The sequence below is a fragment of the Pleurodeles waltl genome, chromosome 7, assembly GCF_031143425.1.
Source record: "Pleurodeles waltl isolate 20211129_DDA chromosome 7, aPleWal1.hap1.20221129, whole genome shotgun sequence".
Classification (NCBI taxonomy): Eukaryota; Metazoa; Chordata; class Amphibia; order Caudata; family Salamandridae; genus Pleurodeles; species Pleurodeles waltl.
This window is the reverse complement of record NC_090446.1, coordinates 909,377,284-909,449,372: the sequence shown is the minus strand read 5'-3', so window position 1 is coordinate 909,449,372 and position 72,089 is coordinate 909,377,284. Positions and strand designations below refer to the sequence as shown.

General features: G+C 45.9%; 1 protein-coding gene across 1 annotated transcript; it reads left to right on the top strand.

The window, feature by feature from the left end:
* Nucleotides 1–11,816: 11,816 nt before the first annotated feature.
* CD74 (CD74 molecule) lies at nt 11,817–51,955 on the top strand. The gene is made up of 10 exons (XM_069199553.1): nt 11,817–12,342; nt 18,199–18,377; nt 24,224–24,324; nt 25,581–25,643; nt 32,575–32,670; nt 39,598–39,700; nt 40,005–40,208; nt 42,146–42,214; nt 42,360–42,389; nt 51,178–51,955. The coding sequence occupies exons 1-9, from the start codon at nt 12,266–12,268 to the stop codon at nt 42,380–42,382; spliced, it is 915 nt and encodes a 304-aa protein (XP_069055654.1). The 5' UTR covers nt 11,817–12,265; the 3' UTR covers nt 42,383–42,389; nt 51,178–51,955.
* Nucleotides 51,956–72,089: the final 20,134 nt, after the last annotated feature.

Below are 72,089 nucleotides of genomic sequence, written 5' to 3'. Positions count from 1 at the left end.
TCGTGGATCTGGCGTCGTGGACTCATCTGGCTGAGGTGCACCCCCTTCCCTTCCCCCTGAGGTGCCTGTAGTTTTGCTCTCTGATGCCCCTGCAGTGTTCTCTCCAATGGATTCGGGTATTGTGTGTGGGCTTTGCCCATGTGTTTAGGCCCATTGGCCCACCAACAATGGCTGATACCCAATTTGCACAGGACAATTTACATTTGTATATATAGTTATAGATGTTGGATATATTTTTTTACTTAGCCGTTCAATATACTTCAGAATTCATGAACATTTTATTTTGTCTTTGCATTCTTCTAGGGGGTTGCGGGGGGTCACTCTGAGTTGTTGCTCTGCATTGATGTGTATGTAGTTGTGGGTGAGGGTGAGGGTGGGTGTGTCGCGTATGTGTGTGCCCGTAATTTTTTGCCTCCCCTGTGTCGTAGGTGCAGTACTCACAGGTGTCTTCTGTGCCGGCGTTCGTGCACCTGGTAGAGGAGCAGGAGGACAATAGCTGGTAGGATGTGTAGTTCGGGTTCCATGCTGTCCAGATTCCTCATGGAGTGTGTAGAGGTGAGCGTTTTCTGTTCGTAATGTCTGTTTCCGCCGTGTTTTTATCGGCGGGGCTACCGCCCCGGAAAAGGTGGCGGATTGGTGGGTTGTGATAGGGTGGGCGGTACATTGGCTCCCGCCTGTCTGTTGGCGGTGACCGCCGCGCTGTTTGTTTGTTACGCCGTGGCGGTCGGAGTGTTAAAGTGGCGGTCTCTGTTGGCGGTTCCCGCCAGGGTCAGAATTCCATTTTTTTTACCACCTGCCTGTTGGCGGGTTGGCCGCCGCTTTAACACCGACCGCCAGGGTTGGAATGACCCCCTAAGTCTGTTACTCGATAGCGTTAGTGTTGGGAGTGCTTCCGCTAAATCTCTTTCAGCTGTGGATATTCTCTCAGCTCGCTTTTTGTGGTCATTTCTCAATAGTCCAAAGTCTATGCTCTGCGTATCTATTTTGACTTCTAAAGCTGTTTGGGATGCCACTATAGCTTGTAGTACGTCTTGCAGAGTCGGCTCATCGGGGTCCGCCTGCAGTGGGCCTTGTGTTGCAGGATTCGGTCCCTCTGAACGTGTTCTGGAAGGTGGGGTGGCTCCCATGTCGCAGTCCCTTTTTTTGGTGGTCTTCCCCATCTGTATGGAGGGCGATCCTGAAGTCCCACCAGCTCGTAGTGGGAGCAATCAAGTTCCTCTAAATCCTCGTGTTAGGTGGAGCGAGGAGGGCCTCCCTTATGTTTTTCAATTTCCCAGATGTTTATGGGGTTCCTCTGTGATCTCGGTTCTCCTCTCAGACCTCGTGTAATGGTCTTGAGTTCCCCCTCTCTCTCTCTCCCATGTTGTCCTTTATGTAGATGGTAGGGCCCATCTGTCTCCGGGCATTCCACCCCAGGCTTACTTCGTTTGGTTTCAGTGGTTGGTGGCAGTTTCTGTTTTGGGTCTCTACTTTTCACTCTTTACTTTTCCTTTATTCTTCCCCCTCCTTCCATTCTCTGGACATTTGTCAGAGGAAACCGTCTATTTACGGAGCCTTGCGTCTGTATCAGTTCAATGTATATGTAGGACAGTCTCAGCACTCATCAAATGCCCTTGTCTTGTGTGTGCTGTACAGGGTCTCAGGTTCGGGCTACCCCGTTCCACAGCGCTCCCAGGATCTGGGGGCTCCACGCCATTTCTCAAATGTTGCCTTCCCCAATGGGGGGGCCCGCGGAGAGAGAGACTCGCTCTAGTCTCTCCGCGGGTCTTTTCGGGACTACAGGAAGTGGCGCGAGTGCGCCATGATTGGGGGACAGGTGAGTAGGGGTGGGGTTTTAGGGAGGGGATAAAAGGGTTGGGTTGGGTGGGGTCGGCCTCTTTCCAGGCCGACCATTAGAGGGAGGAAGGTGTTGAGGGAGCGGCAGGTTAGTGTAGCGAGGTGAGGTTAGGTTTAGGCGGGTTAGTTAGGAGCGCGCTGGGTGGCCCCGGCGCACACGCAACCGGCCGGGGCGTGTTTGGGCAGGCAGGGAGCCAGAGTAGGAACGGTGCGCAGGGGCCGGGCAGGTGAATTAGGAGGCGGCGCCCCGCCGTCAAAAAAGGACACACGCGGTCTCGGCCGCGCCCCCTGGGCGTCCCCGGCAGACTCCGGGAACCCGGTTTTGGTTTTGGCGGCCCCGGGAAGCGGACGGTGAGGACGCAGGCGCGCGGAGGCCTGCGGGGGTTTCCGCGATTGCTGCGCGCATCGCGGCAGAGCCGTAATTGGTGCCGGGAGGCCGCGGGAGCAGGCAGGCTCGGGGAGCACACGAAGGCAGGCAGATTAGGCCACGCGGCCGCGGTGCCTGGGAGACTCGGCCCAAAAAAAAAAAAGAAGAGGGGAGAGAAAGGGTAAGAGCGGTAGGGATATCAAAGTGAGGGGGCCAGACACACGGGGCAAAAGGGGTGGGGGGCCACAAGTAGGTGGCCAGGCCATATATATACTGCACAGTAACAAACAGGGAGGCATATCAGGGCAAGGTATTGGGGGACATGGCTAACGTTCCTGATGCGGAGGCGGTCAGGGCAGCGCTACGGGTAATGGGCGAGGCGGGGAGGGCTGATTTGCTTAAGCCCGGGGTATTGGAGCAGGCGTGGGTGGGTATGACACGCCCAACACGGGCTGCGTCAAGCGGGGTAGCGGCGGCAATCGCGGCATGCGATTCCCAGGTTTCAGAAGGGGATACAGAGGCAATACCAGTGAGACAGGAACGGGCCGCGGAGATAGGGCCAGAGACTCTTAACGTGGCGAGCCCGCTGATGTTTGGGGGGGAATCTCAGGGCACTCAGGACCCGGGCGCAGGCGATATCGAGGCAGGCTTCGCAGGCTCGCCGCACGGGGGGCCCATAGGCAGAGCAGGGGATGACATGAAAGGGCAAACCCCGGGGCAACAAGGGGACGGGATCGAGCAGCCAGCGCCGGGGCCCAGTGGGATGCATTCCCCATTGGATCTGTCACGCCCTAAGAGCGGGAGTGCCTCACACATGGGCCACGGGCCGCCAGCCAGGAAAAGAGGTAAATACTTGGGGAAACCCAAGGCAAGGGCGGGCCGGGTCCCCCCGGCCCCACGCCAGGCGAAGTTACCTAAGCAGGCCAGGGAAGGGGTTTTGGTGGGGGGGGCTGCGGGGACCAGCCCCACAGGCCAGTTGGGACCAGTCAGAAACATGGGACCTAGAAGCTAGAATTCGAGAACAGCGCAGGGCTGTGGCAGAAACCGAGGCCAGATGGATGCAATTATGCAAGGACAGGGAGGAGCTAGGGAGGCGACACGAGGGTACTCAAAAGGTCGGAGAGGTCACTGACAAGAAGGGGACTCAGACAGCAGGGGTTAGCGAAGGTACTTGGGTTTGGATGCCACAGGCAGGAGAGGGTAGGGTTCAGGAGGCTGTTGCGGCCGAGGGGCAGGTTGGCTTGGGAAGCCCCGGTGGTTCAGGCGGCCACAAGGGGAGAGGCAGCACAATGTCAGCGTTGGAGGTTGACAAGAAAAAGGTGGCACCAACGGGGCGCAATACGGCCCTAGCGCGTTGGAACGAAGCAATAGAGGGGTCTACGGCGGCCTTCTCTACACCGCGGGAACGGGGACACCAGCAGGTTGGCGGACGCCATGTGGGTCAAAACACAACGGAACCGCCGTTAAATAAATCTCAAGTATATATGGAGAACAAAAGAGGTGGGGAAGAGGAAGATGAGTTGGAATTGGATTATGACGAGGATGAAGGAGAGTGGGAAGATGGAGAAGTGCGTGAGGAGGAAGTGAGCGGGTTTAAGAGAGGGGGGGGGGGGCGGGGGCGCAAGTGCGGCGCAACCCCTGCCTCTGCTTTTCTTTTGCAGGACAACGTCATGGCGGAAAGACCGTCAAGTGGAAGGCTAATGAGGCCACGTGGCGGAATGACGAGGCGAACGCCGCGTTATGGGGATGAACCAATTGGAGGTAAGGGGAGATGGTGGTCGGTTTGGGGGGACGGAGGAGTAGCTAGCACGGTTACTCGCACGAGCAAGTCAATAGTTGTGGGAGATGGTCCCGAGAAACCATGGGGGGACGTAGATCCGGAATTATGGATGCAATGGATGGCATCAGCACAGACAGCGGCATCCACTCATACGGCGAGCGGATTGCCGGTAACATATAAGCCTTTTCAGGCGCGCCCCGCCCTGGGAGGGGCGGGAAATACTACAAAAACGCAGGCGAGTAACACAGGGGCTTGTTGGAATTTCAACAAGGGTTTCTGTTCCAGGGCTCAGTGTAGGTTCAAACATGACTGCTCCAAGTGCGGGGGTCGTCACCCAGTCATACACTGTTTCTCCCTCAACAGCCCGGCAGAGCAATGGAGGGCATCAAGAGGAAGGGGCGCACAAGGTGCTCCTGCGCAAAAAGGGGCCTACGCCAGTTAGATTAGAAGTATTGTTGCCATGGCTGCGCAGGTATCCAGACAAAAATAGGGCCAGACAATTGGAATGGGGTTTTCGAGAAGGTTTTAGGGTAGGGTATCAAGGTCCTCGGCAGAGGCGATGGGCAGACAATTTACGGTCGGCAAAAGAACAGCCGCAAGTAATACGCAGCAAAATAGACAAGGAGGTGGCACTCGGGAGAATAGCAGGTCCATTTTTTGACTGGCCAACGGATCAGTTAATGATATCCCCACTAGGAGTAGTACCCAAGAAAGCGCCAGGCGAATTTCGGCTTATACATCATCTGTCATGGCCGGAGGGGGCGTCGGTAAATGATTTTATCGCGCAAGAGGATACCAGAGTAGTTTACGCGTCGGTGGATGATGCAATGAAATTAGTCCTGAGGTGTGGGTTAAAAGCGGAAATGGCGAAATGCGATATACAGTCTGCTTTTAGGTTGTTACCAATTCACCCAGCAGATTTTGACCTCCTAGGCATGCAGTTAGACGGAGCCATATACGTAGACAGGGTTCTACCTATGGGTTGCGCGATATCATGCGCGCTATTCGAAACTTTTAGTACCTTTCTGCAGTGGGTTTTTGTGAAAACAAGTGGCCACAAAACGGTGACACACTATCTGGACGATTTTCTGTTTGTAGGGGAAGCGGCATCTGGGGCTTGTGGACGGGCCTTGGGAGCTTTTCAGAGACTTATGCAGCAGACAGGAGTGCCATTGGCACCGGAAAAGACAGAGGGCCCGATGTCAATCATGACCTTTTTGGGCATTGAGCTAGACGCGGAACTAATGGTAGCAAGACTGCCAGCAGCAAAAGTGAAGGAAATCCTAGAATGCTTAGCATGTGTGCGAACACTGCACAAAATGGAGTTACGGACTGCACAGAAACTACTAGGCTATCTCAATTTTGCGTGTAGAGTGGTGAGGGGAGGACGTGCTTTTTGTAGAAGACTTGGGCTGTCCATGTCAGGGGCGGTGTTACCTCACCATAGGATAAGAGTGTCTTTGGCCCTGAGGGAGGACATAAGGGTATGGGTGATATTCCTGAGGGAGTTTAATGGAGTACCAATGTCTTTTGGGGATGTGGACACAGTATGGCAAGTTCAAATATTTTCAGACGCTGCAGGCGCGTCGGGTTTTGGCATATACTGGGATGGGAGGTGGTGCGCGGAGTCATGGCCTAGGCAGTGGTTGCAACAAGGAAGGAGTATCGCGTTCCTGGAGTTTTTTCCTTTACTGGTGGCGCTGGCGGTCTGGGGACGGGAACTGGCCAACCGGACGGTAGTCTTCCAAGTGGACAATATGACAGTAGTTGAGTTGGTGAACAGACAGAGAGCCAGGGATCTGAGAGTTTTGCGCTTGTTGCGTCAATTCATGCTGCAATGTTTATCTCTTAATGTTATTTTTAAAGCTGCACACATACCAGGGGTATACAACGAGATTGCAGACTCCCTATCTCGTTCACAGTGGCGGCGTTTTCGCGACCTGGCGCCAGGAGCGGAGCAGTCCAAGACTACGGTCCCGGCAGACATTTGGGAGTGGGGGGCATGATGATCTCGGGGCTGGTGGAAATGTCTTTGGCAGTCTCTACGCGGCGAAGTTACAGGCTGGCATGGTTGGACTTTCAATCTTTTGAAGAGTTTAAGGGCAATTTCTGGGCTCAGGGGTCTGAGTGTTTGGAAGCACGGGCTTTACGCTTTGTGCTGTACTTGATTAAAGAAGGGCTATCCCCGGCCACGATAGGTGGGAAATTAGCAGGAGTGTCATTTTATGGGAAGCTTTTCTTCGGTACAGATCCGGCACAGAATGATTTGTTGGGGAAAATGTTGAAAGGATGGGGCAGGTTTAGGGCCGGGGAGGGATTCTAAGGCAAGAGAGCCCATTACGTTTGGGATACTGAAAGAACTTTTGCATGTTTTGCCAGTATGTTGCATGGATGAACACGAGGTAGGACTTTTCAGGTTGTGTATGGTTTGGATGTTTTTTGGGGCTTTTAGGGTATCTGAATTGCTAGGCATAGGCAAGGACTGCGGTGTGAAGGAGAGGGAGATCTGCATGCATCAAGGGAGATTGGGCATATGGCTCAGGAAGTCCAAGACGGACCAACTAGGAAAAGGGAAGTGGGTGTGGTTGGAGAAAGGAGGTGATGAGCTAGCATGCCCAGTGAAGGAGTGGATGGATTTCAAAAAGAAGTGGGGGCAGGCGGGGGAAGCAGGGGTGTTTGTACATGCATCAGGAAAGAAACTTACCAGCTATCAGTTGCTACAGGTTTTGAGGATGGCTTTGGGCCGGACGGGGCGGCAGGCAGGGGATTTTGGCACACACTCTTTTAGGATTGGGGCAGCAACAGCTGCAGCCCATTTGGGATGGGATTGGGCTAAGATTAAAGCAATAGGTAGATGGAAATCCCGATGCTGCGAGCGCTATGTTAGGCCATAAGGAAACCCAGGTTGAGGGAGGGGGGTTTTTAGGTTGTATTACATTTGTTACAGTGTTTTTTCCTTTTAGGGTGCGTGGCCGGACCACGGAATGATAAAACAGTGACTTGGCTGGTCGGCCATTCATTCGTACACTGGGCGGCAAAATTTGCGGAACAACAGATCTACGGCAGATCAATGGGACTGCCCAGCAGACACCACGAAGTGCGTTGGTGGGGAAAGAGCGGAATGAGGTGGGGGAGTTTACTCCCATTTATCACAGGGATGTTGCCACAGTGGGGATGCCCGGACTTGTTGCTGATACACTTGGGAGAAAATGATTTGGTGAGGCAATCAGGGCTTACATTGATGCAATTCATGCAGAAAGATTTGGAGCTGTTGAAGCGGAACCTGTGCGGGACATGTTTGGTATGGACAGAGTTTGTACCCAGACGGGTATGGAGAGGGGCAATTAACCATGGAGCCATAGAACGGGCTCGGAAAAAGTTGAACAGGGCAATGAGGGTGTTTTGCTGGGCTCAAGGAATTAAGGTGCTGAGGCACGAGGATATTAAGGAACGAGAGGGGTCATTGTTCAGAGATGACGGAGTTCATTTATCGCAAATGGGAAATGCGTATTATTTAATGGGTTTGAGGCTGATGCTGGAGAAGTTGTGGGGAGAGGATCTGTGGATTAGGACATGAGAAGGAGCCAGGGGGCAAACGAGGGTTTGCCGGGTGGGGCAGAAAAACGCCACATGGGTTTTCCTGGGTGGCAGGAAATGGGGGAGGGGGGAGAGCCAGATGCGGGCTTGTTCCCCCCTTCCAAGGGGAAAAATGAGGTGAAGGATCAGAATGGGGGGGGAGGATTGTTTACAAACAAGGAGGGCATGGAAGGAATGGGGGAGTGTCTAGGGGAGGGGATTTGAGGAGAGCTATTAGAAGAGGAGGAAGGGCATAAGGAAGCTTCTAAGTTCAAAGATGGGTGAGAGGGATTTCATACAGTTCAAAGTTGTTGTTATTGATGTTAAAATCCTGTCCTAAATAAATGACCTTTTGCACTAGAAAATGAGTGTCAATGTATGTTTGTCCCGATGGGGGGGCCCGCGGAGAGAGAGACTCGCTCTAGTCTCTCCGCGGGTCTTTTCGGGACTACAGGAAGTGGCGCGGGTGCGCCATGATTGGGGGACAGGTGAGTAGGGGTGGGGTTTTAGGGAGGGGATAAAAGGGTTGGGTTGGGTGGGGTCGGCCTCTTTCCAGGCCGACCATTAGAGGGAGGAAGGTGTTGACCACCCACCCGCCCTGCACAGAAGGTAGGCAACAAGGATTTGGGGTTATGGGTAGGGGGGGAGTCAGTTAGGTAGGTTTTTAGGTTTTCAACGTCAGCTAGGACAGGTGCAGTGCACAAGGGTTGGCAGGAAATGGGGGAGGGGGGAGAGCCAGATGCGGGCTTGTTCCCCCCTTCCAAGGGGAAAAATGAGGTGAAGGATCAGAATGGGGGGGAGGATTGTTTACAAACAAGGAGGGCATGGAAGGAATGGGGGAGTGTCTAGGGGAGGGGATTTGAGGAGAGCTATTAGAAGAGGAGGAAGGGCATAAGGAAGCTTCTAAGTTCAAAGATGGGTGAGAGGGATTTCATACAGTTCAAAGTTGTTGTTATTGATGTTAAAATCCTGTCCTAAATAAATGACCTTTTGCACTAGAAAATGAGTGTCAATGTATGTTTGTCCCGATTGGTTCGGGAGGCTGCACACTCACGCGTCCGTTAATGGTCCTGGGCCAAGCCCAGTATTCTACTGCCTCAGAGCTTTGCGGACTGCTCCGAGGTCTCCGGCACTCCTCTGCTCAAGCTGCTCCTGATGTGTCCAGCACTCTCAGGCCGCCGCGCCCTCCGTTGCTGGGCACCAGCACCGGGAATTCCCGTCTCCGCTTCGGTGGGTTGATAACCTCCGGTTAGGAGTGCTAAGCGCCCGGGCTCCCCCACAGTTCCCCCTGGCAAGTATTCTCTCCCCCGGGGTTGCACCTGCACGCCTCGCGGCTCTCTACGCTGCTCCTTGCTGCTACCGTTCACTTCTCTGGTGTCTTTGTGCCCCGGGACCCACCTTCTGTACCAGTCTGCTGACTGGATCTCGATCGCTGATCACTGTGTCAATTGGCGCCCCGACGTTGGGTCTCCTCTGCTGCTGCCACTCATCGGAGTCCCCGGGTGGGGAGAGCCACGTCCCAGGCACCCAACGCCATTTTGTGAGCGCCGTCGGGTTTATTAAAAACGTACTTACTGGGTCAGTTCTGTTCTGAAAATCACCGCCGACACAAGCCCTCCGCTCCCAGTGGAGGTAATCACTTGCTGCCCCGAAAATGCTATTTCAGGATGGGTTATTACGGTGTGGGTATGGCCACAGGTCCCAGATCTCCCGATTTCCGCAGCTTACGCCATGCTGGTCTTGGCCACGCCCCCTTTTATCTCAAGTCTTTTCACACATTTTGTAGCAGCCTATTTTATACTGTGTGCAATGCAAGTTACAATTAATGACATACACTCTCAGTGCTTTCTGTCGCAGGCTGGAACCTCGTAGCAGTAAACATACCCAAGTCACTATTCTCCACTGCACCAACCAGGATTCAGTTATGTGGCACTCTGTTTACAGACTCAGACCTCTGCAGTGCATTAGCTAATAGAGCTTTCCTAATGTATGACAGTGCATTTCTCATTTCTCATGCATTTCTCATTCATTAACCTAACTTGCATTTATTCTCCATTTAAGTTGTGCCTTATTTTATATATTACCTGAAGGTGAAAGACATTAAAAAAGTTAAATAATTTGTTTTAGCCATTCCCTTTTTTATTGAAGCTGCGTCTTACTTTATAAGTAGATACCTAGAATATGTTGCTTTTTTTAGTCACACCTATGATTCCGACCCTATTCACCCCACCCCATATGTTCCCATTGGTGACAGCATCACAGTTCAACGCACTTCAACCACTGCACTTCTCCATAAGGGAAACACATATCAAAATAGCTGTAGGAACCACAGGAGATGATGCTTTCCTCTCTATTGCCTCCCTGCTTCGCCCAGTGCTACAAGGAATTAACTACAACCTAGGCGAACTTGCCACCACAAACATCCGTAGCTGCAGTCACCTCAATGGGAAAAACGCCGCTTGGAGTTGCTTGTTGTCGCGTCCCTAACGGGATAAAAAAGAATCCCTTCGCTCATGCGCAGCAATAATTCATCACCTACTGTCTTTGATATAGACATTAAGGTAGCGCCATTCCATGTACTTTTTCTTTTGTGGTTAGAAATTAAGAAAAATCCTCTTTCGCTATTTTCTTGTTTAATTGACGAGGAACTGAGAAAGGAATATTTTCTCAGCTTTTACCATGAAAATCCACGTGGCGTTTTGGGTAAATTCACTGTGCTTTGTTTCTAATTTTATAAGGAACACTCAGTTGAAAAATTCATTCTTCTCCCTACATGCCCTTTTGCTTAATCTTCACGTACTTTAGTCCCACTTGCCGTTCTGACACTCGGGCATTCTCACAGCAGTCTGGATGGCCTGTAGTGAACCAACCTTTAAAACACCTGTGGCCAGATTCTGATCTCATCTCATGCAGCGCATTGCTGGTTTGAATTTATTTGGCAGAGCAGAATTTGGGCCCATATTTACTTAAGAGTAATGCAACGTGCGCAGCAGCTAAAATTGCTGCACTGATTTGCGTGAAAGGGAGAGAGCAGAACAGTGTCATATCTACTTAGATGTGTGGCTGCTTCTCTCTCTCTCCTTGCGCTGACTCACTTTTGGCTGCCTTGCACAAACTCAAATACTTATGACATGGTTGAAGGGCTTGTGTGCTCTGTAAGGATATTTTTTGTACTGGAAGAAGGCCTTCCATCACAAAAACCTAAATTTTAACACATTTTCTGCTTAGTATATGTCCTGCACAGTGCAGCATGAGCGTAAAGTATGGAAAACGAGGAGAAATTAAAACATTTCTCCTCATTGTGCCTCCCCTGAGAAGGCATAGGGCCTCACTTACCAGGCCTTTGCGCCACAGTTGTCATTTGTTTTAATGCATCAATGGCGCAAGCAGTGTTCTACAGTGCTCCACATTTACAAATTGACGGATTGGGCCCAATGCGTCAGGTTGGAAAGCCTTGCGTCACATTATACGTGCATCAGGTATAATGTGTGCAAGGTAGGCGTTCCCATGAGAAGAGCCACGCAGAACTGGCGTAAGGACATTAACAACATTTGACATCATCATTCTGTGATTTCACTGCATCAGATTTTTACTGCCTGCTCAGAGCAGGTGTAAAACTGATGGAGGGCTTTTCTCAATGGGGGCCTCCTGGCATTTCAGGAGTATCATCATTTTTTTGATGTTAGTCCAGCAAAACGTGAGTTTTGCACCACAGATGAGTCAGAATTTCTGACACATCTGTAAAAACGTGAGCCAAGGAGCTCAGTATTGTAAATACAGCACATCCATGGTGTTGTTAGGGGGTTATAGGGCAGCACAAGAAATCTGACACATGGGAGCTGATGTGTCAGATTGTTTGTAGATAGGGATTTGTGTCAAAACCTGTGGATGATTGCATGGGAATGCCCATATACCCCACGTGAAGTTCCCCCTGGATGCAATGTAACCGAAAGCAGTGCATTATGCAACTTTGTGTTGCTATGGGAAGCTATCTGATAGCAAATCTCAATATCACTCTTTGAATCGAGTTTGTGTTACAGAAGTAATGTAGCCGCGCAAATGGTTAGATAATCTGGACCTTGGTTCCCAGTCCGGCATTGAAAGTTGTACAAAGCAAATTTCTTTGAAGTTTTGTCGTATGCAAATCTTCCTGAATTAGGGCAAATCGTCTGTGAAAGTGAGAATATTACGGTAACTATGAAAAACGAGACAGTCTTAAACCAGTGGTGTAACGGAAAACGATAGGGCTCACTAGCAGAATGTGATGAGGGGCCATGAGTCATTGATCATGGCCTGGATGGGGTCCCCTTGAAGGACGATGCGGGGGACACCTAGGTGGCTGGGACCCCCTTGACCTGCAGGTGCTGCAGGGGCCTGGGTTACGCCCCTCCTTAATCCGGAGTTCCGCCCAGTCTGTTTCTTGTTGTTGCCTTTGCTTCGCCACCAGCTCAGAGGCGAAGCCGCAGATGTGGTCCGGAACCGGCTCAATCCGAGCTCTCCCTACATGGAAACAAGTGATGCGGCCGAGCAGCCAATGGGAGCGGCCCCTCCTGCACCTGGACCGAAATCGGAGGCAGGCTGAGGGCATTTCCAATATATGCGACGTTGCGCTTTCATTTCCCACTCCAGTGTATATACGTCGACCCTGTGAAAGTTTCCGCTGCCCACCACATCTTCAGAGCTAGACCCAGCAGAGACTCGGGGCGATGGCAGAAGAGCGCCAAGACCTACTGGCTAACCAGGAGACGCCCTCCGTCTTGGGGGCCGAGCCTGCACGCCGGGGGTACGTATGGCTAGGATTCATCTACTAGAAAGTGGTATTAGCTTGTGTTATGGTGCTTGTTGTATTATGCAGAGTGCATCCTGTATGAGTAAAGCAGCTCTTGCATACGAAGAGTTTAAACATGCAGCAGGACTTAGATTTCAATTTCCATGTTCACATGTTTTACTCTCGCCCTCTAGAAACAAATAGAGAATCTGACTTAATTCGCTCGTGTGCGCTTTCTGCCAAGGAATCCGTTAGTACTCGCTTGGGAGTATTTATGGTGTCGATTTAGGGACACTTATTCCTGGCAGCATCCACCACTGCTACTCTAGCGCCTCGTACCGACCACTAAACCCCGTCCTCATACAGCCACCTGTGCCAGTTCCTCACCTTGTCTCTTCTCACATTGCTCCACGGTACCCCCTTTTCCACTGTCCACAAGTGCCCGCACCTCACGCTGCCCATTGGTGCCACCCGATAACATTGCCCAGCAGGGGCAGGAGAGCATTTCACGATGGCGTTAAGTGCATCTGAAGACTGAGGCAGAACAAAGGAGATGGAGAGTGACATGGAGTGCGTGACTGCCCCCTGCCCCCTGCCCCCCACCCCAAGACTGGTATCGAATTAAGACGTATTGTTAGCTCTGGGTTTTGACTGCACATATGTTAATAATTGTGTACCTATTGCTAACAATATACGTGGAGTGGGGTCTACCCCTTTGAATTCTGGCTCTTTCCAACCACCTTTCAGTCATTTGTTTAAGAGTTAGGGGCCGGAAAAAAAGTGGTGCTGAACTCAGCGCTGCGCCACTTTCCTTGTGCCCCTTAGCGCCCCATTACCATGTGTGCACTGTATTTAAAATACGGCGCACACATGGCGCAGGGTAGGGGGCAATCGCATCAGAATTTTTGACACTATTGATGTACTGTTCAGGGTTAGTGCCAAAAGTTTGGCACTAAACCTGAAGAGTACATAGGGGCCCAGTGGTGCCCCCTCTTTTAATGCCTGCTCTGAGCAGGCGTTAAAAATGCCCAAACAAATTACGCAAATAAATCTCATAGATTTCTTTATGCCATTTTTTCTGCCCCCCTAATGGGGGAACGCCCCCTTTGCATACATTATGCCTGGCTCAGTCATAATGTGGCGCAAGGGGTTACAAAGTGGCACAATGCAAGCATTGCGCCACTTTGTAAATCTGGCACAGCGTTCGTAATATCGGCACATTAGTATCAAACAAATGATGCTAATGTGTCTATATTATGGCGCAAGGGGCTCTTAAATCTGCCCCTTAGTGAATGACACCTTGGCTCAGTCCTTTGACGTATTCATCCCTAGCTTAATACTTTCTGCTCTTAGGTGTATCCTGCTACCTCCGTTCGTGTGCTTGCATTGATCTAACTCTCGATGCCCGTCCTTACTGGCTCCCTTCTATGTGTCTCTCTTTAATCTGCTAATTTAGAAGGCATCAGCCTATTAAACCCAGACCTATTGGGATTGCCGGTGATTGTGTATTCTTCCAAGCCAGTCCACTCTGCTGGTGCATTTCATTGTGGGGTTGCTAAGTCTCCCTGATTTCAAGTTTATCATTGAGGAAACTGGGTGTGGTTGGTCTATAACTGTGGGACTGTGGATTGTAGCATGATTAATCTTGTCCCCACCCCCACCGCACCCGTTGCCCTCTTGCTTGAAACAAATATATCACAAAATAAACGTTGACAAAAGAAGCATCTGGTGAGGAAAGGAAATCAAGGGCACAAATTCCTCACTGAAATGATATTCCTAAAAGACAAAAGCATTCTTTTGAAATGCTTAATTGTTAGGTCTCACAGTTTGTGACTGACCTCTACAAAGGAGAGGTGCTTGGGTGGTGATAACAAGTACCACCTTATCACTGTCTCTGGAGTCATTGTTCAGGACAGTAACATCTTTTAATTACTGGGCTTTAAAGCGACATCGCTATGGCAGACAGTATTGTTAATGTTGTTTTCGTTAATACTTTGTTATTGGAATGAGAAATCCTAACATTTCTTTAATATAATTTCTGATCACCCTGTTGTATTGATATCTGTATTGTTAATACAACCCCTCTTCTTCTCTGGATTAATAGAAATTGTCATTTGTTGCAGAAAATAGTAAAAAAAATTGCCCGGGTTCTGCTTGTGTTCTTTGTTAAATTAAAACCATTAAAAACAACTAGGGCACAATCAGAATGGACACGCAAAATGCTTCAAGTACTGTACGTGTATCAAAAACAATTTTGCAGTTTTAAATATGTGGCCTGGTCACTTTGGTAACCACAGCACTCGAAACCTTTTTTTTTTTTTTTTTATCCAGTTAATGCGCAGTGACAATATCTGGGAAGAGCTCCAAGATGCCTGGAAATCCCCTGCCTGTGTGTGACCAACCAGAAACCTGCTTGTCCATGACATCCCTATTGCCAGGCAGACTTTAGTTAAAGTGACAAAAACAAGGGCCAGATTTAAAATTCAATCTTAACTGGAGATCCTCCAATTTCTGGAGGTGCCTCTAAATATATATTAGAATCCATCAGCTTAATTTCCTCCACAATATTATCCTTCTGATGGAAATTCAGCTGGTGGCTTCTCCGCATTTAGAGTTACCTCCAGAATTTGAAAGCTTTTCATTTACTACGAACTCTCTACCACGCCTTAGGGTGGATCCCATTCGCTTGATGGAGTTGTTTGGGCTCCCACTTACATAAATACTGCCTATTTTTAAATTTTTGTTAAGTGTTCTGATCGTATCCGTGGGGTAATTTAGTGCCAGTTGCAATGTGTCTAACCTCTTGTCTCAGGTTTAATTGTGACTCATTCTCCTAGAGTTGGGTTATAATATTATGCAAACTCCAAGTGATTATCAGGTGTACTGTGTTCACTATAGAACATGCCAACACAATGATATTATTCATTTGGCTTTTTACTAATATTTTCGGTCACGTTTATCCACATCAAGTTTATTCAGAACGAATCCACATGACTTGTAAACAAAAGCACAATTCAACAATCGGAAATGTTATTCAGTATGTCAGGGCATACATGAATGTGAGCAGGTCTCGGTGACTTTAGATACCTCCGCTTGAAATCGCCCAGCTCTAGTCGATGGTTAACAAGACTCATGAACATTCCTGGAGAATTGGGGGTTTGGAGACTCTTGTCCCAATGTGTTCAGTACAATTAGAAGCACACTTTTAAAAGATACTAGCTGACTGTGCCAAGCAAAATGATTTGTTTTCTGCTGATTTGTGTCAGTTTTCCTTCTAAACACATAAGTCCTAGAGAGAAGCGTGCTGCCAGCATGGATTTCTACTCAAATGGGAGGGGAGTCTTGGTAGTGCTCCGGTGAAGAGCCTGACGTTCCCATGAAAACAGGGGATTGAAATGATGCCCTTTCACAATAGCCCAGGTGCTCCCCGGAAGAATATGTAAGTGCTGGTTGGTATCCAGGAGTGGCTCAATTGCTTCAGCTGTCAACCATTGTAGATACACTTTCCCTCCCTACAGCAACTGAAGCCCTCTCTCTCCCTCCCTCCAGTAAGATACATTCAGGCATCAAGATACTCTCTTTTCAACCATTGGAAGCCCCCTCCTAGAATTAAGATTTACTGTCCCTCTTGCCATCAGATAACTTCCTTTTTTATTCTGCTCTCATCAAAGTTATCCTCTCACTCTCCAGCTATGAGAGTTACACTTCTGCTCTCCAACCCTTATACGTTCTCTGCTTCTTAATGCCATCAAAGTGCTTCTCCCTGTCTGTGAGGCCACCTCAGATATCATTTCATTAGTCAACCAAAAGAGGTCTTCTTCTCCCAGACCACCACAGATCTGAGTCATTTCTCCAGCCATCCTAGGCGTTCTGCCTGTTGTAAGCCCCTAGCTCCTCTCGCCTTCCATTGTGAGTCTCTTCCCCAACCCTCCACTACAGCCAAGAGTCTCACCAACCTCAGAAATCCGTTTACTGCCACACTCATTCCCAGCTTCCCCATTCTCTCCAAAATCAGAAGCTTAGAAACCAGCTATCTAGTCTTCTCCGACTGGGAAGTGAATTGTTCTGTGGAGCTGGAAACCCCCAGATCATGGGAATATATGAAGTATCACATATTTCTGTCTGTGAAGGAAAGAGGTTCTCGTACAAGACAGTACAATTGGTGTCCAGTTCTGAAACTGCACCTATATATAGACCCGTTCGGGTCAGTACAGTGCTGGGCAGATAAAGGCAGCCAAAGAGGATTTGCAAAGGGTAAGAAGTGCCCTCATGAATGCATCAGGAAATGAGGGGGAATTCCTTAGAGACTGTAAACTGAAAAGAAGAGCTTTTAAAAATATAAGGTGAGTCAGAGTATGGCAGTCAGAGAATGACGTATGACAAGTGCCACTGTATTTAAGCCACAAGGACTACCTTGACCATCAGTGTGTGTGTGTGAATATACACATCTATTTATGGTGTCAAGGTACACATATGTGGAGTTAAGAATGGCAGTTCTATATTCACGCACGCTCTGGGCCTATTTACGAGAATGGCACGCAGTGCAAGTCACCTTGCTGCGCCGCACTATGTGACAGGGAAAGGGCGGTAATGTGTGGTATTTAAGGCAGTATGGCGCATCCCTGTCTTCCCCCTTGCGCTGGAGCCCTTTTGGGAAAGTGGCTTTGCGTGGCTTCAAATATCACATGTAAGGTTTGCGTTGCTGTGGTGCAAGAGCGACGCAAACCGACTCATAAATAGGCCCCTCTGTGCCTCTTTTGCAGAGGCAGTGAAAATAAATGTGGGCCAATAGCACATGCTGTTTAGAGTAATTGTACTAATAAACATGCATTCACAATTTATTATTACAGGGCAAAGGTCGAATTCAAGTTTATTACCACAGTACTGCAAAAGTGACATCAGAAACAACTTTTTACGCCCTCACTGATAGCATGTAACAATTATTTTACTCGTAGAAACAACTCTGGTAGTAGTCACAATATTGCGAGAGTATGAGTTCACCTTGCTGAACACATCTCACCCCTTGTATCCTGGTTTTGTTTCAATACATTTCTTAATACAAAAACACATGTTAAAATTCCATGGCATAAACTACATATGCAGATATGCAGGGTACACTATGCTGTTTATTACCATTTTTGAGAAGGACATGACACATCATGACTCACTAAGGGTTCACTTTTTGTGAGTCAGAGGCAGCTGCACTCCACACTCAACAATGCTTATAAAGAGCATGTCATCCAAACCACGGTTACATTTCTATTTTTTTGTTTTATTGTGAAGGATCCCAATTAACACTGTTACAAGCTGTCAAAGAGTGTTTGCGATCCTTTAGAAATCAGAAGTCATAAGCAACTGTGGGTTAATGAAATGGAAGTAAAGAAATAACAATTACTGTACTGAAATAATCCCCACACTTTACGATTAAATATTTATGATAAAAATGTCTGCATAATTTGCCAACTGTTTGCAATATAATCCTGCTCTCTCTTTTACAGTATATAACGTGATGCAACACCAAGCGGGTAAAAGGACATGGGCCTGTTATTTTAAAGAAACAGCTGTTTAACCTTTTTTCCTTATTGAACTCATTAAGTTTGGAAGAAATCATATGTTTTATCAGTGCCTCTCATATCTTCTGGCTCTGCTTTTTCATTTTCTCTCTGGACGACTGCTCCCTGTTTGTCCTGTTTGCCCTTCCTATTTCTATAACCTCCCACCATCTCTCCCTCCACATGCCCTATTTGTCCAGTCAGCATCCTTTTTTCATCTACCGTATCCCACATCTGCCCTACTCACTTCACAACTTTTTCTCTCACTGCAACCTTTCTGTACTTCTAATTCTCCCCTCCTCACTTCCGTGTCCCACAGGGTCTCCTGCAGTCGGGGAACGATTGTATCTGTATTGTCGGTCTTCGTGGGTCTGCTGTTGGCTGGCCAGGTCGCCACTGTTTATTTTGTAGCCCAGCAACATGGCCAGATCACCAAACTCAAGGACTTCAATACTGAGATGAAGCTGAAGATGTTGTCAGATCAGCTGGCCAGGAGCCGTGAGTACTACCACCCTAAACACCCAAGACCCTCTTCAGTTGTACTACCCACTGTTAACCACCCCATTCTCTTCCTATCAGTTATTTAATGCTGTGTTATTTGGATTCAGAAACTGTAACCCCAGGTAAGAATTGGTTCTTACTCATTGAATGCAGTTTCTGCAGCTCAATTTACTCATGAGAGCCCTGGAGGATGGATTTATTCCTTCTGGCCTCCTTTACGGAGTTCATCAATGTACCGTAGACAATATTTACCTGATTTTATGGATTCTGCTTCCAATTGCATTACAGGATCAGTCGAATGGGAGATTGTTCCCACAAGCGACTGCCTCTTCACAGATGCTAACAGATACGTTTTTGTAGCTAATTATGACCCAGAGATTGTCACATATGGGTTGAAAACCTCATTAATCGAAGTGGAGCAAATAGTATTAGCCCATCAATTGACTTACAGCTTTTTATTTCCTCTGTACATTATATCTATAGATATCTGTTTATAGATCTTGCCTAAGATAGAGTATGCGCTGTTTGTTGCAATATATTTTGTTAGCTTACAATGGGCTTAGAGCCCACCCATTGTTTACCATTGGTTGGCCTCACTCCCACTATCATACGCTTGCTTCTTATTTGATGGCTTGTGTGGGCTTTACTTCCCCGTCGTGAGTTTGTCCCTCCCCTGGAGCATGGATACATTACTGTGTTTCTTACATTGCTCATTTTTTTGTGCTACTTTTTTTTTTTAGTTAACTACTCCATGAGAGTTCCTGTGTTTTCCAGCAGTCTCTTTTGGGCATCACCCCCCACCCGCATCTCCATGTGCTTCTCTGCCCTGGGTCTGGGTTGCTCTGTCTCTCCTGTGCTCCTCTGCCCCCACCCCTGTGTTGCTCTGTTCACTGTCTGCTTCTGTGCTCACCCATTCCCGTTTCTATGTTGCTCCGTCTTGCTGTGTGCTTCTTTGTCCCTTCTGTATTGTTTCTGCCCTCTGTGTTGCTTCCACCCATTTCCATATTGCTCTGTCTCACTACGTGCTACCTCATCTCTATGTTGCCCTGTCTCGCTGAGTGCTTCTGTGCTCCCCGGTGTTGCATTGTCTCTCTGTGTGCTGTTGTGCCCATCCCATGCTGTTGCCTTCTGTGTGTTGCTTCTCCCTCACTCACGCCCCCAATTTTGTTTTTCGTGTCCATCCTCTGAATTTTTTTCTTTTAATTTCGGATCCAACTCGAATCGTAACAAAAAATAAACAATAAAATGCCTGCCTCATTTTGTAGGCCCACGCATACATGGTGTGCGCACCTACACTATGTCACGGCCATTAATATTATTATTATTTTTTGTTACAATTTTAATTATTCAGCCATGCTGTACATCATGTGGGATGCTAAAGTCAATAGGTCCCAAAAACTAGACCTATTGGTTTTGTCAATGCTTGTTGAGTCTTTCATTTTCCCAGTTTATATTAGCAAGAGCACGTCTGGAAACTGCACCCGATTCACTGGTTACATCTTGATTTCGTATTTTTTTTTGTCAAGATCATAATATACGTTTGAACTAATAGGCTGCCTCTGAGTTGTTTATCTGTTGATCTATTGATTACCGCAGATTCTCTTAAGGACTGCAAATTGGGAATTGATTCCATAAATGAATCAATCGTACCAATTTCTAATATGTATTGTATATGAGGATAAAATATGTGGCTACGAAAATACCCAGATGAACTACTGCTTATTTTTGTGTTACCCTTTGGAAGAACCCTAGCCTTTTTTATCCCCGAGTACTGTATACGTATTAAGATTTCTTAGGTGAATGTGTCCTGTTATATGAACTCTGTCATAACGTCAAGGTGGTCATTGACGCCATGTTTGCTCTAAGTTATGTTAGGAGTTAGCCCAACAGATTAGCCTCTTTGAAGTACAGTTTAGGTTTTGTTTTAACATGCATTATTTCATGAGAGAGGTCAAAGAATAAATACATGGTAAGATTGGAACAACTTTGTGTGGACTACACTGGATTTCAAGTGGTCAAGGTAGATCCTTGAAAGGAATCTCATTGGGTTTTAGTGGTGGTTTTAAGATGTTTGCAGGTAATCCTTTCCTATATCTCCCCACATGATGTTTGTGTGGTCTGCAGCCCCTGCATCAGTTAGGAAACATTTTGGCCCATATTTACAAGAGCTTGCGCCACCTGCAGCATCATTGCTTTTGATGCAGCAGCAGTGCAGTCAGTGCTCCACACTGCACCGTATTTACAAACTAATGCATTGGGCCCAGTGCGTCAGTTTATAGAGGTCTGTGTCACATTATACCTGCACCAGTTATAATGTATGCAGGGTAGGGATGTCCACGGTAAAAGCCACGTGGAACGGATGCAGTGACATTTACAACTTTTCACTACATCACTACAACTTGACTGCATCAAAATACCTACGCATTCTGAAACCAGGCGTAAGGATTGACGCAGGGCTTTTAACATGAGACTTGCCTCTGTGTTCTGAAGCATTGCTGGAGTTGCATCCATCTTAGGACCAACTCCAGTGATGTGTCACTAGCGCCAACAGGTGAGTCAGAATTTCTGATGGATCCACGAATCCTTGCGTCATGAAGCTCTGTATTGTAAATACAATGCATCTATGGCGTTGTTAGGGCATTTATGGCAGGTGCAAGAAATCTGCTGCATCGATGCGGATGCGTCAGTTCTTGTAAATATGCCCCTTAATGTTTGCTGAAAGGCAGTTTAAAGTGAGAAAAAGGAAGTCTTGAGGATTCAATTTGATGAGGTTGTACTTGTAGAAGTGTTGCCACTCTGATAATCTAGTCTTGGTGGTGCATTGGGGTTTAGGGGGAATTCTAGATATTTAATAGGTATTGTGTGGTGTGAGTATATTTTTTATAAGAGTGTTTATAGGGTAGATAGGCAGGACTTTAGTATTTGCTATGTGGAAGAGCGTGAATTTCAGCATAGATGCAAGGATAGTATTAGTGGTGGATTGTCACAAGCGTGAGGGCTAGGAAATAATGTATCATATTTTTGCATGGAAAGGAAGAGTTCAATTTTTTCTCTGCTCCAGCTGCATCTTCAGATAGAAGGATGTAGATATGTTTGTCCTTTTCCTAAGAGTGTTGAATCACCGGGTGGTCTTTAACCATTAATTGATTTGCACCAGGTTTTGCTTTGTATCTTGGCAGCTTGTTTGGGCTTTCATCTGTGACCTGAATCTGCTCGGGACCTTCCTTTTGGGTCTTCCTATGTGGCAATTCAATGCCTCAGACTGTGCCCAATTTTGTACAAGCCTGTTTTAGGATTCTATGACCCCATTTCACTTGTGACTGCCACTATGGTGAGTGCAAATGGATTTTTGTGGTGCAGGACAGCAAAGCAGGTCACCTTGCTGCATTACCCATCATCACAGTGAAAGGGCAGAAATGTGCTGTATTTATCCAATACGGCTCAGTTCTGTCCTTTCCCCTTGTGCCAGCCTAGTACCAATGCAGGCACCCTTGCGCCATGGTGCAAGTTTGCCTGCATTTCATGCAGGATTGTTTTTGTGTAGGAAGGGGCACAATCCTGAGAGGCTTTTTCCTTTTTCTGTGTGCTGCAGACTGCAACATGCATAGAAAGAGGAAAAAAACGAGGATAAATAAAGATATTTCTCCTCATTATGCTGGGGAGGCGTATCTTTTTGGCCCATTTCCAGGTTTACCAGGTTTGGTAACACCCACGCAACTTATATGGAGCGCCTCTCTTGCACAAAGTAAGGCAATGCAGCTACTTGCGCCGCCTTGCCTTATTCCATATTTTCAAAGCCACGCAAAGTGGCTTTCTGTGGCTTCAGAAATATTACTTAGTGGGTTGCACCACACATGTACCACATTGCCCAGTGCAAGCATGGTGCAAACCACTCATAAATATGCCCCTAAGGGCCTCATTTAAGAAAAGTGGCTCTGCAGCCAGTGCATGCCTCTTTTCTTGCGCCCCTTAGTGCCCCCCTAACGCCACCATGCGTGTGCGACATCTAAGATACGGAGCACCATGGGGGTAGTTAGGGGAACCAGCGTCAAAACTTTTTATGCTAGTTCAGAGCTTTGCAGGATTAGCGTAAAAAAATGTTGACGCTAATTCTGCAAAGTCCATTGAGGCCCACTGTAAACAATGGTGTGCTTCCTTTTAAAACCTGCTCTGAGCAGGCGTTAAAAGTGCTGAAAAAGGAGGCAAAGAAATCTCTTAGATTTATTTGCGTCATTTTTTTAGGCCCCTTAATGGGGGAACACCCCCTTTGCATACATTATGTCTGGTGAAGGCATGATGTAGCGCAAAGGGTTACAAAGTGGCGCAATGCATGCATTGCGCCACTTTGTAAATTTGGGGTGGCGATTTTGGCCTCGTGCCACTTTAGCGTTAAAAAAAATGAAGCTATTGTGGTGCAGGGAGGCGCTAGGGGCTCGTAAATCTGCCCCTATGTGTTCTGTTTTGAAGTTTGGGAGATTACCCCTGGTGGGCTGTGTCTGCTACTCCATTTGCAACCGCAACGTATGCTGTATACAGGCAGTATTTGTCAGTTTTGTAGCCTTGCAGGGAGTTATATAAACCGTTACTGCAAATCTCATCTCCATTGTACTGTATTTAATTGTATTGATATTTATATAATGCTATCCATATTTCATGGAAGGCCTAAACTACTTTCGGGAGCCTCATCGCCATGGGGGTTACATAGCTCTTTGTGCAAAGAGAGAGAGGAGAACTTCTAGATAATGATAGAGCTACATCTTGAGTGCCTTTCAAAATGGCATGAGCTCAGTTATTCATGATTCGTTCAGGAGGTTACTCAAAGGTGCAGAAAGTGGTTTAGGCCATATTTCTACCACACATAACTGTAAGAATACCGGTTTACCTCCATAAAACACAGTATCATAATTACTTGGAGCAAAACAGGTCTCAGTTACACCTAACACCAGTTGTATCAAGATTAGATTTTATACTCTATTTACAGTTCTTTATTATTAATAATAATACAAATCGAAATTTAAAACTAACTTCTGATTCTAAAGACTTGATAAATATTAAAGAAGGTGGGTGAGTGAGTAAGGTAGCTGTACTCCACAGGGATTATTCCCTCTTGTGCATGCGTGAGTATGAAATGACCATTCACCTGCTCTAAGATCATTGTGCGCATGTGGACCAAAAGGTGTTTCCGCTGGAGCTTACAGCCGAACTTGGACAGCTCACAGTGACGCAGTCTTTTAAACATTCTCACACATTTTTATAGCTCACTTTATGCATCTACGTGAGGACTTTAATCTTCAACCTTGCCTGCACAGTTTCATTTTGGATAGCTTGCAGCTTGCTTGTAGTAATTTTGAGGTACCGAATCTCGATTCAGCCTATCCATCTAACAGTGAGCTCTGCCAAGCTTACTTAAATGGCAGATGCTGCAATCAAAGCTCTAGATTGATAGTTTACAACATTCAGGAGTCAAAGAGTACTTCTAGAATTCTGATGTTATTTAGTACTGTTACGGTGGTGTCTCCAAGCTGGATTGTTGCATATTTTTCTTAACTGTAATTTGATCCACTTCGAAGATTTTCAGTGGGGTTAAGTAATCCGCATCAGTGCTTCTTTCCCTTGTTACAGTTTTGGTTAATAAGAACAATTTCCTCTTTATGCCTTGATTATACAAGTTCTCTAGGCTGAATATCTAGCTAGTTAAACTCTGTCTATTCTTTTTTACTTGCGTTTTGCCTCTCTTTGATGATCACCTTTCTATTTCCCCAATCTTACCTCATCTTTCTTCTATCCCTTCCCGTACATTCAGTTTTCTCCTTCAGATTAATACTGTCATCCTCATTCCGCAGACCCTATGCCCCGTAAGAAGATGCAGATGGCCATGCCTATGGCCAGCATGCCATTGGCCTTTGCAGACACGGACGAGCGTCCTTTGAAGGTGAACTTGACGGTGAGTCTTTGGTGGTGTAGGAGGCATCAAGAACCAGAACCAACATGGGTTTCCTGCATGCATCACTCCTCTCCTGCGCCTTGTGCAGATTAATGATCCCACAGCCCCCCACATGGCCTCCTGGATAGGTTGCCCTGTACTGCACAGATTCATGTGAGGTCTTAAGTATGTTCTTCTCTAATTTGCCTATCATACTGTCTAACATGGGCTTTCTGTATGTCCTTCTTACACTCCCTCTTTATGCCATTTCATATTGGTTTTCTCCATGTGCTGCTATGACTGACTCCTCACACAGCTTCACATTCCCTTACTGTATTTCGTGTCCTGAGTCAGCCTCATACAGCCTCACATGAGCCTTTTGTACTTCTTGCAGTTTGCTCTTCTCACAGCTTGTCATGCCGTTTGCATGTCTTGTCCCAGTTCACTAGTCACACAGGTTCACAAAGGTGTCCTGTATCTCCAACTGCGCTTCACTCTTGCAGCTCTACGTGGAGCTATTCTCGGCATGAAACTTTCTGCTGCACCATTTTTACAGCCCAAAAGTGCTCCATGCATTCCTTGCTTTTTTTCCTGCAGCATCTCATGATCCTCTGCATGTTCAGCTGTGCTTCACAACTCACACAGCCTTAAAAGGGACTCCTGCATGTCCAATTCAGATTCCTTCTTCTTACAATCTCACATGGACCTGTAGCATGCTGCCATGACACGCTGGTGCATGAACCGCGCTGCCATGACTCGCTCCTCGTGCAGACTCACGTCATTCTCCTGTTGCCGTACTCTGGTTTATGCCCCAGCAGACGTCTTATAATGCTTCTACATTCTTTCTGCATGTGCTTTACTGCTCCACCAGTGTTAAAATCTCACACTGATCTCAAGAATTCTTTGTCTCTCAAGGGCATCCTTCATGTTGTGCTGTATTTCTCTCTTCATATAATCTCATCTGAAACTATTACACGCCCTGCTCATATTCAGTATTGTTACTGATTCACACTGGCCTCCTGCATTTTCTGCTATAATGCCACTGCAGTATCTTGTACTGCAGTTAAGCTGAGCACATCTTGACTATAGTTAAAGCGCTGCAGCACCAATGCACTAGGGCTTCTGGCTTTTCATCACACCCCAATTTCTGTCACCCAACATTTATTCCATAGCTTTATAAACCCCCTGTCTGATTGAACATGGCTAGAGTAAGGTGTAGGCTCTATGCTTTTAAGATTTTTGTTGGCACTTAACACTAATCTCTCCACCACCCACAGAAACTGGAGAACACGGCCAAGAAGAGCAACAAAATAGAAGATCACGTGAAGTACATCGTGGCGGTGAGAGAATCACATTTCTTGTCCGTACATTGGTCTATAATTTTGTCAGAAGTTTAGTAGTGTTTTATATAGAAGAGGAAGTATGTCTTCAGGATTTAGCCTTGGATCCATTTATGCACCAAACACATGAGCAGGTACAATGCAATGCCTTGAGACTTACGTGTTGAATTCCTCTCCAGCGATACAGTAATGTGGTAATCCCGCACCCAAAAATACCGATAGCGTGGAGGTTGTTTTTGACCAGGTTCAATATTAATGCACTAGTTCAAAATCTCAGAGTGGGAAATAACATGGTTATGCTGCATGTTTTCCCTATAGCAAGGAAAAAACCTTGAAATGTGTAGTATTTTCCCTTAACAGATTCTGACAAGTTTATTTGCTGAGATTTGTCTGGGGGAAAACCGATGGGGTGCGGTAATGTCTGCAAATCATAGATTCCCGATTCAGGTGCAAACTCCTTAAAACATCTGAATCAGGATTTCCACAGAAAGGAGAAAGAGGCCTTGTGTGTTAGGTTTTAAGCTGTAGCCCATTTGGATCATAACCAAGTTTACCCCAGTCCTAACCCGAATCATACTTCCAGATGTCTGTGATTTTGTTGCCTTCACTTCCTCATATTAGACCGCTGCCTCTGAGATCCTAGACACAGGCCACTGAGACAGGAACTGGTGTTGCTAATGCACATGTATGTAATCAGACTTACAAAGAGTAAGCTTAGCTGTAAAGCAACAGAGCCCTCTTTAGTAGAGGGAATGGATACAATGCATTTTCAGATGGCAGGAGAGTGTTAGTGTGGCAAGGGGCTCCTGTAAGCAAAGTAGGGCATTGTGGGATATGGGGTAATAGCGACCAGTCAGATGGTGGGCGATCAGTAGGTGTTATGGTTGGTGCAGCGGCAGGCATATGTGTGGGGTTGCAGAAATGGGTATTAGAGCATTTATCTGCTGTTTGGTAAACTGGATGTTTCTCTGTGATAAGTTGCCGTCTGATCAGTAGGCTTATGATCTCCTTTCTGTTGTGGATGTAGGATGTTGTTTGGTGGATTATGATTGAGATAGGTTTCCACCTCCACATAAAGTAAAAGTTCAAGGCATGTCATCTGGTCTTGCCCTTCCTGCCAGTCTGACAGTGATGCTGCTTTTAGTCCTCCGATATACTACATATGCTTGTGGTAATTGGAAATAAGAGCAAACATCATTTGGGTTGGGTTCAGCTTGAGGGAGGCCTTAGGTATCCAAGGTTTGTGCACTTGTGAGGCATTTTATAAGGTAGGCAAAGTCAGAGCCAGATGAGAGCCTCAATTAGATTTGGGTCTCTTGTGCACATTCATGAATTGTGATCTATTAGTTGGTAATAAGACCTCCCTGGGACTTTCTGTAGAAACCCCTAAGTGGTCACTAAAAAATGTAGGAGCTGATTTAAGAAAAGTGGCGCTGTACCCAGTGCAGCGACACTTTCCTTGTGCCCCTTAGTGCCCCCTACCACCACCATGTGTGCCCCGTATTTAAAATACGGTGCATCATGGTGCAGTGTAGGGGGCAATAGCAACAACATTTTTGATGCTATTGATGTACTGTTCAGGGTTAGCACCAAAGGTTTGGAGCTAGCCCTTAACAGTACATAGGGGCCCATTGTAACCAATGGTGTGCCCCCTTTTAATTCCTGCTCGGAGCAGGCATTACAAATGCCACAAAAACTGGCACAAAGAAATCTTTTAGATTTCTTTGTGCCATTTTTTCAGCTCCCTTAACGGGGGACGGGGACGCCCCTCTGGGGATAATATGGCGCAGTGACTTTTGAAACCTAAAAAAATGCTGCTAATGTGGTGCTAGAGTTTCTTAAATCTGGGCCTTAGTTTTAGTCTTTAAAATATTATTTTCAGACAAAAAGATACGAAATGTGTGTTTTCCACCTAAAAAAGTAAACTCTATTATATATGTCTTAATAATTTAATATTAAAGAAAATGATCCAGAATGTGCGTGAAATTTGTAGGAAAAGCGTCATCTTAAATGATTGTAGCTTCTATTAGGCTTTGGTAGCACTATTATTGTTACTTGGAAAATCACATTTACTCTAGTTGAAGCTTGATGCCTGCCTTTTTCTTGAGACTTACATGTTATATTTTTTTTTACTCTGTGTTTCTAGTTTATAATGCCCAAATTACTTCTATCAGCAGATTTTACACTTAACAATAAACAAATAATAATTAAAAGCAACAGCGGTAAATGTTATAAAGATTGACATTAATGACACACTTGCATACTTGTTGCCAGACACATGTGATAAATATATTGGTAACTATCATCATGTCTCTTATGAAATACCTCGATTAAGGATATGACATTTCATTCCATTTTATTTGTTACATTACAGCCTTTTAAAAACTCCAGGACATAATGACAATTGGCAAAACATGCCACCGGATCCCCCAAAAAGTTAAATCTTTTGGTGTATCACAAAGGAATGTTTAGAAATTAATAAAATCCAAGAATTCGAATGATAACACAAAGAACCAGTTAATAACCCTTAATTAAGAAAGTAAAATGTTTGATTTTTTCAGTTTGTTCCCTAACTAAGTGGATAGGTCAACATATTGGAAACAAAAGTTGCACCTGTAGATAAAATGACTAACTAGCTCACCAAGTTGAATAAAATAATACATGAAGATTGCAGAGTTCAGGCTCTGGATTGTTCAAAGGGAAAAACAGAGTTAAGTCAAGAGCATCCCTAGGCAAACTACCACAAACTTTCACCCTAGGCACACCATTCAAACAACACACAACCATTTGTATTCTTTATTTTTTTATTTTTTTCTCAAATATTTCATTTGCCAATATGTACCCCTGTTGATGTAGAGATGGACAGGGCAGCACTTGTCTACCTGGAACAGTGAAGGTTAGTCACTTAGGCACAGACTACTATGGCTACCACTGACAAACCAGAAATGACCTGGATGGGTCCTTGGTGGATACATTAAAAAAATGTTAGATAGAGCAGTAAATGGGGAACATACTGAACCTGCTCACATGAGTGCCAATATTGTGTTTGCGTTAGGTAGTCTAGAAAGCCAGTGCCAGTTGGATCAACAGGCAGCCTTTTTAGGCCCTAGATTCCTCAACCCAGGGTCATGTCATGACAACCCAAGAACTGAGATTTACCCTAATGGAGCAGAGTGTGAATGCACTATTGTGCCCACATGTCGTCTTTATTTCTCTCTCCCACCGCTAGTTGTCTGTATGTCATTAGGGTGGTGTGGTCTCTTGTCAGACATGGCCTGGGCATATTGTGGAGCATTACTAGTGGAGGGGACAACCTAAATTAACCCAGTGGTCAGTAGGGTACTCAACACGTCCCTAACTACTGTGATAGTACCCTCTTCCTGGAAATCTTGCCCCTGTTGAAAAATCCTCCTACTGATCCTTTCAGCCCCTCTAAATAGAGCCCTGTATCCCTTCTCCCAGCCACCGTTAAGATCCTGGAAAAGCATATGAACCATCAGCTCTCAGACTACCTGGATGCTAACAATCTAGTGCATCCAAGCCAATTGGGCTTTAAGTCTGATTTTAGCACGGAGACTGTGCTAGTGGAAGTGGTAGAATACATCAAATGCACCCTCAATAGTGGGGGGGGGGCAAGGTAGTGCCGATAATGTTAGCTCTGTCAGCCGCCTTTGACACCGTCCCCCATTCAAGACTCTTAAAGCCTCTCCATGCTATTGGGGTGACAGAATTAGCCTTGGACTGATTTGCCTCCTTTTTGGCTGGTCAGAGTCAACAAATTTGGATCCTGCCTTATTTGTCAAAACCATGCGAACCAACGGTTGGACTTTCCCAAAGCTCAGCCTTGAGCCCCACCCTGTTTAACATGTATCTTCCGCCTTTGACTGCTGAACACCTTGGTGCTAAAATTATTTCTTACGCCGACGATACACAACTGCTGTTCTCTTGGGATACAGGAGAAGAACTATCCGGGGAGTGAATTAAATGCTGTCTGTCCACCGTTTTCCAAGTGGCTAGCATGCCACAAGCTTAGGTGCAGTGCTGATAAAACCAACATTTTGATTATGGTAGTACCACACAAGAACTCTGGAAAACATTTTGGCCGGAGGATGCACCCCTCCGAAGCCGCCAAGAAGTTGCACTAAAGAACTTAGGATTCAAATTTGATGACAGTCTAGCCTTCAAAAGTCAAATTAATGATGTAGTTTGGGGTGCATTGGGGTATTGCGCTCCTTGCGAAAATGTCTACACTTCCTATCTTTTCCAGCAAAAAAATTGGTGATCCAGTCCTTTATTACCACTAGATTGGACTATGGTAATGCCTTGTATCTTGGACTACCAGAGCAACAACAAAATAGACTCAAAGTAATACAAAACACTGCCGCCCGCTTATTGCTGGACCTGCCATTCAGAACAAGGATGTCCCCCCAGCTACATGTTCTGCACTGGCTCCCTCTAAAAAAAAAAATATTTTGTTTAAAGCTCTGGTTCTCGTACATGGTGTTTTGTACCAGTCTGGAGTGGCTACCTCATAGCCTGGTTCAGTTTTTATACCCCTCAGAAAATTCTGAGATCGGCAAATAAGCTATTAACTACCATTCCCCAAATTCGCTGTGGCAGGACCAGTGTCAGATCCCTGGCTTAATAAGGTGCTCTGGCATGGAATAAAGTCCCATTGGAGCTTCAAGGTTGCAGCAATACTGCAATATTAAAAAAGAAGCGTAAAACCTGGCTATTTGTGCAGAGTTAGGGCTGGTTATGCATACTGAGCTGACTTTTTGTTTTAAGCGCTGGGACACTCCTATGAGTAGTTGTGTGCTCTATAAATTGCCTCATCATCATCATTCCTGTGTCTAGCCTGCTTGAACAATTGTCTTTTATACTGTGCATCTGGTATCCTTGTGGTGTGAAGGTTGAAACTGTGGTTATTTCATAAATTCTCTAGTCACTACCAAAGCCAATGTGGAAGCAAGCACTGGCTATTTATTGTTATCTCACTTTTGTAGTTGAGATCATGAAGATTGGCATAGTTGGGAGGAAAAATGAATTGGAATGGCTGCCAACCATGCCTTGGCATGGCTTGTAGGATAGATTGAATTCTACTCTCTTTGATACTTATTTATATGACCCCTCTTCCTAAAACATATAAGTGTGTCCTCCAAAGTTCTGCCTCTATGGGGAGCCAACTAACCACTGGCCCTGGTAGATCACCTAATAGAACAAGGATTGCCAGGTGTTAAATTGGGAATAAACTTCAGATGCATTGCGTCAGTTATCAGGCCATTCTGTCTAGAAAAGTGGACAATCAAGAATCTTCTGGACAGTAGACAGGCTCTGACACACAATCAACCATGTTGATTGGAAGTACAAAAGACCCATTGCTCTTCTGTGACAGCACAGACACAGCTGACAGGAGTTTGATGGAGGGCCTCTAAGGATTCTTTAAGGTATCAAAATAATTGCTGCATCGAACATGACTTGATGATCAAGTTAAATTTAATGTAACCTTTGCACAGTGGCAACTTTAGTAAGTAGCCACTCTGTTGGCAAAAGTTTCCAGTGACTATTTACAGTTGTTTGCCACAAGACAGCCTTTCTTGTTATTCTGAGTTAAAGGAAACCATTGGTTTCGCTGTAACCAGAGACCAGTAGAGCAGTGGTAACTAGTTTTTTAGCTGGACTTCGAGGGACATCACCCTCGGTGGCCAGTCGCCCCACCATTACTGTAGACCAAGGAGTAGCTCCAGGAAGACACCCATCAACAGATCAGCATCTTTAGCAACCTGTATCCCTTGCATCAGAACTACACCATATAATAAACCACTTTGCTCACAGTAGGTTAGGCTAGAAAGTCACCAGCCCCTCCTCCCCTTTATCATAACACCTCAGTGAGAATAACGTTCCCTCTTCAAACTATTCACCCACATCAATCTGGTTTGAGGATAAAATTCCTCCAGTTGTCAACCTCCACTAGATGAATCAAAATTGTATATTGATGTTGTCACAAGGCGCCAAGAGGTGAAGTAATTAACATATACCAAATAAATAACAGAGATGGCTTCATGTGCAGATATGCCCATCTCTAGACAGCAGCAATAGCTATATGTGTTGATATATTAGTGTCTAGATAACAGTGATGGCTCTGTGGCTATGCAACCCTGGAGGCTACAGTATGTCTGTGTGAATATGCTAGTTAGGAGGCTCCAATGAAACCTTTATGCAGATATATTAGTCTCTAGACAGCAGCACTACTTTGTGTGGAAATGCCCACCTGCAGAAAGCAGAGGTAACTCCATGAATGGATATGTCTGTCACTGGACAGAACAGTGGTTCCATTGGTGGATATATCTATATCTTTGATAGGAGAGCTGGTTCTCTGTGCGAATACCTCTCTAGGCAGCAGAGCTAGGTCTAACTGCGGTAGCATTTTGAAAGCAGAGATGCCTGTGTGTATGTTACTATGTAGACATTGTTCCATGTGTAAATATTCCAGTCTGTAGATAATAGATATTTTGACATCAGTTAAGGACTGCAATGCCAATAAGTATTGCAAATATCCAATTACTCCCACTGTTTGCCTCTCTCAGGTCATACCCACTGCATAGAAGCTCCAGATCATTCCTCCCTAGCATGAGGCAGCCACCCTTGTCAAGTGCATAAAAGCTTGTTTTCAGAAAGAGATCTTTCCATGGTTAATAGACCTATTGCTGGAAATTTGGATAGTGTAAAGAAAAAAACAGAAATGTTATTTTGCATGCCCAGAAAGCACAGTGAACATTCCCAAGATCTCAGCCTTTTGTAGTTATATCTATGCACACATCCAAGAAAGCCTTATAAAAGTTGGGAGATGATGCACGTATGACATTTTCCCACATAACTCAGTCTCTTGGCCTGCTTGTCTTGAGTCTTTTTTATCCATTTCTTTTTGCAGGGTGACAATACACAGACGATGTTGCCAGAATTTAATGACACCTACCTAGAGAACCTGAACAAGTTGAAGGGGTCCATGAATATTGCAGAATGGAAGGTAGGTGCTATGAATGTGCTGATTTCTCAGTCAGGATTAGCCCACCTGCATAGGCATCCTCTAAGGTCCCCTCACCCCCTCACCCCATGAAGTTCAGTGTATTGATGTTGTTGAGAGCTATGCTTCCTCTATGAAGACAGACACCCACCTAAAAACACTACTTATCTCTAAACTAGCTGGTGTTCCTGCCTCTAGAACAATATTTCATTAAGATTGTATTCTCCCATTCCAGGTAGCAAACTGTCTGTCAAAGGAGAACTGAGGCCTAGCTTTATTTTCAGATGAATGCGTCTGCACCTTGTAGCACAGACATAAAATGGCGAGGTAAAGGACGAGTTACTTTCTGTAAGGCTCTTTCTGATGGATACTGTAGCTACCTGCAGATTCTTCACCTGTAAAATATCCCCACATGCCAGGCTGGATCTGGAAGATTTAAACAACCTTGCTCCCCTAGAAGTGGAGGTGGCACCGTGCCACTCCACATTGACTTTTTTCTTCTACTCTGGAATTGACGATGGAGCTGCATATAAGCCCCACCCTTGCACATCAACATCAGTGTCTTTCGGAACTCTGCCACACAATCAGACTCACAAGACAACAATAATCTGAGGTACCAAATTGCAATTCTCTAAACTAAAACCTTTTTTAGATGGGGGGAAAAAAAGAGACCATTCTGCTGAATGGGGAAAAGGGAGGATAGGGAGGAATCCGATGTTAGATTTGAGTATCCACCAGAAAGAGCATTACTGAAGGTAGGTAACGTGATATTTTGATACTTCTAACTGTAGATTCCTCACCTTTATAATAGATATCAAAACAGTATCTCCCAGAGTGGTGTGTCTGTGGAATGGCTCATGCCAAAATGTCCTGCAGGACAGAACAGGTGAAAGCCCTACCCTTCAGATCTGGCAGAACTGCTTTTGAACATGTGTACTGATGCTTACGTCGTAGCCTTACAGTTGCCAAGGACAGATACACTACGTGTCAGTGCAATGGTAGCAGCTTGGGCCCTGGCAGAATGGGCCCTTAACTTCTCTTGGGACTGCTTCTTGGCCACTACATAGCAGATATTGATGCAGAAAACTATCTGCCTTAACAAAGCTCTTTTCTGCACTTCCTTGCCTTTCTTTGATTCAGAGAACCCCACAAAGAGCTGATCGTCCACCAAATGGTCTTTGGTGTGATCGATGAAAAATCCCTTTTAAGGTTTCGTCGATGGAGTCTCTCCTCTCTTTTGAGGGATGAGGTGGGACAAAGAACGTTGGAAGACTGATGGATTGCCTAACATGAATAACACTCCCAACGGTAAGCAAAAAGGCTGCCTTTGTCCTCAGCACCACTTTGTCTTGGAAAAAGGTGGCATAAGTCAACTGCACTGATTGCAGATCAGAGGTTGGAGTTTGCTTATCGGACAAGCCGAAGTCACTATGACAAGAAAAGACTTCAGAGCCAGGAGATGTAGTGGACAGATGCATATGGATTCAAATGACGTGCACATGAGTAAAGTTAGGACAAAATTAATATCCCAATGTGGAATCCTAACAGGTTTGGGGTGAAACAATTGTTAAACCTTTTAGAAAACTCATCACAAGAGGTGGATAAAAAAGGATGGCTGGTCCCATAAACGCAAAAAGTCTAAAAGGGCCAGCAGGTAATCTTTAACTGTGCCCACTATAAGTCCTTGTAGGGGCAGCAATAAAACAAATAACAAGACATTCAACAGTTTGGCCTATGATGGGGTTGGTATTGAGGGTTCTCCACTTAGCTGCAAATTTGTCCCAGCTCCTGGCATAAACAGACTTTGAGAAGGGAGTCCTGACAGCAAGGATGACATCCACTATCTTGGTTGCTCAGTCCCTACACATGGAAGTGCAGGACCCTCAGGTGCTCATGCTCAGAAGTTCTGAGTACCACATTCTCCTTACTCAGTCTGGAGCCCCTTCAGATGATTTGGGCTCAGTGGTTCTTGATGTTCTTCAGAACTCACAGTAGGAGGTGCAGCAACAGAAAGACATACAGGAGTCTTGTGCTCCACTTTATCCTAAATGCATCCCTGAGAGAGAATTCTCTTGGAAACTCTTGTAGGGTGCAATCGTTTTGACATTGCATCTTCTTGTCAGCAGCAAAAAGATATAGCCACATGTCACTGCCTGCAGCACTGAGTGGGGCAGGGATAGGGGTCTGCTGACGTTCCAAGTTCAGTTGAGTCACCACTTCATGCTGGTGTTGGATCCATTGAGTCTTCAGGTTCCATTGCAGGACCCGCATATGCCACTTGGCATAGTTGACGAGCAGGATGCCAAGAGGCACAGAAGACCAAGAGCCACTCTAACAGAGTCCAGAACTGAGGCTGAAACATTTAGATCATAGCTTGAATGTCCTGAACTCATGGCGGAGGGAAGACCTAGAACTGCTTCGTATCCAGGATCTCTCCAATGAAAGGGAGCCTGTGAGCCCTGGCAGTCGTACCTCGCATCCGCAAAACCACCGCCGGAGGCAAGTCCTTCTCCTACCTAGCAGCGAAGACCTGGAACTCTCTTCCCAGCCACCTTCGCGCCATACAGGACCACCTCTCCTTCAGAAGGCAGCTCAAGACCTGGCTCTTCGAGCACTGACCCCCCCCCCCCAGCGCCTTGAGACCCTCACGGGTGAGTAGCGCGCTTTATAAATGCAAATGATTGATTGATTGATTGAGTAGGAGTCAGGTGTGGATTCGGTATGTTGATAGTGAGCCCCAACAAAGCCAGGAGGTTTGTTGTCATCTGGAGGTGATCTATGCCTTCAACAGCCAGGTGTTGAAGTTGGGGAAAACTGGAATCCCTAACCTCCAAAGGTGTGCTGCGACCACTGTCATCATCTTAATTGAGGTAGGGAAAAGTGGAATCCCAAGTCTCCAAAGGCATACTGCGACCACTGCCATCACCTTTGTGAATACCCACAGGCACTGGTGAGACTGAAGGGGAGCATGGCAAATTAAATATACTCCAGGACCTCCTACAATGGTAACTAATGTCGGTACCACTGCAGGACAGTAGGCACTCTGCAGGACCAAAGCCGCCATCCAGTCAACGGCAGACAGAAATTAGTTCTTCCATAAGAAAGTATTTATAAGCCCCTAGCGCCACCTTGCGCCACATTAGCGTCATTTATTTTTACGCTAATGTGGCCCAATGAGGCCAAAATCCTAACGGCATATTTACAAAGAGGCACAATGCATTCATTGCTCCACTTTGTAATCCTTTGTGCTACATTATGCCTGCACCAGGCATAATGTATTCAAAGGAGGCGCTCTCCCGTTAGGGGGGCTGAAAAAATGGCACAAGGAAATCTGTGAGATTTTCTTGCGTCATTTTGTACGGCACTTTTAACACCTGCTCGAAGGAGGGGTTGAAGGGGGCCTTCCATTATTTAAAATGGGCCCCTATGTACTCTGCAGGAGTGGAGCTAATATTTTTGTGCTACTCCTGCAGAGTGCATCAATTGCGTCATGAAACATGATGCTATTGCCCCCTCCCCTGCTCATGGTGCGCCTTATTTTAAATACGGCACACACATGGTGGCGGTAGGGGGGCGCAGGGATAGTGGTGCTCCACTCTGTGCAGCGCCATTTTCCATAAATCTGCCCACTGGATTGTCTGTAGCCAGCCTGTGATGCCTGGAAACCTGCCTGTTCACTGGTGGACAGGAACAGATCTTAGATCAGGCCCCCAGAAAAGTGTCAATCATGTCTTCATTAAATGCGAGTAAGGGTTCTGATAAAGTTTTTGTTAGTATGTTTTGACTTCCCCAGTTGGCAGTTGTAAATCCAATACCCGTGCCGCACATCTCATTACCACAGCAAGGGAGGCACTCTTCATTTGAGGTCCAGGGGGAGAACACCACTCAGTGTCCTGGAAAGAGTCCAACTCACTAGCCTCCTGCAAGTTTGTGTATACATTGTCATCTTCATAGTGTTGAGGAAAATACCCCGTTATCTTCATTGTCATCTCCCAGGGCTGGCTCTGATAAGTGTCTGAACCTAAAAGTTCTTAAAGCAATGGGGTATGACCCCCCAAGGCAAAGGCATGGCTCTGTATGAGACAAATTGAACTACGGCTCAATGCATCAATAGGAGTTCAGGATATGACTTGGTTGGGGGCGCGATAAATTTGGCTTAGACTTTTAAAGGACTATAGGAATTGATTCTTGCTCCAGCGCCATCAATGTTGAAGAGCCCAACGTGGATTATGGTACTGGATTGGAAGTCTACTGCGGTGTCAAAGAGGAACTCAAGTTGGGATCAGGAGGCATACATGGTGCAGAGGGTGGACCTGCCGCACACTCCAACTGTTACGTCTCTTGGAGCATGAAGACGTGTCAGAGAGAGCCAGAAAAGTGCTAAAACTTTGCAACATGGCCTCTCCAAAATCCTCAATCTGTTGCAACATTGCCAATGCACCCAGCAACTCACCATGCATAGGGATCAGTTAAAGATCGGCTACTCTGCAGGGTATTCAGAGAGAGACCTTAAGGCACCCTGATGTCCTTATGAGTTCTCAGGCTGAAAGTGTCAGGACTGCGCTGAATCTTGCTTGGCCCTGTGGTGCTTCCACTTTGACTTGCCTCAAGACTTGGAGCTTGATGACGCCTGTTTTGGGAACAATCCCAAGAGTGACAATGGTGAAGTTGAGAAAACTGCGGTTAGAAGTATCCGTCAACGAACTAATGCACAAATAGCTCTGGTCTCTGGCAAAATTGTTTAACACAACTTCACTCATTTCACAGAATTGATTAATGTTCGTATTATGGGAGAAGGGGATACAAAGTGGACTAATGAATAATCCTGCTGCAAAATGTAAAGCCTTGACTTGGCTGATGAACATAATCATTCCTTCCCATGTGTGACGCTATATTGGTAATAACAGTGATCAATTAATTATGTTTGTTTGATGTCATTTACTTGATGGATCCTGACTCACCGACCTTTTCTAGGCTACTGTGTGAAAAATAGGTCAATGATTTTGCTCTTACGAGTGGCGCATTGTCAGGTCCAGCACGCTGTTGCACATGCTATTTGCGTCACCCACAGTGAGTGAAACAATGTACTTGGCCTGTCATGACTCAATAATAAACAGAGCATGTAAACCATTAACATGTATCAGCCATAGACTTATTTGCAAAAAGTGTTGAAGTGGATCACAGACAAAAACCACACAAAATGTTCATGGATGTACACAGAAGGTTGCTTATTTACCTTCAGGATGTCAAAAGTCTGAAATGGCCAGCGCACACTCAGGGCCATATTTATCATGTAGTTGTGTCGCACTTGGACCATGCTACAGGGTTCAAGTAAAACGCAACTACTAAATGTAATTTATCAAGCCATGCAAGACCACCTTGATATATCTGGAATAACACAAATCACTGCATTGAGTTACTCTGCTCCATGGAGGCGTTCCATGGGTGGTTCATGGGTGTTCCCACACAACATCCATGGATTTTAGTGCATTCCCAGATTTACCATAAGAGGTAGTAGTCCTGGGAATAGACCAAAACTTCTATGCCTCCCCAGGCGTCATATAACGAGGAGAAATATGTTTATTTCTAGTTTTTACCCTGTTTCTATGTGTGCTGCCTCAGGGAATTGTTTTTGTGCAGGAAAGTGCCACTTTCTGCATAAAACAGTCATGCTTACAATGTGGCACCATTGGACCATGGTGCAAGAGTGCCTGCGCTGGCACTAGGCAGCACATTGTGCACCAGCACTGTTAAATGAAAGGGCTGCGCCATATGTTGTTAAGTATTCCTGCCCTTCCCCTATCACAACAGCGCAGCAAGGTGACTTGCTGGGCTGTGCTGTGTGATAATTTCATAAATATGCCCCTCAATGTCACATGGAACAGTGCATCTTTGTTTGCGAGAAAACACTCGCAAGGATGACTTTGGGATCTGTGGTTTCTGATAAGTGACCACCGACTGTACTGTCTTTAACGCAATCTAGAGGAGGCCATCTTGCCGAAAGAAGAGGTCACATGATATAGGTGAATTTATCATGTGATTCTCTGTATTGACTGCCTTTTCACTCCTCTACTGAAGTAAGATTCTTCTCATCCATTTTAGAGAGGGATCAAAGTGTGCATTCTCCTTGGGTACTGCAGTTCTGATAACTCGACTCCTAGAGTAATCTCTGTTTGGGCGCAAATGAGTTTCATCACAAATCAGGGTCACAAGTAGGACAGATTTACTACACTCTTGAGTTGCTTTCCATTTATCATCTTGAAAAGCCTGATGAAATTATCAGAGGCAAAACACACAGTAATCAGATGTGCCAACTCCAGTACTGCATGCTGTGCCTCTTTTCAACCCTTTGAACTCGGAAATGGGTGGTAACACTGACCTGTGGAAATACCACACCCGGCTGTACCCCTTGGCATTATTACTGCATCAAAATATCATGGAGATGTCTTTAACCTAGTAGGGCGGCGCCTATATATGAAAAAATTGTCACTGCAATTTGAAGCTACCAACAGTCCTTCCAAGTAGTCATTAGATAGTGAAGCTTGAGCCTAATGGGGTAAATCCGCTCAGACAGATATGATGTCCCACCAATAGGGCGAGAAAATGGTATAGAAGAAAACAGGTACAAGTCTTTAAACAGTTGGATTCTCAAAACTCCTGGCCTCTGCCCTACTGCCGTATATGACCAATGGCAGAGGACTAGCAAGATCCTGGGCAATGGAAAAATGTGCTGGGAGATATAAAAGACAAAAGGAAAACATGAAAGGCGAGTATGACCTGTGCACACCACCAAGATGCTCTACACGTAGTTTCATAATTACGTTAAAAACATATTAAAAAAAAAAAATCATATTCATGAACAAGGGTGAATATGGTCTGGATATTTAATCTGATGTGCTCCCCTCCCGGACTCTTCTGTTTTTTTTTCAGGATTTCAAATCATGGCTGCGCCATTGGCTGCTTTTCCATTCTGTCCAGAACCCCTTGCGGAAAGACTCCAAAGCTGACGAAAAGGAACAATCTCCCATTACGGGTAACTTACATCTATTAAACTCATACTAACCTGTAACACAGTGCCACCATCAGACTGATGTCGAGTGAGGATACAAAGGTATCCCGGGCTGGGAGAGCTGGATAGTGTCAGTCAAGCCAGATGAACTCAGGGCTGTGATATGCTACCAGCTTGGCTGTTGGCTAAGATGGAGGCACTGAGTATGGGCTCTAATATCTTACGTTTGGGTTCAGGTGAACACCGTACTGTATTGGGCAGATACGGTCGTACTTTGTTCGGTAGAAGAGATGATTTATGTCTCTGCCCTATTCTTTATCCTTTGCAGAATCCCCAGTTTTTACCAAATGTCAGCTAGAGGCCAGCGGCAGAAGTGTTACTAGACGACTTTTGGGTACATGCCTACCAAAGTGCGCTGACAATGGAGACTACCAGCCCAAGCAGTGCTGTCACAGCACCGGTTTCTGCTTTTGTGTCTACAAGAACGGCACAGAGATCCCTGGAACCAGTACCCGTGGCCAGCTAGACTGCAGTAAGTGCCTGATCACTGCCGTTTGAGTGTGGCAACAAAGAAGTAAGAATGGTGTGCTTAACCACTAAAAAGACATTCACTGTAGCTGGAAACTGCGTAGGGTGGTAATGCAAGTCTACTTCGTCGGACAGTTTAAGCACAAACAACACCATACCGCTTGACCAGTCAAGAAGGGGAGCCCAAAGTACCCTTTCAGATGTAGGGAAGCAACAGTAAAATGTTAAAGCCAAGTATATTACCAGTGGTCATGAATCAGTAACATTTTATAGGCCAGTCCCTCTGGACCACTCATACATATTCTGGCCCCATAAGGCCTATAAAATACTCTGGGGCATATTTACAAGCCCCTTGTGCCCCTTAGCGTCGTCGTAGCGTAATTTATTTTTTATACTATAGTGGCGCTAAACAGGCCTTCACCCTGTGCCATATTTACAAAGTGGCGCAGTGTTAGCATTGCGCCACTTTGTAAACCCATGCGCTATATTATACCTGTGCCAGGTATAATGTATGCAAGGGGGGCTTTCCCCCGCAGGGAGACCCAAAAAAATGGCGCAGTGAAATTTACAAGATTTCTCAGCACCATTCTAGCGTAATTTGTTAACGCCTGCCCAGCGCAGGCGCTAAAGTCATGTTAGTACTATTTCCTATGGGCCTTCACAAGCTTTGCTGGACTAGCGTCAAAATGTTTGCCGCTAGTCCAGCAAAGCACCACAATAGCGTCAACATTTTTTATGATATTGGCTTAAACGTGCACTGTATTGTAAATACAGCACTACCATGGCGCCACTAGGGGGGCCCAGGGCGATGCAAGAAAACGGTGCATTAAAGCCAATGTGCCAGTTCCTTGTAAATATGCCCCTCTGTGTGGTCCCTCCGTGGTGGGAAGTGATCGTTTCATCATGACAGGACATGAAGCAGCCCCTACAGCGATGGAAGTGGTCAGCATAGCGAAACCTGTAGCTGCAATGTTGTTTTTAGGCAGCGATCAGGGGGATAATGCATTTGTATATTCAGATGTGCAACATAAATTTATGACAACGAGAGTAGAGGTTCAGGCGATTCTTACTGATTGTCTAAAATTCGGAGTAATACTGATGGTATTTAAGATGTCTGTCAGTGACATTTATTGCATATTGTTTGCACAAGGAAAATGTTAGTAATTAACCAGATGCAGCTAATAAAAGTGAAGGCCGACTGACGAAGATGCATTGGTAATGCCAATAGTTCTACTTTTAATGTGCTATCAAATGCAAACACAGCCTTGCACAAATGCTGGTTGCTTGTGCAGTATGAACAAATGTTGTTTATCAAGTTAAGGCCAGAGCAGTTGACTTTGCCAAGGATGGAAAAGAATAGCACAATAATTACTGTCTGTGTGGAATGCATATAGGGGATAAATAAATGAATGTGATAAAAAATTTGATGATTAGATGTATTTTTTAAATTTAAAATAGTCCTCCATGCATTTAAATTGGAAGAACATTCTAGGAAAGGAAAGGAAAAACCAACCAGCTAAAAGCAAAGGAGGAACAAAACATCATTTAAAAAAATGAAAGGCTGCTGAAGTCTTACATAAAGAAAAAGCCAAGATAAAAGTGGGAACCCCACCCCACTGTGTTCATTTGGGCTGTTGTGGGTCTTAATATTATAAATACAGGTTAGGATCTCTGTAGGTTGCTAACCATATGAGGCCTTGTAAGCCCAAGCCCCTCCCTTACTGTAACAGGAAACAAATAAAAGCCGATGCACACCACTTGAATCAGCCATCCGTACAGTTCACTGAGACCCAGAAACCATCCCAAGGGTGACATTTGATGTTACCATCGATGATTATTTCTTTACTACACACTGCTGAAGGTTTTGAGGGCATGGATGGCTGAATCACAGCAGGTCTTTCACACTAAGGCAGTCTGATGCGCTGATTTCTGTATCCTTAGTTTTTCCAGATCGTGAAGGATCCACTTTGGATTGGATGATGGAGGACAATCTTCAAGAATCCAATCCTGGTAATCTATTTCCGTTTCCAATCTGTGCCATTTACATGTTTTAAATATATTGACTTCTAAAAGCTGACAAAACATCCTGTAACACGCAGACACAAAAATACATTAATGGACATCTACTTATTCTGAGATATTTTCTTTGTTTCAGGTTGGACAGTTGGTGGGCAGTAGATCAAAGGTGGGTATTCTCAGGCAGATGTTACCAATGGGTTCATCGTATTCAAACTGCAAAAAGTTTCTTTGTGATTTTGCCACTGCTGATTGTGTATTCCTTCTTCAGATAACATTTCTTGTAAGAGCTCAGAAATATTTCAGTGAGAGTATTAAAGTTAAATAATAGCAACACCTTTGTTTACTGTGCTTGGAAACCTGTAATTTGAAAAATGCACACAAGCATTATTATAAATCTTTCATGATTGTGACGTTTGCAAGAATAATGAAAAAAACAAAGCACCTGATTTAGATCTTGGTGGATGGAGTGCTCCATCACAAACGTGACGGATATCCCGTCTGCAGTATCATAATGCCCACAGGAAATAATGGGATCATATTACAGCAGACTGGATATCCATCACATTTATGATGGGGTATTCCATCCGCCGAGATCTAAATCAGGTCCAAAGACGAAATCATTACAGGCACATCATTGGAGGTTGAAATAATAAGTAGACGAAACATACGCAAAAGACAGCTGATATTAATAAACTGTGTTTTACTTACCACGGGGTGACAGTACAACAAAGAGCGAAAACTCAGTGGTTGATAGATTGAACTCAAGGCAGCTAATCACTTCCTAATAGGAACAGGTTAAATGTACATTCAGAAGTTACCGTTAGAAGCTACTGCCACCAACCTCGAACAGGGAGTGAAAAACGTCAATGCCTGGCTCACCAATTGCACCAACAGCTTCTTCCAACAGAGGATCGTCCAGGAACTCACCATCCTGCTCAACACTTCTATCCCCACCGCAACATTTCCTGACACCTGGAAACATAACAAAGCCGAAGTCAGACCACTACTCAAAAAACTCCCTACCGACCCCAGCGAAGCCCAAAACAACTGGCTAGTCACCTTGCTCCCCTTCCCAGTGAAGGTACTGGAAAAGATCATCAACAACCAACTCATTACATACCTGGAGCAGAACCAGCTACTCTATGCCTCCCAATCTGGCTTCCGCAGTAATTACAGCACTGAAACTGCCCTGATAGCAGCCACCAATGACATCCGAACCATCCTTGACTGAGGAGAAACAGCAGCTTTGATCCTTCTTGGCCTCTCAGCAGCCTTCAACACCATATCCAACCACATGCTGATCGGAAAAAAACACCATATCGGCATCCAAAGGGACGTGCTCAGATAATCACCTCCTTCACCAGAAGAACCCAGGGTATCCACCTCCCACCTTTCAACTCTGAACACAAGGAGATCACCTGCGGTGTCCCCCAGGGCTCATCCCGCAGCTCCATGCTCTTCAACGCATATATGACCCCGCTGGCTAACATCATCAGATCCCATAGTCTTGACATATTTTTCTATGCAGATTACACCCAACTCATCCTCTTACTCATCGATGACCTGTCCACCACCAGAACCAACTTCCACTGATGCATGACAAGCGTTGCTGACTGGATGAAGAACAACTGCCTGCAGCTGAACAAAGGCAAGACAGAAGTACTGATCTTTGGCAATGGCAGCGACACATGGAATGACTCCTGGTGGCCATCAGACCTAGGATCCACACCCACTCCCTTTGACCATGACAGAAACCTTGGAACCATCATTGACAATAAACTCCCCATGAACTCACAGAACAACGCAGTCTTCTCCACCTGCTTCCTCACTTAGCACATACTATGTAAGATCTTCAAGTGGCTACCCCTACACATATGAGACGCACTGTGACACAGGCCTTCATCACCAGCTGAGTGGACTATGGCAAAACCCTCTACGTAGGAATCACTGCACACCTCCTACAGAGAATTCAGACCATACAGAAAGCTGCAACCAGACTCATCCTTGGCCTTCCCCCCGATGAACTGACATCACACCCCACTTCAGGCAACTCCACAGGCTCCCCATACAGAAGAGATGCTAATTCAAGCTGCTGACCCACGCACAGAAGGCTGTACATAACCAAGGACCCGCATACATTAACCTCCGCCTGAACTTCCATCAACAGTTGAGAAGACCACGCTCTGCCTCCCTTTCACTAGCCCATACTCCTCGCATCTACCAAAGCAGAAGTGGAGGAAGCTCCTTCTCTCACATCGCAGCTAAAACCTGGAATAGCCTCTCCATGCACCTACAGACCATCATCTCACTTCTGGAATTCTGAATGGCCCTCAAGACCTGGCTGTTCGAATAAGAATCTAGGACCTGAAAGCGCCTGGATACCCTATTGGGTGATTAGCTGTGCTTTATAAATCCTGATTGTATATCCTGATTGAAGTACTCTTGTGTGATGGACAGATTTGAGGATGCCTTATGCAGAACCACTATACGTGATACACATGTTCAACAGATATAACTGATAAACACCCAAAAAGCAATACGAGCACTCAATGCAACACAATTATTTCTAGACAATCTTGAACGTCAGATTTCTTCTTTAGTGGCAACCAAGAGAAAACCGGGTGCATTCCACATGTAATTTCAACAGTTACTTGAGTTCATAAAGTCTTAGGGGCATATTTACAAGAAAGTGGCGCATTGGTCCTGATGCACCACTTTTCTTGCGTCGCCCCGCTCGAACTAATGACATCATGGTTGCACCGTATTGTAAATACGGCACACCATGGCAGTTGTTAAGACAACAGTATCAACGTTTTTAACTCTGTTGTGGTGCTTTGCTGCACTTGCATCAAAAAGTTTGATGCTAGTGCAGCACAGCACAGGGAGGTCCATTGATTAAAATGGGTGTGTCATTGTAATGCCTGCTCTGAGCAGGCGTTAAACATAACAGTAAATTTCACTGCACCATTTTTTCGGGCCTCCCTGCGTCTAACGCACATCTTGCATACATTATGCCTGGCCCAGGCACAATGTGGCGCAAGGTTTTTCGAAGTGGTGCAATGCAAGCAATGTGCCACTTTGTAAATACGGCGTGGGAGAAAGGCCTATATAGTAATTATATTGTAAATATTCTAAAAACGTGTGCTCAAAACAACAAGGCAAAAGAAGCAGCTCAAAATGGTGTAATAAAATCCATTACTCGAGCAAGTTTATAGAGGATATCCTAATTATATGGATGGGTGGGAGGATGATCTCCTTGAATTTTTCTCTCAATTGAATCAAAATAACAATAATATGAGATTTACCTTGACATGTAGTAAGAATAAGATTACCTTTTTGGATGTGGAATTATATATAAGGGATCAAAAATTAGACAGTAGGATGTATTGAATAAAAAAAATCCTGCAATACCATCTTACATGCCTGAAGTTTACATCCACAATCACAGATCAAAACTATTCCATTATGGGAGATGACTAGGGCAAGGATAAATTACAGGGTGGACAACGATTTTATGATAGCATCAATCACATGGAATATATTTCTTGTCAGAGGATATGATCAGAGATAAGTAAAAACAGCTAGTTGCATGGCGTGCAGAGGCTTTTTAGTTACATATTTTGATCCTGGTTGTTTCCCTACACCAGGATAATATTGTGGAGAGTTACAGGAAGTGCAGCAGCCCCCCAGAAACATTTAAAAAAAAACTTAGCACAGCAAGCGCAAGTCTCCTGTTTCATTAAATCCACAACCCCAGGAGTACTTACCATTAATTTTTTAAGCACTCCGACCTAGAGCTATATGCTGTTCTTCAGGAATGCCAGGACCTCATGTAGATGGATCTAGGGCTGCACTTTGGGGCCTGAAACATGCTAAAAAAAGAAAGAAAAAAAATCAGACGTTAAGAGTTTTTTTTTTGTTATTTATTGAAAATATTTTGTGAGAATCACTATTATACATTGAAATCTGTGAATTAATAAAATATTAGTTATTGTTGACCCTTTGACAAAGCCAGGAAGTGTGCCTTACTTAAAATGGCATCCTTTATATTGTTACACAACTTAGACAGCCATTGCGCCAGAGAGTGGGCCCCCTTGAGTGAGGTTTGGCACCTGCAGGGGGTTGTGTATGTGTATTTTTATTACTTTGGGTGGGAACTCCCTAAACCAACACACTTAAAAAAATAAATAATGGTAACTTTACATTTTTTCTTAACTGGGAGGAACCCTCCAACTGTCTGTTTTTTAAAAATTACTCTTACCACTCTATACCCTTACCAACGCTAAACCCTAAAAAAACACCCATAACACACTATACCGTTCATGCCCCTAAATTCTAAACCATCCTTACCACCCTGTACCGATCCTCAAACCCTAAAAACACCCTTATACCCTTTCCTACCTCTAAACACCCTTACCATCCTATCCCCTTACACACCCCTAAACCCTAAAAACACCCATACCACTCTGTACCCTTATCGATTCCTAAACCAGAAAAACACAGTTAACACTTTATACACCTACCCACCCCATACCCTAAAGTCAGCCTTAACACCCTATACCCCTAAACCCTAAAAATACCCCTGCTCAGCCCAAAATCCTAAAAACAGTAATAGCCTTACCCCTGAATATATATATATATATATATATATATATATATACATACATACATACATACACACACAAACACATACGTGTTACATACTGGCAGCCACCAGTAGGAAGTTACAGTTAAGACCTAGTTTCCATAGGAAAAGCATTTTTGTTTTGCTTATCGCTCCATTTGACAAATCGCTATAACATTTTGAAAAAACTGGTTTGCCACTCACTTCAGCTGCTATCTGGAAAGTTTTGGGGTAATTCGTCAAGCAGGGACCAAGAAAAAGGGGGGCCATTTCCCATAGGGACTTTAGACAAAACTACAGCTGAACCAATTAACGGAATTTCACCAAATTTGGCAGAAAGCTAGATCTTGGTCCAGAAAGAGTGTTTTTTGTAATTTGGTGGAAATCTGTTCAGTTGTTTTGGAGTTATTAAAGAAAAAGGATTCATGTATATCTAGAGACGGGGTAGTCAGCGCATCCAACAGTTTTCTGTATGCCCCTCAGGTGGACCAGGTCCTGAGGGCGGTGGGAATACTTAGGTTTGAATGGAGAGGGGTGGGGCATACGTGGCCCTCTCGTTGAGCCGATTTCAGCCTTGGGCACCCCCCCCGGCCTTATACATAAGTGGGAGGGTGGAATATAACCCCCACTCCTGGGCCAATTTCTGCTCCAGGGACCCCATCCTGTGGGGCCTGGCCGAAAGTGAAAAGGGGAAGGGAGCATGCAGCCACCTTCCCTGAGCCATTTTCTGCCCTAGGACCCCATCCCTGGGGCCTGGCCATGCTAGTATTGGGGAGGAGTTTCATGCCACTCCCCACCCCCGCCCAGAGTTATTAATGGCCCTGGGGACCCCATCTCCCAGGGCCGGCTCCTGCTATTTCCCAGGGTGCTCACCCCCTGGATATAGTGGTTTCCCTGCCCGCACTTGGGTGGGCAGGGAAACTTGTGTTTGCTGTTTCTTAGTGGGAGCTTTGAAATTTCTCCTGACAAGCGAGAGTGAAGACAGGTTTCCCTGCCACTCTAGTGTGGACAGGGAAATACACAGTTCACTCCCAGCTTCCAGATTGCCATCTGACTCAAACTCTGTATTGATGCAACAAGGAGTGTCCCCAAAGCTCTATATCACTACTTTATACACCTCCTAGGAGCCTCCAGCTTCCACTCACGGCCCTACCAAGATCTAATATTGATTCTGCGGGGATGATACTCAACTGTATCTGAAAATCCCATACCCCAAAAATGTAGAATCTTTGGCCAAGTTCCTAGAGTCCATCCAAGACCCGGAATACTGCCACCACTCAAAACGTATTCTGATTAGGATTGAGTTCCTTCTATTATCCTTATAAAGAACCTCAAATAGGGCTGGAGTCCGTCTCAACACTAAAGTTTAACCATATAGGTCTGAAGGCACATATTGGACTACAGTTTATGAAACCTTAAATACCTGGATGTATCCAGAATTTACGTTAGTTATCCAAACCCTTGTTCATTCTAAACGTAATTACAGCAGTTCTCTACTCATAGTTATTCCCAAACTGCACCTGTCTTCACACTTGACGTACTGAATGGCCACAGGAGCTAAAATAATCAACAACATGTCACCTTTTCTTATTTCCTTTAAATGACTCCCTGTAGAAGTGAGGTGTATGTACAAACTGACCTGCATTGCATATAAGCTACGTTCCTTTAATCTCCTGGCCACTTTGCATCGAAGTGAACAAAACACCCTTCAAATCAAGGAGAATCTCTTCTTGGAAGTTCCAGGAATCAAGAAAGAAAAGACACCGAAACAGTCCTTCTCATAAAGTGCCCCTACTTTTGTATGTCATTTCCAACCTTGACCTTCGTTGTCCTTCTCCTGTATATTCATGGACAAGAACTGGTAGCTGGAAAGAGTGTGTGTATATATACACACCAGCCTTTTTATGCATTTCAAACACTTTACAATAGTATCTGTGGTGTTTACCATCTCTGACCATTTACTGTAATGATGTATGCACAATACTAGATATATAATACTATATATTATTCTATTATATAGCCTACATTTTGTGTAGCACTTTATCATTGGGTCTTATCCATGCAATATATAACTTTTATGTAAGGCTATATTAAACTATGAATAAATAAATTATTTTTTGATTTCAGTTTATTTGGTACCTCACTAGATTCCCAATGTGCCTTTGCCTCACCCTAACAAACTAATACAGGCCAATCTCAATCCCAATACATACCACCTAACATTACTTATGATTCCTCAAAAGTCCACACAGGATCCTTCATGTTCATGTTTAACTATATAAAATGTGTGCGTGAGACAATTTGACGTTTCGGGGGAAATTATTCCAAAGTTTCTTCCCTTTGTTTAGATCTGTATGCCCCTTCCTTTACATGTTTCATGACATGGTTAGGTGCTGCAAGTATCCTGAGAGATCCTCTGTCTTTCTAGTTAAACAATTTATTCAGAATGATTGGGCCCATCAGCCCCGACTGTACTTGAATCAACACCCATTCTGTCCTCGATCCACCAGCAGGAATGTGGTTTACACGTTTAAAAAATGTAAAGCAGCTTTTTTTGTACAATCTGAAGGGGGCAAAAAAGTCTTTACTTTCCAAAATATGTGATTCATCCAAGACATGTTAAAGGTGCAAGATGATGCCTTTCTCTGACAAACAAAAACCTTTGTAGAAAGCACAATGACTTTTCACTAGTATATACATTCCCATCCGGGTTGTGGAATAAAAAAACAATCATAATAGCAATTTCAGAATAATAAAGCCGAGCTCGAGGGTTATTGCTGTATTGTCTACCTTCAAAAAAAAAATCCTATCTCAAGGATCTTCAAGGGAGCTCGTCCATTTAAGTTGGCCTTTCTCGTATTCATGAACATGTTAACTGTCACATGTTTTATACGGTAAAACCTTAATAAGTTATATTTGTAGCACCTTTATTTGCTGGGATCGTTACTGGATTCAAAGGAGAGTGAGATATAGACAAACACAGCATACGTCATCATTGGACTTCAAATACTCATTAGATGGAAATAGTTTTTTTCAAAATACCGTTTCACTCTAGAAGTTACACGAATCCATTAGGAAACAGATGTATCAATTAAATAGTTTCTTACACAGCAGGTAAATGTTTACTCGGATAATACATGCCTGTCTCCCAAGTTTCATATGTGGAATCACATCAGTTCAGGAGACACAGTAGTCTTCATCAGTCAGAGCACACATAGTACATCGAATTGCTTGAATTCCATCCACAGAAGACCTGATTTGGGAAAACGAGGAAAGGTGCTAGCTACATATGTTGTCCATAGATTTCCAGGTTGTCATTAATTTAGCACGTCTAACAGAAACTAAAATCTTGTTTTAATACCCCGTTCGTCCGGCATGAGAGGGTTTAAGTGCATTTGCAGCCACAGCCAGTCCCCTTTTTGGTGTTTTGGCTAGGCGATTTTCATTTAAAAATCAAGGAGGTGACAAAAGGGTGTCTATGGTCTCTCAGCTGTTCAGTCAGTGCTTTCAGGCTATATCTGGTCTCCAGTATGACAATGTATTCATTTAGACTGGATCTGTCACCTACAGATCCCTCTATTTGGGGATGTTGGTTTTCTTGCTAAAATGAACTATCCTACAAAAGTCACATTCTCGCTGCCGGTTTGTCAATTTCCTGAACAAAACATAAAAGAAAAATGTAGCAAGGTTTCTATAATTGCACACTAATTCTTTTAAATGGTTTGCCTACAGACCTACTATATTATGACATCATTATTTTGCTACTCTAGCAAAACCAAGGTTGGTACTTATTGACACTATATATTGTGAAGGAAAATGCCATGCCTGAATTAATTATGCATTTTGAAAACCTATTGAGATAGAATATTGTAGATCGCATATGTTTGTCTTTTTGTGTGGTTTGTGGCTTATAACCATGCAAGTTAAAGCAAAAGTTACATATGGTGTACTACAAAGATTGTATCAGATTTTATCTTTTGTTAGAACAGATGTTATCAGCATTTAGATCCACAGAAAGGACCTTGTGGTCTTAACAGATCGTGTAGACTTTACTACCTGTTTCTATCTTAAGTATCTACACCTCTTTCCCACTGGGCATGTGACTGAAGATTTGGAAAACTACTTACATACAAACAACTGAAGCTGATTGAATACTTTTTCTTCATAGCTTTTGTATTATGCTGTCACATCTGGTAACAATTAGATGTAAATCTGTGGTTTAGATTTGAAATTGACAGGGTGTGTGCCGCCAAGAATTACTGTGATTGGTAGGTGTGGAAGACCTTGGTTTACATCCTTTACTTATTACTGAGTTCTTCTCTTTCTCCAGGATAAATGATGGTGGCAATGGCTCCCATATATCCAAGCTCTAAGCAAGCAGCTTTACCCTGATATCACGCCTTGGATCCTGTTGCCTCCCATTCTGTGATTCTGCAGTGCAGCATGTAATGCTTTTATGTTGTTCTACAAATTAGTCACATCACCCACGGGGCTTTGATTTTGCTGTAATGAAAATACCTTGAGAAGTGTACACATATTACCATGGGCTAATAGTGCTTTAGATAATCTAGGTGTGGATGGTGTGAAGTCCAGTGTATGGCGTCCGGTTTCCACTAGTGCACATGCAGAAAGATGTAATGTTTGTGGATTAGGGACTCCAAAGGTACTCCCTAAAACAAAGTGTGAAATGATCGTGTTTGGGTACCTATTTTCCTCTGATTAGGAATGGTCAAACTGACGTTCTGTCCCAGCCCCACCTTGTTAAGTCCTGTGCTGTGTGTTTAAGTCACTAGTTCTAAATACTCTGGGTTACCCCTATTAAAGATCAGCATAGGAATCTTTGTGGGCTGCGGGCGACTGAGGTTAGCACTGGCATGAGAGGGCTGTTTGTATAGTGGCGGGGCTTTTACATTCTATCATGCTACAATTGTACCCATTTCCATATCTTGGACTAATCTTTACTCCGAGACTGTCTAATCATGAAAAATTGATTTCTTAATCTAATGTATGCATAACATACCTTTGATGTTTTAATTTTTATACAAAACTAATCTAAGCCCTTCAGTGTAAACTTTATTGCTGTGAGAATAAAGATCTACTTTCAATAAGTGTTTTTTAGTTTCCATTTCTCCTAAATCAATACAGGTCCCATGTTGGGGATGTCAGTGGCCTTCCTTCTACTTTTGAACTGGACGTGTAAACCATTGGCCATTGCAGTGATTGCCAGAGCCATTGCTCAGTCCTAGACACTTGGAAGAGACTGTAGACTGTTGCTGCCACAAACTATGCATGTATCCGTACTCCCTATTCCTGGTGGCGCACCTGCTGAGTGTCATGTATCCATACTCCCTACTCCTGGTGGTGCACCTGCTGAGTGTCATGTATCCGTACTCCCTACTCCTGGTGGTGCACCTGCTGAGTGTCATGTATCCGTACTCCCTACTCCTGGTGGTGCACCTGCTGAGTGTCATGTATCCGTACTCCCTACTCCTGGTGGTGCACCTGCTGAGTGTCATGTATCCGTACTCCCTACTCCTGGTGGTGCACCTGCTGAGTGTCATGTATCCGTACTCCCTATTCCTGGTGGTGCACCTGCTGAGTGTCTTCAGAGGTGAGCAGACACAAGCTGTTGTGTCTGACACCCCTTCGGTACCACTTAGCACGAAACATGCATTGAACATTGTACCAATTACTGTCTTGATTGCTATCCGAGACTAGGTAATCAGTCTAACGAAAAATCAAGAAATGAGCTTTTTTTGTAGATAATTAAGATTAAGTAGCCATCTCTCAGGTCCAGGACAAAGTCAGACATTGCACTGGCATGAGAGGACTGTTTGTATAGTGGTGGGGCTTTTACCTTATAAATATCCTGTGTCATGTACAGTTTCCGGTTTCAAATGATTTTACAATGCTAGAATCAAGAAACATAAGCCAGCTAGATTAACAAATCAACAACATTGAATGACAGACAGGACATCAGTGACCGTGATAAAGTTGCATGAACTAAGCAGAAAGTACTCAACATTAAACTGAAGAAATTATCATGGTAATAATTTGAAATAGGAATTGAGCAGAAAACTATCTGTCAGAATGCCTGAAGTGGATTACCAGAATATGGATATGGTGAAACATTAGCATACTCTTCTGTCTGTACACCTCCATGAATTTCGATGAACCAGTGTTCATTTCATACTTATGGTGTTTGGGAAGAGATTGGCGATTCTCCCTCAATCCCTCCTGTTCTGCACCCTCAAGTCTATTGAATGGCCTGCATCAGTTCATCCAGGAACTCGCAGCTTGCGGTTATTAATAAAATTATAAAAATAAAGTAGACTACTATTTGAGAAGTCTGTGCATGGGGACATACTAAAAGAATCATTAGGGATGATTGGCTGCATTCTCTTAAGTGCCCACCAGTGGCAGTGTAGTTTAATGCTTACATGTACCAACTGAAAGTTAACCCTCTTCAGCATTTTGTTATTATTTACCTATCAGGATGCATTTTAATGATTTTATTCAGCACTACCTTAGTGGTAGACAATCCCATAGTGTGCATTTGGAGATATTTTCACTTATATATGAAAAGTGGTAAGTTACCTTATAGGATATGATGTTTTTGTACCATTGTAGGTTCCTAATGATTACATGCTGATTTAACTGTTATATTGCTATATATGCAACGCAGCTATTCATATTGGTACTGGATAAACACAATATACATTACAAAAGAGGGATTATTGGATGAAGTATTGCAATAACATGTAATTAGCACTGACTGTTCCTTTTACACGGGGATGATGGGAGTTTAATAGCTATTACATATACCTGATACTGTTATTTAGTAAATGTTGAAGAAAAGTGGGCAAAGCTTTATTCTGCAAGGGAGATTATGGGTGTTCTATTTCCATTGAATCTATATATATATATATATATATATATATAGGAATATATCAGGATTGTTCCAGATAGGAAATGGGGATAAGGATTTTCTACTCCAAGGACGATGGGCATTAAATGGTTATTATATACACCTGGTACTGTTTGTTAGTAAATGTTGAGGGGAAATGGGCATAGCGGTATTCTGTATGGGGGATTAGGAGGGCTACATGGTCATTGAATATGTTTGAGACTGTATTAGGATTGATCCATGGGGGAAATGGTATTAGGGGTTTCCTACATTGGGGATGAAAGGTGTTCAATAGTTTTTACATATACCTGCCACTGTATTTTCATGTCTATAGTAAAGAAATAATACCTACTTTAATCACAGGGGATTATGGCCTTTAAACACCACTTAAACACATTACTCCTATATTATGATGGTACTGTTAGGAAAATTTGAATAGATAATGTTTACATGCGGGACAATGGGGGGTAAAAAGCTGCTAATATCCTGGGCATAGTATTGTACTTAGCCCTCTTGGGATAATGGCAGTAATAATTTCTGTATGGGGGATGAGGGGTGTTAATGGCTATTACAAATGCCTGTCACTGTAGTGTAATGACGTGTGTTGAGGAAATCGGCATACATATTTTTACATGGGGTTAATGGGGGTTAAATGGCAGGTATATATACATGGCACTTATTTAGTAAATGATGAAGATAAATGGGCACAACTGTATTCTGCATTGGGGATTATGGGTGTTACATGGCCATTGAATATAATTGGAAATGTATTAGGATTGCTCAAGGTAGGAAATAGGAATACGTTTTTTTTTTTACATCTGGTATGATGGCAGTTAAATGCCTTTTATACACACCTGGCACTGGACTTTTATGAACAATGTACCATCAGATTACCGTTCCGCGGTCGAAAGACTGCGGCGGTAATTCTGACTTTCCCGCTGGGCTGGCGGGCGGTCGCCTTCAGACCGCCCGCCAGCCCAGCGGGAAAGAGGCTTCCACGATGAAGCCGGCTCGGAATCGAGCCGGCGGAGTGGAAGCTGTGCGACGGGTGCAGTTGCACCCGTCGCGTATTTCACTGTCTGCGCAGCAGACAGTGAAATACATGTAGGGGCCCTCTTACGGGGGCCCCTGCAATGCCCATGCCAGTGGCATGGGCACTGCAGGGGCCCCGCGACCCCCCCTACCGCCATCCGGATCCCGGCGGTCGGACCGCCGGGATCTGGATGGCGGTAGGGGGGGTCGGAATCCCCGCGGCGGTGCAGCAAGCTGCGCCGCCGTGGAGGATTCAATTGGGGCGGCGGTACACTGGCGGGAGCCCGCCAGTGGTGCCGGTCCGACCGCGGCTTTACCGCCGCGGTCGGAATCCCCATTGGAGCACCGCCGGCCTGTCGGCGGTGCTCCCGCGGTCCTCCGCCCTGGCGGTCAAAGACCGCCAGGGTCAGAATGACCACCATAGTGATTTTCTACGTGGGGGAATCATGTGTGTTAAATGGCTGTTACACAAATCTGCCTCTGTAATTTAGTGATGTGTGGTGAGGAAATGGGTATACCTAGTTTTCACATGGCGGGATTATGGGCCATGACCATAACTGGGATTGTATTAAGCTTATTCCTGGTAGGAAATGGGGATAGTGATTTTCACAAGGGGTATGTTGGGTGCTAAATGGCTGTTACATATTCCTGCAACTGCGTTTTCAATATTTCTGTAAGAAAATGGTAATATGTGTTTAATGACTGTTACATGTACCAAGGACCACTGTAATTATGCGTTAGGGGGCTACATAATGAAACAGGTTCGACAAAATAATGCAGCAAGAAAAGGGAAATTAGGTGATGAACCACATTTTGTGATATGCTTACCTCATATTTTTTGTCATTTTTACATGTTAACACTGTGTGGGAAAAGGATTCACCTCATGATTGCCAGTATGACACCAAACTACAGCAATAAATAACAGAAAGTTGTCCAACTTTTGTGAAAGGCCTTCTGCATTTTAGTAACTTTTGATGCTTCTAAATAAGAAACAATTTTTTTGTTAAAACAGCGGATTATTCAGCAGATGATGGATTATGCAGCAAATGCAACAAATCCATATTTTTGCTGTTAAGGCAGTAACCACAATATCTCACAATTTAAGTGGCTCTGCACATACTTGCCACTGTATTTTAGTAATTTGTTTGAGAAAATGGCCATACCTTTTGTTTTTTACATGGTAAATGATGGGGTTTAATGACTATTACAAATACTTGGAACTGTTATTTGGTAATTGCTGAAGGAAAATGGACATGTCTGTGTTCTACACTGGGGTTATGGGTGCTAAGTGACCATTAAAAATACCAGGGACTATATTAGACTTGTTCTTGGTAGGTAACAGTGATACATGAGTGATGATGGGCTGTAAATGGCTGCTACATATACCTGCCACTGAATTGTCACTATTTCTTTAAGGAAATAGTAACAGCTATTTTTGCTTCAGGTTGTGGCCATTAAAGGGCTGTTGAATACAATCGCCACTAAATTCGAATGAATACTGTTAGTAAAAGAGAAATAGCTATATTTTCATAGGGAATGGTGTGTGTTAAATGGCTGATACATTTACCAGCCACTATATTTTAGCAATTGCTGAAGGGAAAATGGCATACATGTGTTCAATATGGGGGTTATGTGTATGAAGTGGCTGTTGAATATATTTAGCACTGTTTTAGACTTGTTCCAGATAGGAAATGCAGATTTTTTTTTTTTTATTCAGGGGGGTGGGTTGTTGGGCGTTAAATGGCTGATACATACACCTGCCACTTTACTAGCATGATTCCTGTAAGGAAATCGTAATAGCTATTTTATGAGTGGGGATTTATCTGCCTTAAAGGGTTGATAAAAACATCTGCCACATTATTCTAATGGTTTCTGTTAGGAAAATAGAAATCAATTTTTTTTACATCAGGTATAATGGGTAGTACATTGCTGTTACATATACCTGATGCTGTATTTTATTAATGGCTACAAAACGGCCATAGCTGTGTTCTATATGTGGGATTATGTGCAATAATTATCTGTTTAACATATTTGAGATTGCATTTGGCTTGTTCTAGGTTGGAAATGGTGATAGTGATTTTCTACATGAGGATGATAGGCGTATAAAAACCCTTCATTAGCTGATAAATACTTGTGACAGTATATATTGTTGTTCTGCAGTCTGCTGGCCTTAAAAGGATACTGCACAATGGTATGTGTAGGACATGCATCCTGCAACAGAACCTCAATATGTGAATCAGTACTGTTCCCAGAAAGGTGATTCCCAGGAATCTGCATCTCCAGAATCAAATCTGAGTACCTAGAGGAAGTAAAAGTGGTAACAAAGTTTCCGTAGGTGAACTGGAAGGATCATTAACATCAGAGCGGGCCAGGCCCAAACTCTTGGGCGCCTCCCAGATGGACCCGTAAGCACAGGGCCCAGCCCCCCCTTGCATGCCGTGGTGGGTGGTTTGGACCATGGCCACCTGGGCACTTGGGCGCAGGGTGGGCTCCCCCTCTTGGGAGGACCCAATCAACTCATGTGCACGGAACCCCCATCCCAGCTGCCCCCCTTGAGCGGCATGACAAAAAGCCCTTGTGAGACAGAACCCACACTCACCCACTCCCTCAGGAGAGAATCTGAATCACAGTGCCTCTGTGGGCTGGTAGCCCCCCAGAAGGCCCTGCCGCCTGGGCCCTCCCACACCAGGGTTTTGGGCAACTGATGAGCAGCCCTTCTCTAGCAGCAGGACAGCCTGGATTACAAGATGCTGGGGCTGCAAGGGAACCTTTACTTCTCTCGGTGTAGGTGTCGAGGCCCCTTTTCAAAGCCAGCGAGGCCTGCTTCAAGGAGGGGGGTGTGTTGGAGGGGGAAGCCCCCAGGCTCTTCTTTTCTGTCACCTTCCAGCAGGGCAGGGGTGGGCCCCCCGTCAGCTCACCAGAATGGCTCTGGCTGTTGCCTAAGCCGGGGACTCTTCATGTGCCGGGGTTGAGCCTGGTTTTGGAAGACCGGGCAAAGGGTTTGAAGACTGGTGCAGTTCCTCCAGGCAAGACCGGTGGCAGCAGAGTTGCCTGCTTGCCTCCTCCGCTTCAGGAGCCCCTTGCCCTTCGGAGTGGAGCTTCACAGCAGAGTGCCTGGAAACCCTCTATGAATCATGGAGGTTGGCTCCCACAGGGGAAGCCCGAAGAGGTGCCGGGCCATCTTTCACTGCCCGGGCGATGGAAAAGCAGCACCACCTTCCTCCAGCAAATCCTGCACCTCCAGGTGGACAAATGTTCCAAAAAGTTGCCTGTGGCTCTCAGCGGTGGATCATTTGGCTCACGCACTGATAAAGAAGAATGTATCTAGTTGTGAAAATTAGTGTGGACACATTGATCATTGACACTTAGAATGCACCTTGCTGCTCTGGGTTCCTCCAGGTGCTACACCTGCCTGATGGTCGCTTGGTTGCCAGTCACACCTGGGCATTCCCAGGGTGCGGCTGGGGCCATCTCAGGGTAGCTCCACTTCTCTCACCCCGACAAGGCCAGGCCAGTGATCACCCTTCACAGGATCCTCCTCCCGGTCCTGTTGTGGAGGTACGCTAATGGCAAACCCCGTCCTGGGGTGCCTGGCTGTGTGCAGTGTGTGACTGTTTGTAGTGTCCCATTGCTGCCCGTGTGCACCGCCTCTGGCACCCACTTCTGTGGCTGGAGGGGGCAAGGGCCTCCTTGGCCCACCAGAGATGCCGGTTCCCACCCCAGCCCTCTGCAGGCTTCAGTATCAGATCCGGAAAATGGTGCGGTGACCTCTGCAGCTCAGGGGCCCATCCCAGCTCTCCCCAAGGTTCAGCATCTGACTATGACGTCATGTAGGAAAGTGCCCCCACTTTTTTCTCTAGTACTGATGCTTTTTGATAGGAAGTGTATTGGGTCTCTGGTAACCAGGCTCCCAGTGCCAGAGCTCATTCCTAAACATGAGACATATAACAATTGTAACCCAACTGACAAGGACTTTAAAGTTCCTAGTAAATGGTACCCTTGGTACCCAGGACATGGGTAATAAACAGGGTCCCTAAGGACTGCAGCATGTATTATGCCACCCTAAGGTACCCACACTCAAATGCACGCAGACTGCCATTGCAGAATGCATGAAATAGTGTGAACCATTTTGAAAACACAACATGGCAAACGCACTGTGTGCCAAGCGTAGTTACACTGCATATACTATAAGTAAGTCACCCCTACAGCACACCTTAGAGCCCCAGGGCAGGTTGCATTATATTGCATGTGAGGGCCCCTCTGCATGAGAAGATAGGCCCCTGTGATGTCTAGTTCCATTTGGAGATATTGCAAGTGATCAGGCAGCCATCTTGAGGACATGTACTGGGCACTGGTCATTACGAGTGACCCAGCTACATGAAGGCTGCTTTGAAACTTATGGTGTTTGGTATCTAACACCTCATCTTAACAAATCCATAGTGATGCCAGTGTTGGATTTATTATGCCATGCACGCAGAGGGCACCTTAGAGGTACCCCATGAAGACCTACAAATCCCTTAGTGTGCTAGCTGACTGGTATCGGCCAATATTTCTGATTCCCCTGCAGGTGAGAGCCCACATTCTGAGAGGCCAGAACCAATGCCTGTTCCAGAAGAAGGTGATCATACCTCTTCCAGCAAGATGGCTAATGACTGAACATATCAGACCCTGAGGCCCATTTGGCACCAGAGCAGGAGGGAAATTCGTTATTCAGTAGGCATGTTCCATCTTTTGGGCTAATCACACCCCTAGGAGGGCTATCCAAAGTGGACACTTAAGGAAGTGTTCCACCATCTTATTTCTGGTGGAACTAGGAACTCTGGGTTGAGATTGTGCTCACTTTCAAACGCAAGTGGTAATATAGGGGGTGTAGTCATTCCAGTGGTAAGTAGCCCAACTACCCTATACTCTCTTAAATTCAGTATTTAGCGGTCCCCCTTTAACCAGGAAATCAGATTTGTCTACCAGGCCAAAGCAGAAGCACAAACAGGAGACAACAATGCAAGAACTTTGGACCAGCACCGAAATTGGTGTCAAACACTGCCTGGCTGCTGCTCTCCAGACAATTGCAAGAAACGACTTGTCTAGTACTCCGCCAACCAAGCAGCATCTTCCTTGAGGTAGAAGAGCCATTTTCCTGCATCTGCATGCACTGACCGCACCTGCCCAGTTCACCATTTTGCTGACTATTGGGTCCACCGAGGGAGCAACTTAGTGGGAGAAGAACATCAAGGCCCATATTTATAATTTTTTAGCACTGCTAAAAAAGTATAAATATGGGCCCAAGAGTCCAGTAAGTCAGCCCTGCTGCATCACCAAGGCTTGAGATGCTGAGCCTTTCTGGAGCCTCCCTGCATCAATACCTGGGGTACCGGAGCCCTTGCAAGTACCAAGGCTTGTTGTGTAACCAGCCCGGACACCACCATTGCCAACCCTGACCTGCCCACGAGGGATGTTAGGATCTTCAAGGTCATCACCGAGTGGGGCCCTACACTCTTGTTTTCTCTCCCTCTCCAGGTCACCCAAAACCAAGTGAGAGCCTATGACTTGAGCGACCCACCGGACAAAATACCTCTACATCTGAGTCCTCCAGTCTGGGTCCACATCAACTGACTCTGTCTTCATGCCCCAGAAACCCACAAGAGCCAATGCCAACCCCCCTGTGGGTTTTGCCAGACTGGTCCCCCAGTGCCCTCTTGCAGCCTTTTCTTTTGCAGGTGCCTCTCCATTGACTTTACTACATAAAGCTCGAAGCTTCCAATGTGACCAGCACATTTGCACCCAGACATACCATGGCAGGTAAAACCAAACTGTTGGTGGTGGTTTCTTGGACCTTGGCCCCTAAACACCTTACGTCCAGGAGAAGAACCCTCAAAACCATTTGCAAGTATTGCAATTCAGTGTATGTTTCTGCCATATGATAACATTACCGTGTTTGAGGCTAAATACCTCAGATCTGACAGCTTGCTATTTCTACTGTTTTACCTGTAAAAAGCTGTAACATCTAAAGCACTTACCCAATATTGATGATCTTGGTGTCAGAATATATATAAAAATGTGTTGTATTACTAAATTGGTATTAGATTTCTTATTGTGTGCCTCATTTATTGACTCTATGTGTACAACAAACGCTCAACACTCCCCTCTGATAAGCCTAGGCTACTCGATCACAATACCACAGAGGACTTGGATTATTAATCTGTCATCTGGATTTTTTTGCATGGTGTACCCCTAGATTGGTACACTACATAAAAATCCAGCTTGCTACACCTCAGATCAGATGTGGTGACCTGCTGAATTTAAGCATATTACTAAGAGGATGAAAAGAAACAAAACAGGATTCCCTCAGTAATGGCGAGGAAAGAGCTCAGCTCACCGGCATCACTCAGGTGGTCCAAGTCCTTCTGATCAAGGCTCACCCCAAGGATGGTGTTAGGCTAGTAGCGGTCCCTGGAGTCTTCTCGTAGTTGAGTTGCTCCAGAATGCTGCCCAAAGCGGGTGGTAAACTCCATTTAAGGCTACATATGGGTGTGAGACCAATAGCCAACATGTATTGTAAGGTAAAGTTGAAAAGCACTTTGAAGAGTGAGCTCAAAAGGGCATGAAACCGTCAAGAGATAAACTGGTGAGGTCTATGCAGTCTGCCAATAGGTTTCAACAAGATGGGAAGGTTGGTTGCCAAGGAGGGCTCATCCCCTTTGCGGGACCCCCGCCTGGGCACTCCTGGCCCCCACAGAGGGCATTTCTTCTGTGGCAGTGCACCCTGACTGCTCCGGGTTGGCTGGGAAGGCTTTGAGTTCCCCTAGTGAAGAGTGTTGCAGCCTCTCTGGCAGCAGCTTTTCTGTGTCTGCCGGTGCTGAAGGAGATTTGACTGCTGACCCTCCCCTGGCAATCGCCCCTGACCCTCTCAGGGTGCACCAGAGCAGGGAAAGGTGATGGGGCCCTGTAAAGAAATGGCTCCCTGTTGCAGTTACCCCCCACTTTTTGCCTGATACTGATGCTGACTTGACTGAGAAGTGTGCTGGGACCCTGCTAACCAGGCCCCAGCACCAGTGTTCTTTCACCTAAAATGTACCATTGATCCCACAATTGGCACACCCTGGCATCCAGATAAGTCCCTTGTAACTGGTACCTCTGGTACCAAGGGCCCTGATGCCAGGGAAGGTCTCTAAGGGCTGCAGCATGCATTATGCCACCCTAGAGACCCCTCACTCAGCACAGCCACACTGCTTACAAGCCTGTGTGTGCTAGTGAGAACAAAATGAGTAAGTCGACATGGCACTCCCCTCAGGGTGCCATGCCAGCCTCTCACTGCCTATGCAGTATAGATAAGACACCCCTCTAGCAGGCCTTACAGCCCTAAGGCAGGGTGCACTATACCATAGGTGAGGGTACCAGTGCATGAGCACTGTGCCCCTACAGTGTCTAAGCAAAACCTTAGACATTGTAAGTGCAGGGTAGCCATAAGAGTATATGGTCTGGGAGTCTGTTTTACACGAACTCCACAGCACCATAATGGCTACACTGAAAACTGGGAAGTTTGGTATCAAACTTCTCAGCACAATAAATGCACACTGATGCCAGTGTACATTTGATTGTAAAATACACCACAGAGGGCACCTTAGAGGTGCCCCCTGAAACTTAACCAACTATCTGTGTAGGCTGACTAGTTCCAGCAGCCTGCCACACTAGAGACATGTTGCTGGCCCCATGGGGAGAGTGCCTTTGTCACTCTGAGGCCAGTAACAAAGCCTGCACTGGGTGGAGATGCTAACACCTCCCCCAGGTAGGAGCTGTGACACCTGGCGGTGAGCCTCAAAGGCTCACCCCTTTGTCACAGCCCAGCAGGGCACTCCAGCTTAGTGGAGTTGCCCGCCCCCTCCGGCCACGGCCCCCACTTTTGGCGGCAAGGCTGGAGGGAACAAAGAAAGCAACAAGGAGGAGTCACTGGCCAGTCAGGACAGCCCCTAAGGTGTCCTGAGCTGAGGTGACTCTAACTTTTAGAAATCCTCCATCTTGCAGATGGAGGATTCCCCCAATAGGGTTAGGATTGTGACCCCCTCCCCTTGGGAGGAGGCACAAAGAGGGTGCACCCACCCTCAGGGCTAGTAGCCATTGGCTACTAACCCCCCAGACCTAAACACGCCCTTAAATTTAGTATTTAAGGGCTACCCTGAACCCTAGAAAATTAGATTCCTGCAACAAGAAGAAGGACTGCCCAGCTGAAAACCCCTGCAGCGGAAGACCAGAAGACGACAACTGCCTTGGCTCCAGAAACTCACCGGCCTGTCTCCTGCCTTCCAAAGATCCTGCTCCAGCGACGCCTTCCGAAGGGACCAGCGACCTCGACATCCTCTGAGGACTGCCCCTGCTTCGAAAAGACGAGAAACTCCCGAGGACAGCGGACCTGCTCCAAGAAAAGCTGCAACTTTGTTTCCAGCAGCTTTAAAGAACCCTGCAAGCTCCCCGCAAAAGGCGTGAGACTTGCAACACTGCACCCGGCGACCCCGACTCGGCTGGTGGAGATCCGACACCTCAGGAGGGACCCCAGGACTACTCTGATACTGTGAGTACCAAAACCTGTCCCCCCTGAGCCCCCACAGCGCCGCCTGCAGAGGGAATCCCGAGGCTTCCCCTGACCGCGACTCTTTGAACCTAAAGTCCCGACGCCTGGGAGAGACCCTGCACCCGCAGCCCCCAGGACCCGAAGGACCGGACTTTCACTGGAGAAGTGACCCCCAGGAGTCCCTCTCCCTTGCCCAAGTGGAGGTTTCCCCGAGGAACCCCCCCCTTGCCTGCCTGCAGCGCTGAAGAGATCCCGAGATCTCTCATTGACTTCCATTACAAACCCGACGCTTGTTTCGACACTGCACCCGGCCGCCCCCGCGCTGCTGAGGGTGAAATTTCTGTGTGGACTTGTGTCCCCCCCGGTGCCCTACAAAACCCCCCTGGTCTGCCCTCCGAAGACGCGGGTACTTACCTGCAAGCAGACCGGAACCGGGGCACCCCCTTCTCTCCATTCTAGCCTATGTGTTTTGGGCACCACTTGGAACTCTGCACCTGACCGGCCCTGAGCTGCTGGTGTGGTGACTTTGGGGTTGCTCTGAACCCCCAACGGTGGGCTACCTTGGACCAAGAACTGAACCCTGTAAGTGTCCTACTTACCTGGTAAAACTAACAAAAACTTACCTCCCCCAGGAACTGTGAAAATTGCACTAAGTGTCCACTTTTAAAACAGCTATTTGTCAATAACTTGAAAAGTATACATGCAATTTTGATGATTTGAAGTTCCTAAAGTACTTACCTGCAATACCTTTCGAATGAGATATTACATGTAGAATTTGAACCTGTGGTTCTTAAAATAAACTAAGAAAAGATATTTTTCTATAACAAAACCTATTGGCTGGATTTGTCTCTGAGTGTGTGTACCTCATTTATTGTCTATGTGTATGTACAACAAATGCTTAACACTACTCCTTGGATAAGCCTACTGCTCGACCACACTACCACAAAATAGAGCATTAGTATTATCTATTTTTACCACTATTTTACCTCTAAGGGGAACCCTTGGACTCTGTGCATGCTATTCCTTACTTTGAAATAGCACATACAGAGCCAACTTCCTACATTGGTGGATCAGCGGTGGGGTACAAGACTTTGCATTTGCTGGACTACTCAGCCAATACCTGATCACACGACAAATTCCAAAATTGTCATTAGAAATTGATTTTTGCAATTTGAAAAGTTTTCTAAATTCTTAAAAGACCTGCTAGGGCCTTGTGTTAGATCCTGTTTAGCATTTCTTTTAGAGTTTAAAAGTTTGTAAAAGTTTGAATTAGATTCTAGAACCAGTTGTAGATTCTTAAAAAGTATTCCAACTTTTAGAAGCAAAATGTCTAGCACAGATGTGAATGTGGTGGAACTCGACACCACACCTTACCTCCATCTTAAGATGAGGGAGCTAAGGTCACTCTGTAAAATAAAGAAAATAACAATGGGCCCCAAACCTACCAAAATACAGCTCCAGGAGCTTTTGGCAGAGTTTGAAAAGGCCAACCCCTCTGAGGGTGGCAACTCAGAGGAAGAGGATAGTGACCAGGAGGAAAATTCCCCCCTACCAGTCCTATCTAGGGAGAACAGGGTCCCTCAAACCCTGACTCCAAAAATAATAGTCAGAGATGCTGGTTCCCTCACAGGAGAGACCAACACCTCTGAAATCACTGAGGATAACTCCAGTGAAGATGACCCCCTGTTAGCCAGGATGGTCAAAAGATTGGCTTTGGAAAAGCAGCTCCTAGCCATAGAAAGGGAAAGAAAAGAGATGGGCCTAGGTCCCATCGATGGTGGCAGCAACTTAAATAGGGTCAGAGATTCTCCTGACATCCTAAAAATCCCCAAAGGGATTGTAACAAAATATGAAGATGGTGATGACATCACCAAATGGTTCACAGCTTTTGAGAGGGCTTGTGTAACCAGAAAAGTAAACAGATCTCACTGGGGTGCTCTCCTTTGGGAAATGTTCACTGGAAAGTGTAGGGATAGACTCCTCACACTCTCTGGAAAAGATGCAGAATCTTATGACCTCATGAAGGGTACCCTGATTGAGGGCTTTGGATTCTCCACTGAGGAGTATAGAATTAGATTCAGGGGGGCTCAAAAATCCTCGAGCCAGACCTGGGTTGATTTTGTAGACTACTCAGTAAAAACACTAGATGGTTGGTTAACTGGAAATGAAGTGTGTGACTATGTTGGGCTTTATAATTTGTTTATGAAAGAGCACATTTTAAGTAACTGCTTCAATGAAAAGTTGCATCAGTATCTGGTAGACCTAGGTCCAATTTCTCCCCAAGAATTGGGAAAGAAGGCAGACCACTGGGTCAAGACTAGGGTAACCAAAACTTCCACTGGGGGTGACCAAAAGAAAGGGGTTACAAAAACTCCCCAGGAGAAAGTGGGTGACCCTAGAAACAAAGAAAAAGAGTCCTCTGTAGGCCCCCAAAAACCAGAACAGGTGGGTGGGCCCCAAGACACAACCCAAAACAAAGGTGGGTACCAGGGTAAGAACTGGGATGCCACTAAGGCATGGTGCCACAACTGTAAACAGTCTGGGCACCACACCAAGGACACTTCTTGTCCCAAAAACAAACCCCAGAACAAAATTCCAGGGGTAACCAGTGTAGCCATGGGAGATGACTCCTCAGATGAGGAGGTCTTCATAGCCTTCAACTGGAAACAGGGCCCAACAGGTGAGTTGGAGATTCCAGAGGGAAGTAGACACTTCCACCACCTACTGGTGAATGGAATCCCAACCACTGCCCTGAGAGACACTTGTGCCAGTCACACTATTGTGCATGACAGGCTGGTACTCTCAAACCAGTACATCCCAGGTGAGATGGCCAGAGTAAGAGTTAGCCCAGACAGGGTCACTAATAGGCCTGTGGCTCTTGTGCCCATAGAAGTGGGTGGAACTTTTAGCTGGAGAAGGGTGGTAGTCAGTACAGACCTCCCCCTTGATTGTCTCCTTGGAAATGACTACCCAGAGGTTAGTCAGAGCCTAAGAGAAGAACTGGTCCAGGGCCAGTCCTCTCCCAAGGATTCTGGAGTGCCTGCCTCTGCAGTAAATGCAAGTAGGCCCCAGAAGAAAAAGAAAAGGAAACAGAGTAGGAAAGGTGGACAACCTTTAGCCAAGGTTCCAGCAAGCCAAGGAGATTCTGCTCCAGTAGGGGAGAACTCCAAAAATGGCTCTGATAAAGTACAACCTGACCCACAAGAAGTCCTGGCTAGTCAGGCAACTGTTAAGCCTGAGTGGGTGGCTCCTCAGCTAACAGAAGAAAGAGTGGAAGAAGGGTGTTTACTACAAGATGTGGTAACCCCCCACTCTAATACAGCAGACAGGCACCCTGAACCCAAAGAAGCCTGTAACTTAGCCCCTTCCCTTGTAGGTGAAGAGCTAAAGGTGTGGTTCTGGGCACTGACAGCTGTCAGTGGCCTCTGCTGGGTGTTAGCCTTTATGGCTGCACTATCCTTGGCATGGTGGTCTGACCCCATGCCAAATAACAAGTTAGGCCCCCTGACCCTGTTGGTCATGGTGGGGTTACTCCAGCTCTGGGTAACCTCTTTGGGTAAGCTAGGGGTGACCCTGGCTAAGATAAGATTAGCAGAGGTGGATACCTCTGACCTCAAAATAGAGAGAATGGGTAAAGACATAAAAAGCACAGACAAGAGGCAGTTCAGACTAGGTCCTATCACTGTGGAAGTGGGTCAGTTCCCCAGAGGGAATGACCTGAACAGGAGGATGTAAGGCAGAGTAGGCCCTGCAACAAACCAGCCATTTCCTCTACTCTTCCTCGCCTGACAGACTAGGAAGACTCTTCCAGCGTTGGCTGAGTCTCCTGGCCTGTGGGCTGGGGGGGGCTTGTGTAAAGAAATGGCTCCCTGTTGCAGTTACCCCCCACTTTTTGCCTGATACTGATGCTGACTTGACTGAGAAGTGTGCTGGGACCCTGCTAACCAGGCCCCAGCACCAGTGTTCTTTCACCTAAAATGTACCATTGATCCCACAATTGGCACACCCTGGCATCCAGATAAGTCCCTTGTAACTGGTACCTCTGGTACCAAGGGCCCTGATGCCAGGGAAGGTCTCTAAGGGCTGCAGCATGCATTATGCCACCCTAGAGACCCCTCACTCAGCACAGCCACACTGCTTACAAGCCTGTGTGTGCTAGTGAGAACAAAATGAGTAAGTCGACATGGCACTCCCCTCAGGGTGCCATGCCAGCCTCTCACTGCCTATGCAGTATAGATAAGACACCCCTCTAGCAGGCCTTACAGCCCTAAGGCAGGGTGCACTATACCATAGGTGAGGGTACCAGTGCATGAGCACTGTGCCCCTACAGTGTCTAAGCAAAACCTTAGACATTGTAAGTGCAGGGTAGCCATAAGAGTATATGGTCTGGGAGTCTGTTTTACACGAACTCCACAGCACCATAATGGCTACACTGAAAACTGGGAAGTTTGGTATCAAACTTCTCAGCACAATAAATGCACACTGATGCCAGTGTACATTTGATTGTAAAATACACCACAGAGGGCACCTTAGAGGTGCCCCCTGAAACTTAACCAACTATCTGTGTAGGCTGACTAGTTCCAGCAGCCTGCCACACTAGAGACATGTTGCTGGCCCCATGGGGAGAGTGCCTTTGTCACTCTGAGGCCAGTAACAAAGCCTGCACTGGGTGGAGATGCTAACACCTCCCCCAGGTAGGAGCTGTGACACCTGGCGGTGAGCCTCAAAGGCTCACCCCTTTGTCACAGCCCAGCAGGGCACTCCAGCTTAGTGGAGTTGCCCGCCCCCTCCGGCCACGGCCCCCACTTTTGGCGGCAAGGCTGGAGGGAACAAAGAAAGCAACAAGGAGGAGTCACTGGCCAGTCAGGACAGCCCCTAAGGTGTCCTGAGCTGAGGTGACTCTAACTTTTAGAAATCCTCCATCTTGCAGATGGAGGATTCCCCCAATAGGGTTAGGATTGTGACCCCCTCCCCTTGGGAGGAGGCACAAAGAGGGTGCACCCACCCTCAGGGCTAGTAGCCATTGGCTACTAACCCCCCAGACCTAAACACGCCCTTAAATTTAGTATTTAAGGGCTACCCTGAACCCTAGAAAATTAGATTCCTGCAACAAGAAGAAGGACTGCCCAGCTGAAAACCCCTGCAGCGGAAGACCAGAAGACGACAACTGCCTTGGCTCCAGAAACTCACCGGCCTGTCTCCTGCCTTCCAAAGATCCTGCTCCAGCGACGCCTTCCGAAGGGACCAGCGACCTCGACATCCTCTGAGGACTGCCCCTGCTTCGAAAAGACGAGAAACTCCCGAGGACAGCGGACCTGCTCCAAGAAAAGCTGCAACTTTGTTTCCAGCAGCTTTAAAGAACCCTGCAAGCTCCCCGCAAAAGGCGTGAGACTTGCAACACTGCACCCGGCGACCCCGACTCGGCTGGTGGAGATCCGACACCTCAGGAGGGACCCCAGGACTACTCTGATACTGTGAGTACCAAAACCTGTCCCCCCTGAGCCCCCACAGCGCCGCCTGCAGAGGGAATCCCGAGGCTTCCCCTGACCGCGACTCTTTGAACCTAAAGTCCCGACGCCTGGGAGAGACCCTGCACCCGCAGCCCCCAGGACCCGAAGGACCGGACTTTCACTGGAGAAGTGACCCCCAGGAGTCCCTCTCCCTTGCCCAAGTGGAGGTTTCCCCGAGGAACCCCCCCCTTGCCTGCCTGCAGCGCTGAAGAGATCCCGAGATCTCTCATTGACTTCCATTACAAACCCGACGCTTGTTTCGACACTGCACCCGGCCGCCCCCGCGCTGCTGAGGGTGAAATTTCTGTGTGGACTTGTGTCCCCCCCGGTGCCCTACAAAACCCCCCTGGTCTGCCCTCCGAAGACGCGGGTACTTACCTGCAAGCAGACCGGAACCGGGGCACCCCCTTCTCTCCATTCTAGCCTATGTGTTTTGGGCACCACTTGGAACTCTGCACCTGACCGGCCCTGAGCTGCTGGTGTGGTGACTTTGGGGTTGCTCTGAACCCCCAACGGTGGGCTACCTTGGACCAAGAACTGAACCCTGTAAGTGTCCTACTTACCTGGTAAAACTAACAAAAACTTACCTCCCCCAGGAACTGTGAAAATTGCACTAAGTGTCCACTTTTAAAACAGCTATTTGTCAATAACTTGAAAAGTATACATGCAATTTTGATGATTTGAAGTTCCTAAAGTACTTACCTGCAATACCTTTCGAATGAGATATTACATGTAGAATTTGAACCTGTGGTTCTTAAAATAAACTAAGAAAAGATATTTTTCTATAACAAAACCTATTGGCTGGATTTGTCTCTGAGTGTGTGTACCTCATTTATTGTCTATGTGTATGTACAACAAATGCTTAACACTACTCCTTGGATAAGCCTACTGCTCGACCACACTACCACAAAATAGAGCATTAGTATTATCTATTTTTACCACTATTTTACCTCTAAGGGGAACCCTTGGACTCTGTGCATGCTATTCCTTACTTTGAAATAGCACATACAGAGCCAACTTCCTACAGGCCCTCTGCTCCCAGAGCAACTATTGACTGGGGCGGACTGTGCTCAGTGCACTCCGGCTGTCTCCCTCTGCCGGATGGGGAGGCCCACTACGGGTGCTAGGGGTCTGTGGAAATGTGGCTTTTACCCACCTGATCTGTCTTGAAACACAGACCAAGGAGCCTAACACGTGCACGAGTTGGAGGGGGTAACAAAACTCTATGGCACAATGAAGGTGACATCAGGTGCATGCCGGCAGAGGTAGGATCTCACCATGCCCTAACGGTAATTGCATCACTAGCCCATCTCACCCACTCCACTGGGGAAGTGGAGAATGAGCGTGTATGATAGGACACGACAGATGGTGAACTATGCTTGGGGAGGGCAAAGCCAGAGAAAACTCTGGTGGAGGTCCACAGAATTTCTGACGTGCAAATCCGTCATCCGCCTGGGTATAGTGGTGAAAGATTAATCAAACCATCTAGTAGCTGGTTCCCTCTGAAGTTTCCCTCAGGATAGCTGGGTCAGTTTTATCTGGTAAAGCGAACTATTAGAGGTCTTCGGGCCAAGGTTATTTCAACCTATTCTTAAACTTCAAATGAGCATGAAACCCGGCTTACTGGCGTGGAGCTGGGCATCAAATGTGAGTGCCTAGTCAGCTACTTTTGGTAAGCAGAACTGGTGCTGTAGGATGAACCAAATGCTGAGTCAGGGGCCCCATGTCGATGCTCATCAGAACCCAGAAAATGTGTTGGTTGTTATGCACAGCAGGACAGTGGCCATCGAAGTTGGAATCCACTAAGGAGTGTGTAATAATTCACCTGCTGAATCAACTAGCCCTGAAAATATACGGTGCTAGGGCATCGGGCCCATACCCATTTGTCACTGGTGCTGAAAGCCGTGGGGGCCAAGCCGCAACAAATAGGAGCTGCTGCAGGTGCAGATCTTGGTAGTAGTAGCAAATTTTCAAATAAGAACTGTGAAGGACGAAGTGGAGAAGGGTTACATGCGAACAGCAGTTGAACATGGGTCAGTCAGTCCAAAGAGATGGACAAGTGCGCTTGGAAGGGACAGGCAATGGCCTCTGTTGCCCTCGTCCCAATCGAAAGGGAGTTGAGTTCAGATCCATGAACCCTGATTGAGGGAGACTGGCACCCTCATGGCGTCCAGTGTATTAACACAAACAATCCCGGAGAAGCCGACGGGAGCCCCAGCGAGAGTTCTCTTTTCTTTGTGAAGGGCAGGGTGCCCAGGAATGGGTTCACCCAGAGAGAGGGACCAAAGACTTTGAAAGTGTCATGTTCTGGTGAGCTGTTGATGGTCCTTGAAAATCCAGGGGAGATGGTGTAAATCTTATGCTGGGACGTACTGATATCTGCAGCAGGTCTCAACGGTGAGCAGCCTCTGGAATGTTGGAACAATGCAGGTAAAGGAAGTTGGCAAGTCAGATCCGAAACTTCAGGATAAGGATTAGCTGTAAGGACTGGGTGGAAAAGGCTGGGGCGTGAAACATGACTGGGCGCATGCCGCAACTGGACGAGACACTGCCCTCCAGGGTGGTGGTGACTCTGGACACGAGCCGAGCCCTTCCTGTGAATCACTGCAGCTGCGGTGGCTGCCTCTCCCCATGCCTGTGCTTGGGGGATGGGGTGGAGTTCTTTCTCTGCCAGCGCCCAGCAACTGACTTAGGACTGGTGCAGACCAGGGGAATCTGATTGTTTAATTAAAGCAAAGGCATGAGGCGGGAGTTGAAGCAATGCGATTTCTGCCCAGTGCTCATAATTTCAAAGTAAACAAATTCAATGAAGCACAGTTAAATGGCAGGAGTAACTATGGGCCAGATGTATCAAAGGTTTTTACCCATTCTATGTCTATGGGAAAATGTGTTCATACATATGGCCCTATGACTCTATGGTGGGAATAACTATGACTCTTAACCTTTTCTCCGTCGTAGTGACCTTTACCTCCTAGTGGTCCAGCTGGTAGCTATCTCTATACAACTACTGCTTCCCATGATTAAGGAAGATATATTCGCTGAAGTGGAACTCGAAAGGAATATAGTAGGAACTCAGACAAACCAGAGAGACTCCCTCCCAACAGTAATCCACCCAATAGATGGTGACACCCCCCCCACAATTATAAATAATGTGCATTGCCAAATCCAACAGAAATCCGAAATGACCCTACTTAATTGGAATGTGGCAGGCCTAACTAATAAGATT

Coding starts and splice junctions, on each gene's coding strand:
- CD74 (XM_069199553.1), top strand. CDS start 12,266: ATGGCAGAAGAGCGCCAAGACCTACTGGCTAACCAGGAGACGCCCTCC. Junction 39,701..40,004: donor GGAACAATCTCCCATTACGG/GTAACTTACATC, acceptor TATCCTTTGCAG/AATCCCCAGTTTTTACCAAA. Junction 40,209..42,145: donor CCGTGGCCAGCTAGACTGCA/GTAAGTGCCTGA, acceptor CTGTATCCTTAG/TTTTTCCAGATCGTGAAGGA.